The sequence below is a fragment of the Perognathus longimembris genome, chromosome 8 (assembly GCF_023159225.1).
Source record: "Perognathus longimembris pacificus isolate PPM17 chromosome 8, ASM2315922v1, whole genome shotgun sequence".
Lineage (NCBI taxonomy): Eukaryota > Metazoa > Chordata > Mammalia > Rodentia > Heteromyidae > Perognathus > Perognathus longimembris.
The window spans coordinates 53,238,632-53,310,720 of NC_063168.1; the positions used below are offsets into that span (position 1 = coordinate 53,238,632).

A 72,089-nucleotide genomic window follows, 5' to 3' on the forward strand; every position below is an offset into this window, starting at 1 on the left:
TATGGGATGAAATGTTTTAGGTGACTATACTTGTTTTGAACATCCAATTTTGGGGGAAAAGTATATGATTTCTTAACTTTTTTGTTCATATGTTTTTCAAAGGTAGTACTGTTGTTTATGAAGTTTTGGAGACTGTTTAAATTTTATTTTCTTAAATTCACTTGGAAATAATATTTTGAGGATATCAGCATTTTATATTAAGCATATTTCCAATACATTTTTAAAGGCCCTTGAAGAAAATAGGCAGAATATTAATTTACTAATTTATATTTTAATCTATTTAACTTTCTGCCCCTCTGCCATGTGAACACACAGAGTTCAAGCCCTGAAGGGGGATACAGTGTTCCCAGTGTAATCTTGGGAGCCAGGACCAGGCCCTTACCAGACACAGATCAGTAACTGCAAGGCCTAATCGTATATATTCCAGCCTTCATAACTATAAAAGATAAATTTATATTGCTTACAAATACCTACTCTAAGGTATTTTGTGATAGCAGCACAAATTGACTAAGATATCATCTAATGCTGATTCTTCTGACCTTCTCTTCTATGTGAACAACAATGCCAACGTAGAACAACAATGCCAACCAATCAGGAGACTGTCTCTCAAGGAACACATTAAACTGGAAATATTTCAGTTAGGCCAGTATCCCAAGGCTGCAGATTCAGGCTATCCTGGCTGCCTTCCATGCAGGAGTGGGCCAAATGTGCCATCTTTTGGAAAACTTCATTTTCCAGAGATGGTATAGGAACAGAGAGGGAAGACTTTTTATATGTGTGATTTTATCAAGAAAGCTCTAATCCAATCTCAACATTATTCCCACAATCTTTCTGGAATTGAGCCTAAAAGGAATGCTAGTATTTAAGGAATGAATCAATAAATATCATCAAACTGAGAAATAGATTCAGAGTCAGGTTGGAAATAGTGAAGCACCAGCATTTCCAACGATAATGCCATGTAGTGAACATGATCCAGGAATAAAATATGAGCTTGGTGCCAGGCACTGTTGGTTCACACCTGCAATCCTCAGGAGGCTGAGACCTGAGGATTGCAGTTCAAAGCCATGAGACTCTTATCTCCAATTAACCACTCAAAAACTGGAAGTGGTGCTGTGGCTCAAGTGGTAGAGTGCTAGCTAGCCTTGAGCACAAAGAGACTCAGGGACAGCACGTAGGCCCAGAGTTCAAGCCCCAAAACAGACAACTGACAATATACACATTCATATACGTGTGTGTGTATGTGTGTGTGTTTGTGTGTGTATGATTTGTGAGTAAAGCATGCGTTAGGAAGACCTATCCACTGGACCACATATATTCTGAATATTTGTTTATGGCTATACCACCCTGAATTCTCCCGATCTCATCTGAATATTATAAATGTATGTATAAATTATATAAAAATTCAACAAATATTTCTTCAATGTCTATGATGTACAATTCCCTGTAGTTCTGCTCATGGTAATTTATAAGGTTACATGAATCAGATAAGATTCCTGTCAAACATGATAGAAAGCTGCATCAAGCAGTGTTCTCCCTTAGGTCATCCTAGGGACTGCTTTGGGAGGATTGTATTCTAGAAAAAAAAAAACATCCTTTTATTTTACCAGCTAGTGGGTCCCTGTCAGATATCAGGCAGGACTGGTAGTGCTAAGACATGAGAAAGAAGTTGTAGGAATGACAGGTGTTTCCCATTCTTTATTCTCTCTCCAAGCCAATCATTATACATGGACAGAGAAGACAGAAGATAAGAGTCAGAAAAGCTAGAGGGGAAAAAGAGAGAAACAAATAAACCAGGAAAAAAAAAAAAACAGGAATTTTCCAGGGAAAGAGTTCTTTGTCTCTATGACTAGTGGCTTGAGACCTTGAAATCACTCTTTGTATTAAGGTTACTGTCATTTATCCTTTTTATTTGAATGATTATCCTGTTGTAAGAAATTGCCCATCCGGTGGAGAATTGGTTTTGATGCTTGTCACTTTTTGCAAACTTTGGCTCTTGATTTAAAGAACGGAAGCTCCACAGGGAGCTCTGGCCTCTCTAGCCAATGCTATACCTCCACTGCAGCAGGATGACTGGGTGTTTGTGAACTGTTTGTGCTCTATGGAGGGATCTTACATTTTCAGAGGGGCAATGTTTGCTGTTCTAACTAACCCACTCCTCTGCAGAAGGCTTCTCTGTAGCAACTGTGCTTCTGGAATGTGCCTTGATCTCTCTCTGTTGGAGGCAACTCTGTTACTGAAGAACCAACTGCCACAGGGGAAGTGGTACTGCTTTTTAACAGGAAATGAAGGAAGGTTTGAGCAGCAGTGTTGGAAATGTGGCAAGCGCCACTCTCTAATGAAGGGAAACCTTGGTATAGTGTTTCTTGCTAATACTCTACTGATCCTGTGCTTTTCCATCTCCAGAAAAGGCACTGTTGCCTACCAGGCCCCAGCAGTCTAACCCCTAACTTCTGTCGGTATCAGAACCTAGAAGGATCTGTAGGATTGGGAGTTACTGAAAACAAAGAAAGGAATAGCAGAAATGCTTCATTCTCTACTGTGGACTGAAATGCACATATGATGCAGCTGATGCTAGGCATGATTTCTGAGCAAACTATAAATGATTTCCCATCAGTAGCTGGTAAGAAACAACTAACTCTAGTTTGGCCTCTTCCTAGAATATCCCAGTCCCACTGCTCCTCCAGATTTCTTTTCTCACACCCATCTCCCATCTTTGCATGAGGGCTTTCATTATTATTTGCAAAATACCTTAATCTCACTTTGTGAACCTCATGAGGTTTGAGTTTTTCTCAAAGAAGATAGTATTTTACTGGTCTGTCACTTTGGTGAGGAATGTTGCTGCCTTCTCATTGGCCTTCAAAATACGTCTGTGACACAAGGAATGCAAAGGACTGGCTTCCCATTCAGTGCAGGCAGCCTCTCTTCTAGCTTCTTCTCTTGCTCTGACAGCACTCTCATGTGAGGCTGTTGTTCCTGTCTCTGCTTTGATCTGATGAGAAGCAAATCTTACAATATGAACAATAAACACAGAGAAATGTTTTCAACACCATTAGTCATCACATACACGCGAATTAAAACCGCAGTAGGGGCTAGGGAAGCCGTATGGTAGTAAGGCACTTGCCTGGCATGAGCAAAGCCCTTGTTAGTTGAATTCCCAGCACTGCCAAATAAGTAAGTAAGCCACATTGAGATACCATTTTGCTCCCAGGAAAATATTAAAATACAAACTGTGACAATAATGAAGGTGTAGAATATGTGATGAAATTGAACTGTCTGGTGTTGCTGGTAGAAACAAAAATGATACAGCTATTTAAGAAAATAATTAATCAGATTATTAGAAATTAGCTTTTCTGTCTAGCCACCCAGCTATTCTCAGATTTCTAAAAAGGAAATAAAAAATATACCCACAAAGAAACTTGTACAAGACTATTCAGAGGACCTAGGTATGACCCAAAAATTTCTCCATAGGAAAATGGATGACCATACCATGATATATTCATACACTGGAATATTCATCAAAAAGAAAAAAAGAAAACTACTGCTTATACAACAACTTGGACAAAGTTTAAACCTTCTAGTTATGCTGAATACAAGAAACGAGGAGAAAAATATACTTATGTATGTGTTTGTGTGTGTGTATATATACTTATATGTGTGTGTCTGTGTATACACATGTGTGTGTTTGTGTGTGTGTGTATCATTCTGCCTTCTTCTGCCAAACTTCGACAGAATTAAACTACAGTGAAAAAAATGTATGAACAGTGCTGCCTCTTATTTAGTGTAGTTAATCACTATGATATATTCAACCATCAAAATCATTAATCTGAATAGCTATTAAATTTGTGATGTACATAAATTGTATTTCAATTTTTTACTTTTTTTAACTTTTTATTACACCTTAATTTTTTTAAGTATATGGTGGATAGCTGCTGGGTAATTAATGAGATAAGGGAAAGTTGGTTCAGCCAATGAACATGTTTGTCCTTGCAAAATCTAAAAGAATATTATATACTTCCAATACAGGATGGCACAAAATTTCAATTCCAAAACGGAGGAATGGAAACCTAGCTCCAAGACTCATGCCTGTAATCCTAGCTACTAAGGAGGCTCAGTTCTGAGTAAGCCAATGCCAGAGAGGAAAGTCTGTTAGACTCTTATCTCCAATAAACTGTCAAAAAGCTAGAAGTGGAGCTGTGGCTCAAGTGGTAGAATGCTAGCCTTGAGAAAAAAAAAAAGCTCAGAGACAGGTCCTGAATTCAAGCTCCAAGGTGGTACAAAACACAACAAAACAAAATGGAGGAATAGGAGAGTAGCAAGAAGATTAGACAAACACAATACCAAAATCCAGCCCGATAAACTTTAATCTTGTGATTCCAAGCCTGGCATCTAGATTTTGGGGTATCATTATATAAGCCCCAACAGGCTGATACATCCCCACTCTACGGCCTTGTAGTTTGTAGTCCCTTTCCTGGCTCCACTGATTGATTGCTGCTTCCAGTGGGAGATATTTCATGGTCCTAGTTATCTCCAATATTTTGTTATCTCTGTTGTAGTTTATGCTTTACTCTCACCACTTCATGCTTTGCCCTTCTGGATGCTATTTGTCAGGATTCTGACCCTTTCACATATTGCCTAGCTTGCCATGCCCTCCTTTGAAATCTGTGTGGAAGCCTTGCATGACCCCGTAATTCCTGCATTCTGGGCACCTGCAAAATCAACATCTTATGGGTGACAGTAAGATCTACTGTCAGCTTAATCCCACAACCTCTGAATGCCTAGGTGGCTGAACTTGGGAAAATACTTCCTGAGGAATCCAGGAGAAGAGATGTTCTCTTCAAAAAGCAAGTAAGTTTAAAATGTATACTTTGATCCTACTGTGAATGGGGTCCAACTAATTCCTGACCTTAAGGCATATCTGCACCTTATCCTGATGCAACAAGCTTAATCTCTTTTTAATGGCACTAATCTCTTTTGAAAGCAAGGGTCCCTTAGATGCAACTTGACACAGACTTTTCTGACTAAACTACAAAATTTTCAAGTCTTTTTGCTCTTCTTTTTGCTCCTGATTCTCTTTGGAAGGAAACCTGGCAGCCAACAGTGTCCATGTCACAAGCCTGAATCTTATGTTGCAATTTCTCCTGCCAAATTAATCAGTCCATTACTTTTTCAATTTCCATTTACATAAAGTCTCAGGATACAGACAACAACAACAAAAACAAATCAGAGCAATTCTTTGCCACCATGTAGCACGAACAGCCTACAGTGCACATCCCAGTAGAGTCTTCATTCCCGTGTGATACCTCATGATAAGGTTTTCAGTATTCACATTCCTGTTGGCATTCACATGGGCTCCCACTGTAATTGCCCACTAATCCCTGTTTATAGCTTCCTGGGACTTTGTGTGTGTGTGTGTGTGTGTGTGTGTGTGTGTGTGTGTGTGTGTGTGTGTGTCTGCTTCTCCAAACTCTTTCAAATTCTTCCCACAAACCAATTCCAAAGGCATAAGAACCACATTGCCAGGTATAGTCACAGCAATAACCTTAATTTTCTGTGTCGATGACTTTTGTGCAGTTGTCATCAAACAGATACCTGATAGAAACAACCTAAAGGAGAAAGGCTTTGTTTTTCATGTGGTTTTAGAGAATTCAGTCCATTATGGAAGGATGGATTTGGAGGAGCAGTTCATATCATGGTGGATAGGAAGCAGAGCCATGCAGTGAACATTTATCAATGGCTTATTATAATAGTGCCAAGCACCATTTAATCTCTGGGAATATCAAGCTCCGTAACATGTGATCCCAGCACTAAGGAAAGCATTGATTTTGAAGGTGGGAGGAGGCACAAAGGATTCTAAACTGCTGGAACAGGGCTTTAATGCAGCTATAGATGAGAGCTGTGTTTGGGAGCACAAGGAGTAAGTAAGCAAGATATTGCAGAGTAGCATAATGGCCTCTTGTGTGACCCATGGTAGCTGCATCATTGTTTGGAAAAAGCACAGAATGTTGCCTTTTATTTTTGGCCTTTGGGAGGCAAGATGATATTTCATCAGGTAAACAGACTCTAATAGTTCCTCCAGAACTTTAAGATAAAGTCCTTTTCATAGAGGGATATTGGAGAGATCTTTTTATCTCAAGGACAAACAGAAAATGGACAAAAGCTTCCTGAATAACAGAGTTAAGAGAGAAGCAGGTTTCCCAAACCCAGGTCTTTGTGCCATGCGGGCACAGCAGTCACAGAACAGGCCCCCCACACCCCCACAGTCCTAGGATGCGGCTCTGTGGCCACACTCTTTAAGGTCCTGACAAAGAATGTAGGGCCTCAACCAAAAACAAAAAATGTTCTAAGAACCTTCCAGTAAAACCACAACTAGCAATCCACCACTTACTGTGTGCGTGTGTGTGTGTGTGTGTGTGTGTGTGTGTGTGTGTGTGTGTGTACACATGTGCTCCTGCTTTGCCCAATCTTCCTTGGCTCCTTTGAGCTTCCTCCAATTCCCTCTTTCTGAAGAGGCAAAGAGGTGCAGAGCTAGGTCATTTTGCTTGCTTAATGTAGAGGATGAGGCACCTACTTGCAAGTGTCCAAGGACAGCCGGAAGGAGACTTCCTCTGAGGATCTTTAGGTGTCTCTTCAAAGTTCTAGCCTTGGAAGGACTGTGATTGTGACTCTCAGCAGATGGACCACCCAGACCGAGGTGGCTGTGGGCAGAGCTCCAGTAGATGCTTTCCAACCACAACCGTGTAAAGTTTCCTGTGACTGCTGCAACAAGTTATGACCATCTCAGTGGCTTAAAACAACATGGATTTATTACTTTACTGTTTAGGAGGTCAATGTGGAAAGCAGATCTATCTACAAAGCTGTGTTTGGAGACTTCCAAACATAATTTATCCTATACTATAGTTTTCAAAATCAATAGATATCTTTTAACTTGTAGTCTCTTTCTCCATCTTTAAATCTCTTTCTCTTTGCCCGCTTCTATCACCACACCTCCTATCTTAATCTGACTCCTACATCCCTCTTAGAAGACCTTTGGGTTTGCACAGAGCCTACATAGATAATCTCACTATCTCAAGATCCTTAAATTGATCACATCTGTAAAATCCCTTTAATCATGTAAGATAACATTCACAGGTTCTAAGGCTTCGGATACAGCCATCCTGGAGGCCTCGTTATTCAGTTTACCACAACAACTCTACACCAATCTTACCCTAATAATAAAAACAAAAGCATTGAATCATCATGTGGTTCCTATGTGCTTAGAAATATAACTGTAGAGATAAACACAGATATTTATATAGAGTCCATTTATACAGAATACATTTATATGCTTAAATTCATAGAATATATATATATATATGTATATTTTGTTCAACCACAGCCCTGAAAAATAATTCTTACATTGAGGAAATAAAGGTCTAAGGGGGTCAAATAAAATAAAGTATTTTGTATAGCTCAGTAAAATAGTTTTGGGTAACTGCAGAGCCAAGGTTCTTTACTTCAGAGTCTCCCACTTTTGTTCCATGTTTGCAAGAGAGACTTAAGACTCTGAATTCTTGTGTGTAATATCTTCAACCTAGCTTTTTTTTTTAAAAAGTATTTTATTATCTTTAAGTAGCCATACAAAGGTGTTTCAATTCAAGCATATCATAAGGGTATAATGCATCTTGATGAATGTCACCCACTTCTTTTGTACTACCCCATTTCACTCAATTCCATCCATTCCCCATCAACCTAGCTTTCTATCATTCAAGGTAGTGTTACAGGGTCTGGGGGGCGGGGGAGGGTGTTTCCCATCCCCCCCAAGAGTCCACCACTCAGAGACAGTCTCAAGCAAAAAGATGGGTTTATTGGGGAAGCAAAAAGCAAACTTCCCAGCTGGGTACACATCACAGACTGGGGAGCTGAAACTACGCCCCCCACCAGTCCTCGAGCTGGGGTTTATCAAGGTAAAAGCGTAGCACAGATGTAGGGGGTTGATGCAGGGGGCAGAGCACGCACTAAGTTCACAGATGCAGGAGGTTGACACAGCGAGTAAAGCACACAACAAAGCAAGGGTGGCACAGATGTAGGAGGTTGGCATAGGGGGTAGAGCAAATAACAAACAAGCCATTTACAGAAGCAGAATTTTAGGGTCAGGTTGACCTAATAATCAAGATGGAGTCAGCTCTACTCCACCCAATATCTCCTACCATGTTTCCCTCATCAAGATGGAGTCAGCTCTACAGCAGTAGGTAGATGGGAGAAGCCCTATGTGTGGCTTCTTTCAAGTGACCACATCCACAGAAAGCAGACCAAACTGTCCTCTTCTATAGGTGAACTTGTTCATTGCTTTTCTATAGCATCATATTTTTTCTCTGTTTTACCTCTCTAATAGTTTTTAATTTTCTTCATCACTCACCAACCTCACTGGAAAATGCTGAACCATTCATCATCCTAAAAATTTTTCCACCACTTTTGAAATCCAATTTTTCATAAGACCCATCACAAGTTATTTAATTTTTGGACAAAGAAGTCTGGAAAAAACTATAGCAAATAAGCAGAGTTGGGAACTAGATAATAAAAATATATCACACAAGGTTACAAAATAAAAATAAAATGGAAATCATTATCCATAAAGCAAAAGTGAATGAAGACTGATTTGTTTTAACATACTATATAGACAGCACTGTTCTCTCTGTAGTTAGATCTATTTTTTAATATTTTACTGCATGAATTAAATCAGAATGATTAAATTTTTAGAAGGCAGAATGTCTTATTCAGAGACAATCCTTAAATGGCAGTTGTTGATCTTCGTTTGTGAGAGCCTGTTCATCTCCATTTTAGTTAATATTGCCCTTTTAAGACCTTTGCTGAGCACAAGAAGAAAATATGTTCTTCATTTTAATATCCTTTTGTCCTTGCCAAATCATGTGCTTTGAGAACTCCAGGTCATATTGCATAAATTGTTTTATTACTGTCTCCTCAACAAAATGGCTTGGGAGTATTTATTGATAAGTATGACTATAATCAAATCTGAATCATGAATAAATGAATAAAATTGGGGCAGAAGAGACAGGAAGAAAATGAACCAAATTTGGGGGCCCAAATCCTAGACTGTGATAAGCTAAACAAAGTAAGGCCACCCTGAGTGCCTCTTAAGTTATCAGACCCAGACCCAGATCCCCTCCTCATAGTGCACCCTGACTCAGCGGGACCTCCCATCCTTGACCTTCCTTGGCAATGATAGCAGGACTACACAGCTTGTACTGACCAAAGCAGAACATACTCCTATTTTAATACAGCTGGTTCTCTAATTTGAGGTTCCTCTAATTTTCTCAAATAATATTTAAGTATTAAGTAACTTAAATATTATTTAAATATTTTTTTTCTTTTTAAGCCTGAATCTTTTAAGATGAACCACACTCTCAAGTGTGGCTTTTGTGATTAAGAATGAACAATACACATGATTCTACCAAGAGCTTAACATATTCACCTTAGATATTGCCAGTTATTTTATCAAAATACGTGTGATCACCTAGAAAAACAATATTCAGAGCACTTTCAAATGTTCTGAACATTTATACCCAGTATTATGTAATACCACGCCCAACAGCCCTCTGAAACAGTCAAAGAGAGACAATGAGGAACCCAGGGCCTGAGTCCCGTCCCTTAGCTTTTTTGCTCAAGGCTAGAACTCTACTAATTGAGCTACAGCTCCTCTCTGGCTTTTTGGTGGTTAATTGGAAATAAGAGTCTCAGACATTACCTGCCCCAGGCTGGCTTTGAACCATGATTCTTAGATCTCAGCCTCTTGAGTAACTAAGATTACAGCATGAGTCAGTTACTGGCACCCAGTTACTAACCCTTCCTGAAAAAAAAAAAAAAAAAAAAGAAGAAGAAGAAGAAACAGGCAGGCAGCAGTTTGGTGGCTAGCCTTGATCAGGAGCTACAGAATAGCAGAGTTTGCAGAGGAACTGACCTTGAAGTTTTTTCTTCTGTACTCTCTGCTCCTTTTTGTTTTTTGTTCACAGTGTAACTGGGAAATCTTAGCACTTTAAAGCTGACCTAAGAGAACAGTCTTTTGACTTACCACACTTGATTACTCATAAAAATGTTTTGCTGTAAGCGGTGCTATAACGTCTGAATTATGCTACATAAATGATTTGAGGGTTTCTCTTTATTGCAGAAGAGAAAAATTTACTGCTTTCATTTAAAGCCCCAGTACTCTACAGAAAAGTTGCAATAGCCACATATCTTTATTACACTCACCCTGAGAACTAACATGGTAGAAAACTGGTATACCCAATAGTGTTCCGAGTAAGAAATGTCTTGATTCAAAGACATAAGGCAATATATCATATTGCCCTACCTCCACCACCAAATCTTAAATAGTTGTCTTGAAGATAGACACTCACTTCAGTCTGCATTACATATGCCCACTGGGACCTCAGTCATTCACACCACTGTATAAAGCCTTCCTCCTCCCTCCTCCCTCCGGGGAGTTTGTGTATCAACATGGTTGCAACCATTCCCGTTTTTCCCTTACAGGGATGTTACTCTTCTATCAAGAGGTGGAGTCTATCCTCCCTCCTCTGAAGCTGGCCTGGCCCGTGACCTGTGTTGGTCACAAACATTGTGACAAAAGTGATGCTTTATCAGTTCCAGATGTTCACTTCATGAAAGCTGAGAGTTCCTCCTGCCATTGCCTCTGGGTTTCCAGCCACCATTTGAGAAATTCAGGAATCTGAATGATGTGAGGCTACCTCACAGAGGCCTGGGGGTGGAGAAGCCATCGTAGATGCAGCTCCAGGCTAAGGAAAGCCAGGCTAAGGAAAGTGTCACATTAATAAACATGCTGAATGAAATACTCAACTGAGCTCAGTAAACCCACCAGTAATAAGAGAATAAATTTTGTCTGAGGTACTAAGTTTTAGGGTAGCTTGTTACACAGAAATAGGCAACCAAAGCATAATGTATTCCTTTCCTTCACTCTCCTACTTCCCCTCACCACTCAGCATGGCCCTGGCCATCTCCTACACTTGCTTTCCATACCCATCTCTGCCTTAATGGACTCAGCTTCTCCCTAGACTCTTACATATGAAAATTTGGGTAAGAAGATGGTTTCTCAATTCGACTGAGATCCTCATTATCCTCACCATCAAGGCCGTTGGACAGAAGAGAATGGTTCAAATTCCCAAACTGGAACATGACAGAATGAGCCTGGCTAACAGAGGCTAATAGGAATCATTTAAGAAAGGAGAGAAAGAAGGAAAGGAGAGGAGAAGGATGGAAAGAAAGAGAAAGGAAGGGAGGGGAAAAGGGAGGAAGGGAGAGAGAGAGGAAGGAAGGAAGGAAGGAAGGAAGGAAGGAAGGAAGGAAGGAAGGAAGGAAGGCTTATGTGTTTCTTAGCATTCACATGCTTTCTGACCCCACTTCTTCTGCATTTCCAATGTAGACGAAAACTGAAAATTTTCTGATTATGTGTATATCTTTGGCTAACTTCTGGGTTAATACATATAGTGGGATAAAATCATATAAACAAATATGTTGGGACCATGTTTTTATGTTATTGCCAGTCTGGATTCCACTCACCACACCATTTGTAAAATTCATGGGAGCTGTTGCCCAGAGACCACCATCACAGACTCACTTGTCACATGATGCTAAAATCATGGTAACCACATTTGACTAGAGCTTCCCAAAGACACTCAGTTTTTGCCTGCCTAAAAACTTAAATTATATGGAGGATAATCAAGGCAAGTTGGTTCTATCAAGCCTGAAAGCTATGTCATCCTTGATCACCAGGAAAGCTGTCACAGATGCTCCTCCGAACTACCCACATGCTCAGCCCACGGGACTCTCCCCAGCCACTCCCATCCCTTGCCTCATTGCTGAGTTGTCTGGAACTCATTTATGTAACTCAACCATTCTATACTTCAACTTTTTCCTAACATGTTCCTTATACTCCTTGTCCTTAACCAAAACTTCTCTGTCCCTTGAGGACAATGGTTTCCCAAGCAGCCTGTCAAGTAGTCTTCTCAGTGGAAGATCATCCTGTATTCACATGTGTAGACAACGAGTGCCTTAAACTCAACAGGAATAAGTGCCTGCCACCCTCCCTCTGTTATTCATTCTCTTCCCCTGCTTCTATGACACACCAAAGTCATCCAGTCTACTCAAAATAAGAATCTGGAGGTCAACTTAGACTCATCTTGCTTTTTCATTCTCCATATTCTATCACCATGGCCCATTAAGTTTTCCTGCTAACTGGAATCCATTCTTTCTCCTGTATATCTATTATTGCAGCTCAGTTCAAGGCCTTCATTGTCTCCTGTCTAGATTGTGACCCTGTTTTCCTGCTTTTAATTGACTCAGGAAATCCTTTCCTGCATCTGCTGCCAGGGGGAATTGGCCTGTTATTCTTCTGCTTGATGTGGTTCAAGTACTCCTCCAAGATCAGCGGATTTCCCTCTCAGATAGTCACCCCATGATCCATCCCTACCTACTACTCTAGTCTTACCTCTAGCAAACTGTTCCTTCCTTTATACTTTACTAATACTGAATCATTAGTCCTTCTCTGTATTCATCATTAAACACTCCCATGCTTTACTTCAGGCAATTTCCCCTGCTCTTTGCGCAAATGCTCTTTCTTATTTTACTCCATTCTTTCTCATGGTCTCTTACATGGTAAACATTGAACTGTTCCCCCAAGCCCTAGTTTCCTCCCCATGCTCTTAGCAACTTCTTCTTGGCTTGTATTAAGCCTGATAGGATTTATCATTCCCGTGTAACTTTTTCCCCTGAGGTAAAAAAAAAAAATCAACTTTTTACATTAAAAAAAAACAAAAACTTTTCCACCCATGGTCTTGGCAAATGACAGAAACCTATTAGGCACTTTGATTAATATTTGATGCCCCTAAATAATTTCTACAAAAAAATGGATTTGCTGAGGCCCAGTGGTCTTTATGCATGAAGAAATTCATTTACTTTGATTCATCCACCAATAGAACACCTACTAAATATTGATATCCTATTTATCTAGCATTCATGACCCCTCTGCTAGTTAGATGTGCTGTAACTTCTTGAAATGCCATGGGTTCAGTTTCACTCAGAAGCACCCTCTCATGTGAACTACAGCATCTGGCTTGTGCAAAATAACTGACAAAGGTGATCTGAGAGCAGGCATAACTGAGACAACCCATGTCCTAGTGGAATTTACATTTGAAGTGACTGTACATATATGGGCTCTTTGGCAATGCATAGTTTTTCTTAAACCTTTCAGCAAATGTAAATTAATAAAACACAAGCTGAATACCCAAGTGTCTCTCGAGAGTTCAGAAAGGGAAAGTAAAATGGTCAGAACTGGGTGGACTTAATCAGAACCAGCTGCAAAAGGTAAAGTTTGTCTTTAATGTAAAGACTTGGTGAACATGAGTAGCTGAAAGAAGGAAAATAGAATTTCAGTTTAACATAGTAACATAGGGGGAAAAAAAGACAAAAGCTCTGTTGAAAAAAACAGCAAAACTGAATCACAGAATCAGAGCCAAGAAAAAAGTGGTGGTTAACATGTTGGACTGCACAAAACAAAACAAATCTACAAGGTTGAAATTATTCTCCAAGGTTAAATGTAGGAAAGATCTCCAAATCAATTCATGCCTCCTTTTTTTTTCTTACAAATGTTGTTTGACCCCTCCTGAAACATGATAATAATCATAGTTTAATGGTAAAAGAACAACATAATGCAAAATGTTAAACATAATTGCAGGTAAGTGAAGAAGGTATTTTAACAATGAAGAAAATTTTCCTTTTGCTATGAGGTTAGGGAGAAATTTAGAGCACTCTAACTTTAAATCTTTTTTAACTGTAAGGTTTAAATGGACAGAATTCAAGTTTAATACAGAGTATGTTATAATACAATATGTATGTATCTGAAAATCCTGAGTTCTAAAAAAAAGCATGCACAAAAATGACAGGAGTGATCTAACTAGATAGGTACCTTAGGACCTAAGGAATAACACAGTGGTGAGTTTCCTTTATGCCAGACTTGACAGTTAAAAACCAATGAAACAACAGCAATCTCAGAAATGTCAATGGGCCCAAACAAAAATGAAAAATCTAGAACAAAAGTTCACTTTTTAAGCCAAAGGATCAGCAAGGGAAAAGCCTAGAAAGGCAGAAAAAAATTTTATTGTTCAACAAGATGAATTAGTTTGGTGTAAATGTAACAAAATATTGCATGCTGTATGAAACCAGTTATATACTTTCTTACCATGATGAAATTACAGAAATGAAGAAGAGATGGGTCATTACAAGGACTAGCAGGACAAAGGGAAGAGAAGATGTGGCTACAACTGGGCAATATCTGGTATCTTTCTTCTTCAAATCAATGTTGATATCCTGGCTGTGATATTGCAGTATAATTTTGCAAGACATCATCACTGGAGAAACTGAGTGAATGGTACATGGATCTCTTGTTTTACTACATGTGAAATTACTACATGAGCTTACAATTAGCTCAAAATGTTAAAAAAAAAATTAAAAAGCACACTTCCAATAATAAATTCTTTGAAGAGAAAACCTTCCAAGATAGCACAAAGGAAAACTGCGAGAAGAACAGAAATGTGCAGCAATTGAGAATTATGTCCTTTACTGGCATGTTGTATTTGATTATGATGGCATTCTTTGTATTCAAAGTGTTCAACACTGATATTTTGGTTACACAAAATGTTATCCTATGAGCTACACATAAACTATTACTGTCTTATTCTCTTATTATTCTATTTACCAGTCATGTGTAAACGGACTTGCTTTATAGAAAAGTTGATTGTATCACATAAGTAATACTGTATTTTGAAATTTCCAAGTCACTATTCTGGCATAAAGGATTAATTAATTAATACTTCATTCACTATTATATATTAGGTGTTAATTAATTAATACTTAAGTATTTAGGGGGAAACAGAATAAATTAGCTCAAACCAAATATGGGTTATTTAGATGAAACTAGGAAGCCATTCTTGAAGGCAATTCAGCTAGCTCTTGGCTGAATGTAACACAAAAACTTGAAACAGAAAATTACCTAGGTTTCTTTAAAAGTCTAATTAGAGGTGACAAATAGTTGAACGGGGTTACCCCATAGGATGTTATACAAAAAAGGAATTAACAAAAACACAATACAATTGAATCCAAATTTTCCTCACCAAGTCTCCTGCCTAATTATATGATACAGTTGGAAGCAATGCCAAATCTCTGTTTTAATTTTACGGCCACAATTCTATCTCAGGCTCTACTTTCTTTACCCACAGACAAAACTGTCCATTACTATTTCTTTAGCTAGTATTATCTCAAAAATTAATCCTTTGAGGCCTCCACAGTTTCTGAAAAGGTTCCTCATCTGTGTAACACTCAGTACCTCAAATCCTTCCATAAGATCTCTAGATAATTAGTTTCACAAAATATTGCTCTGGCTAGAAAATTCTGCCCACACCCCCACTCTCTGCTCTTATCTAGTAATAGCTGAAGTAAAGGACAAGTAATTTGTGCTGTCAACACTCTCTCTAGAAGGTATTTTAATAGAAGTTTAATAAGAAGCAGTACAATAAATAGTGCCAGCAAAAGGTGGGTGGAAACGAAACTCCTCGTCCTGCTAAAATTGTACACCTGATAAGTGCATTTTGTGTCAAGTATAGTTGTGATCAATGACATAGAAAGACTGTCTAAGGGCTTCGCCACAGATTTCTGCTTAAGGTCTTCTCATGGGTTCCTCTTGAATCTCACCTTCTTCATCAATCACCGTTCTGGAGCCATCTTTAATCATTTAGCATCCCTTAGTCAGCTTAGACTACATATTTATTCAGCTATATGGGATTCTGAAACATCCAATCTACCAATATCTTACGAGGTCAGACTGGAAAGCCTCCATTGTCTGACGTGTGTCATCCCGTGTGACTCCCTCCTCCACTATAAGTCATTTCAATTGCAGTCTGCTCTTAAGGTTGCCCAGCACCATGGCTTGCCTTTCGCTTCTCACTTGACAAACAAGCTCTTTTAGTTATGAAACATTTAGGGAAATTTTTTGAACTCCTAGTTTGAACTATTAGTAATCAAATCACTTTTGCTAGCTGGAGACAGCTACACAGAGACCAAAACTCAAAACAAGCTGCGCCCTGGTGGCTCATGCCTATAATCCTAGCTACTCAGGAGGTTGAGATCTGAGGACTGTGGTTCAAAGCCAGCCCAGGCAGGAAAAGACTTTCCAGTAAACTACTCAGAAAAAGCAGGAAGTAACACTGTGGCTCCAGTGGTAGAGTTCTAGCCTTGAGCAAAATAAGCTCAGGGACAGTGCCCAGGCCCAGAGTTCAAACCCTAGGACTGGCAAAACAACAAAACCCCTCAAAACAGTGACTGGGAATATGGCCTTAGTGGTAAAGTGCTCACCTCATATACATGAAACCCTGGGTTCGATTCCTCAGCACCACATATAAAGGAAACGCCAGACATGGCGCTGTGGCTCAAGTGGTAGAGTGCTAGCCCTGAGCAAAAAGAAGCCAGGGACAGTGCTCAGGCCTGAGTTCAAGCCCCAGGACTGGCAAAAAACAAACAAAACAAAAATAAACCCTCAAAACAAACATCCTTAATTGACTAGCACCTTGATTATTATGTTGTAAGGATATAATATATACATTACTTCAGTTACTTTAATCCGGCTACATCATCTATTAAACAGCTATAGTGGCCAGCCCAAGAATCTAACTACTATTTACAATCACACCATTTACATTCACAGTCACAGTATTCATTTCCCCTATTTGGGAAAATGAGGCCTACATTCTAAATAACCACAAATGAACTTCTGGAATGTGACTTGTTCACACCTAGCATCTATAGATATCATCATCATTTCCCACCCACCTGGGAGTCACATCGGATGCAGAAAGCAGCAGCAGCTCTATGTGTAAGACCTGCACAGACCCAGAAGACATGCAATGGTGCAAACTAGAGGAAGCACACTGGCTGATGAAAATTACAATAAAATATCCATATTCTTTTTTAAAATTTAATTTCATTGTTAAGGTGATGTACAGAGGGGTTACAGTTACATACGTAAGGTAATGAGTACATTTCTTGTTATACTTGTTATCCCCTACTTTGTTTTTCTCCAACCTTCCCTTCTCCCCCCCCCCCCGCCAAGTTGTACAGTTAATTTCCAACATATAGTCTTATTTGCTAAAGTGTCCATATTCTAAAGAATGTCATCTTTCTGTCCTGTCCAATTTTTAAACCCACCTTTAACATTTCCAGAGCAAATAGCATGGATTTGGGCAAAGAACTAATTATCTAGAGACAGAAAAACTGGCTTGAGGCTTGGCTGTGCTATTTATTAGATTTGTTCTTGGTTACATCACTTAATCTCCTGAGCCTCTTTCCTAACAATAAGACAATAGAAGTAACAGTAACAATAACACCACTATATTCTCTCTCAGATTTTAAGACTATTCAGTAAAGCATGGCCATAAGACATGAGAGGTGCTGGGAGCGGAGGGGCCAGATGATCACAGAAATTCGGACAAGAATTAGCTTGGCATGGCAGCCAAGGTACCTGTGCAACATCCAGACATAATACCACCAAATACCAGGTAAGAAGACAGGCTAGAAAAAAGCTTCAATCATGGTCAGAGCTGTTTGACAAGACTGGGTGCTATTGGAATCTCACTGGGAATGCAAGTTATGGAGAGCTTTACCAAAATCAAGTTCCCTTCTTAAAAAGAGAATCAGCAATGAAAAGCCCAAACAGATGGGATATTTAGACTGAGGACTTCAGGAAAGCCCAGTTCTTTAAATAAGAGGGATATAGAATACTTAGAAATTTAGCAAACCACCAAGAAGCTCTACATTGGCTAAACCAAATTTTAAGACATATAAAGAATAAATCCTCCTTGAGACCTCATGTCATAGCAGCAAAACAACATGACATTGAAACTCACAAGTAAGAGAGATGATAAGAATCCAGTCAGTAGAAAGAGTGGCCTAACCAAATACAAACAACCATTTTAAAGTTGAAATTAGATCAGTTGACTGGAGCTTGGTGTGCTTGGCCAGATGTTTAACTCCCAGAGTGGGTGAAATGTCTCACTGCCTCCTGGCTACAGGCTTCTCTGTGCCTGCCCCATGCTTTAAAATTGCTGGGAATCAAGGCACCAGGGACATGAAGTAGATTATCACTATAGCAGGTGCTAGATGAATGCATGGAGAGAAGACTGAATGAATGTTCCTCTGTGTACAAAGGAAAGTCGTGGATCATGAAGGGCAGTGTCTTGTCCTTTGCACTTTAGACATTGTTAGATAGAATGCAGCCCCCTGAGTACAGCTAAGAGCCATGTAGAAAGAAAGGGAAAGACTAGTAAGTATAGAAGAGTTCAAGGACAAGAAGCCAGTTATCAATAACAGATTCAGAGTTCGTATTTGAGGCTAGTCAAAATGAGTAAACAACAAATGTGGTTATCAGGGAGAGTTTGACACCCCATTAATACTTTAGTACCTATTTGAAATTGATTGACTCATCAATCCTGCCATGGCTCCCTCCTCCCAGGCAACACACCCAGGAAAGTGACACAGGATAGAATTCAAGGTGTCACGTTCTCTGCTTCCTGCTGGTTATTTGAGGAATGTGAAGTAGGCTGGCCAGGTCTGCCCTTGAGCTTTTCAGGATTCAAACCTGTCTTTGACCTTCAGAGAGCTCTGCTCATGACAGGGAGAAACTGTGATTCCCCCAGCCTTCATTTCAAGCACAGGGCTCTTCTTATTTCCTAATTAGGCTATATTCAGTGTTCACACAGCTAGTGATGGATGAGATACTGAAGTGTAATCACAACCGATATTATTCATGTCCCAGGAATGTGCACCCCGGGCTGCCTGCTCACTCTGCAGAAAACAATGGTGTGGTTGACAAGCCATCTTTTTACATTGCAGATTCAGATACACACTTCTTCCTTTTGTTTGGTCATGGATGCGTTAGAGAGAAGAAACCAACACACTGTAAAAATCTATCTCCTTATTATGTCAGACTTGTTTAGTCATCTACAGACTGGCATGACCTGCCTGTTACAATGTCCAGCTAACCAGATCTGGCTCCACACCTGCCTTGAGATGTTTGGTTGCCTAGAGGCCCAAGTAACCACAGAAAAGGTAATTATCTTAATCAGCAGGTGTTGTGCCAGGCATTGTGCTAAAATAAAAGATGATAAGTTGCCTGTTCTGCAAGCAGGTGAAAAAGCCAGACATAACCTGCCAGCAACTAACACAAGGCAGAGACAACTTAGTACTATAATGGAGGGATAAACAAAGGCTTAGTGACTCACCAGATGATTAACTCTGACTAAGAGGAGAGGGGTTACCAAAGGGAATCTTGAAAGATAAGTAAGGATATATGAAGGAAGGAGAGTGATTATACATTCCAGTGGTAATAAATGAGACATAGCCATAGAAGTTAAGGAGCTATAATAGCACAGAGATGGGATCGAAGCTCAATGGACAGGACCCTCAAAGGATGAGATCCCACAGAAGATTATGTTTCTGCTGAGCCATGAAAGATAGGGAGCTTGCAGACTGTCAGATGGAGAAAGGACTAAGAGCATTGTAGAAAAGGGTGGGGCAGCCCTGGACATGGAATAATGGCAGTTGGGGAAACTATTGTAACTCACAATGCTTGGATCATAGAGGCAGTAAACAAGGCTGGAGAATGAGGCAGAGCCAGGCCAAGAGTGAATTTTTTCATAATCAGCTATGTACTTTGACTTTTATCTTGATGGTCTATGGAAGCTACATGAAGTGGTCTGATCTGTGCGATTTGGTGACTAACTGAACCTGGGGAGAGAGTGGAGATGGAAGAGCTAGATGAGATATGACGAGATTCCCCCAAAGGTATAATTAGGTATAACTGACAAATAGCCTCATATTATTCCAAAGGTTTTGCCAGGCAGGAAGAAAAAATGGAATCATTTTCGTATTTCCTCAGTAAGGTTTCCCAACGTTCATCCCCATCTTTGTTTCATTGTTTATGCAAAAGTCTTATCCTGGTTTCATTGATCAATTCCTTCAGGGAAGTGCAGAGGGATTGTATTGTCCACTTTTCCTAGAACATACCTTATACATATTAACCCGTCTATGCATTAGTGTTATTTTCTTTACCATCCTGAATGTCTACAAGACCCTTGAGGCTCACCAGAGACAATTAGAAGCTACAGAATATCCACACTCCTCACCATCTTAGAGATGGTAGACATGTCAGTCCATGTTATTTCTAGAAAATTCCAAAGGAGACTACCAGACATTGGAAAATGATCTCAATTCATGAACCAGTCATACCAGGACAAGTGCCAAAGGGACTTGGGAGTGTCTTGTCACTGATTCAAGACACCCACTCATCTGTTGACACCTAAGAATTCAGGTTCCCCAGCATTCTCTAAAATCTTCCTTTTCTAGGCATGTACCAAGGCCAGCAGTATTTTGTGTAATAGTGCATGTAATGCTTGGGTTTTTTTTGTCATAAACTTTCATGGTTTCTCTTTTAACAATGCAAACCTCAATATTGATATGATCAATATTTATCATCAGGAAAAAGATTAGCCCTATAATTCTGCACATATATACACCTTTGCTGTTTAACTGCCAGTTTAATTTGCTGGGTTAATTGCTGAATTTCAGTTTTCGGTTCTATACTACTTACTTATATATATTTTAGCTCGTTATGTATGATGAGTTACAATTTAATCATTTTATTACTATAGAAATTACTATTAATTACTATGTAAATTTCTAAGCCCTGAATTTCAGAATAAATAAAAGATTAAAAAAAAACAGCTTAGTGAATGCATATCTGAATACTTTTTAAACAAACTTTTTTGAGACAAGCTCTCACCTTGTAGCCTCAGTTGACCTAAAACTCATGATCCTTCTGCCACAGCCTCCTAAATACTGGGATTATAGGCATGTACCACTATGCCCAGTTTAAGAAGGTTTTTTATTTTTATTTCTAATCTTAAAGGATCTTGTATTTAAGTACTTTCACAAAGGACTTGCCAGTCAACAAAGCAGTTTATGAATACAATGCATTTTTGGTCAATGCTATCTTTCAACATTCCCATCCATCCCTCCCAATCCACCCCTACCCTTTCTTTTTCTTTTTTGGTCAGTCCTAGGGTTTGAACTCAAGGCCTGAACACTGTCCCTGGCTTCTTTTTGTTCAAAGCTAGCACTCTACCTCTTGAGCCACAGCGCCACTTCCAGCTTTTTCTGCATATGTGGTGCTGAGGAATTGAACCCAGGGCTTCATGCATACTAGGTAAGCACTCTACCACTAGACCACATTCCCAGCCCCCTTCCCTCAATTTTATTATATAGGATATGTATTGAATTTTTTTTTACTGCATTCTTTCCCCTTCTTCTCTTCTTTTGTCTATCTCCTATTCCTTGTCCTTACCCTACCTTTTCAAGTGTTCATTTCATGATGCTTATTTTGTTGAATTATGTTATTGCCTTTCTAAGGAAATACATTGCTTGAGTTCTCCCCTAAATATTCCAATTAATAAATTTATGTGTACTTGCATACCATCCAAAGTATTGACTTATGTATTTGTAAACCAATTCTAGCTTTCATATATGAGGGAAAATATGCAACCTCTGACTCTCTGGGCCTTACTTAATTCACTTATCATAATTTTTTCCATGTCCTTTTATTTCTTTGAAAATTATCAGCATCATTCTTTCTAAAGTATGAATAAAATTCCCCCCCCAATATATATATATATACATATATATGTATATATGTATATATATACATATATATGTATATATATATATATATATATATATATACACACACACCATTGAGGGGCATCTGGCTTGATTCCATACATTGGCTATGGTGAATAGTGTTGCAATGAGCATGGTTGTGCTGGTGGCTTTACTGTATCCTGGTTCATTGTGATAAATGCCCAAGAGTACAACTGCTGGACCATAAGATATTTTTATGTTTAATTTGCTGAGGAACCTCCACACTGCTTTCCGAAGTGGTTGAACTAGTTTACTCTCACCAACAGTGTGTTAGGGTTCCCTTTTGGCCACATCCAAGCCAGAATTTGTTATTGTTTGCATTCTTGATGATGGCCATTCTAACTGGGGTCAAATGGAATCTCAGTGTTGTTTGAATCTGCATTTCCTTTATGGCCAGAGATGTTGAGCATTTCTTTATGTGTTTGTTGGCCATTTTTACTTCTTCTGAGAAGTCTCTATTTAGCTCATTAGTCCATTTATTTATTAATTGGGTTGTTAATTCTTTGAGGGTTTAGTTTCCTAAGTTCTCACTATATTCTGGATATTAAGCTATTGCCTGATGTATGGCTGGGAAAAACCTTCTCCCATTTTGTATATTGTCTTTTTAGTTTGTTATCCATGTCCTTTGCCATGCAGGAAACTTTTAGTTTGATGCAGTACCATTTATCAAGTCTTTCTTTGATTTTCTGTGCTTCTGGATCTTTACTCAGAAAATCCCTGCCTCTACCAAGAAGTCCTAATGCTTCTCCTGCTTCTTCCCCTAATAGTTCATGGTCTCAGGTCTTACTTTGAGGTCTTTGACCTATTTTGAATTAATGCTGGTGTAAGGTGATAGATAGGGATCGAGTTTCAATTTTCTGCATGTGGATAACCAGTTTTAACAGCACCATTTGTTGGAGACTTTTTCTTCAGCTTTTTTTTTTGCTCCCTTATTGGCTATTAAATGACTGTAGGATTGTGGATGTATTTCTGGGTCTTCTATTCTGTTGCATTGTTCCTCAGGCCTGTTTCTGTGCTAGTACAAAGCTGTTTTTATTTTTTGTTGTTTGTTTTTGCCAGTCCTGGGCCTTGGACTCAGGGCCTGAGCACTGTCCCTGGCTTCTTTATGCTCAAGGCTAGCACTCTGCCACTTGAGCCACAGCGCCACTTCTGGCCGTTTTCTATATATGTGGTGCTGGGGAATCGAACCCTGGGCTTCATGTACAGGAGGCAAGCACTCTTGCCACTAGGCCATATTCCCAGCTCCCAAGCTGTTTTTATTACTATAGCTCTGTAGTGAGTTTGAAGTTTGGTATTCTTATACCTCTAGCACTACTTTTTCTACTCAGGACTAGTTTTGCGATTTGGGGCCTTTACGACACAATATTTTGATTGGATTGTTTTCTCTATTTTGATGAAAAATGATAGTGGAATTTTGATGAGTATTACATTGAATTTGTAGATTGCTATGGGCAAGACTTAAACAAAAATCACCAAGACAATATAGAAGGTTCCAATATGCTCCATGACTACTCTCACCTATTATGCATAACATCTGTCTCTAATATTCATTTGGAATAATTAATGAACCGATATTGAAATATATATAATTAATTCAAGACCACATTTTATTCAAATTTTGTCCACTTTTACCTACTAAAATTTTTCTTTGTCAGGATCCCATCCATCATACTTACTGTGATACCTCCTTAAGTTCATGTTTGCTAGGTCAGTTTCTAAGACCTTCCTGATTTCTGATGACCTTGACAGTCTTGAGTAGTGATAGACAGATATTTTGTAGGATTTCCTTCAACTAGAAATTGTCTGACAGGTTTTTTTTTTTGGGGGGGGAAGAGTTATTTTTTTCTCTCATGGTAAAGCTAAGGCTATGGCTGTGGGGTACAAGGCTGTGGATGATGGCTGTTTAAGTGAGAGCCAGATAAAGAGATGGATGATCCTTAGGCTTTGGATTGGTTGTTTTGCATATAAAAGTCAGGCTGCAAGCAGCTTACTATGGCTAGGAAGTTTTTGATCCAGGGATAGGACTTTTGTCTGAAGGTTAGCAAGGTCCCTTGATTTTAGAGCATCCCAATAAAGACGCATGCTTAATAGATTCCTCTTTACATAGGTATTGCTGTTGGATCTGTGTTTATTGGAATTACCTGAGGCTTTCTGACATTCCAGGTATGGGAAGAATGAACTGTGTAAGCCTCCCAGGTGCTTTTCTCACAGGTGCTTTCCCCCCTTCAAGTCCTAGTAAAGCATGGTTGATTCTAGTATTGATGGTTCCCACACACCCCTTTTGTATCTCACATTTACACTTTCAAAGCATGCCCATGTACCTGTTGTACAACCCTTTGTATGAACCCTCTGGAAGGAGAGAATTTGTCTTGTACTTCTACTACCATTTAACGTTTTTCAGATCTTTCCACCTGCCAGAGAATCTAAGTATTTACAGATTCCATAGATGTGCATCATGCTATGCTTTGTGCTCCATTGCTCTTCTTTATCTCAGCTTTAAGCACCATCCTGTCTCCTAGGCTTTCTAGGAGATACGTCCTTCATCCAACACACATTCATGTCAGAGACTCTATAATAGGAAATGTGCCAGATCCCACAGACACAGAGATGAGCAAGGCAGTTCCTCATATGGCAGGAAAACAGACATGAACATACACTTTTGAGATCTGGTAATAAGACTTTTCTGTCATTCATTCATCAAAGCAAAAGTGTTAACAATAAATGTTTTAGCTACCCAACACAAACAAAATTACCAGCAAATGAGGATGAAAATGTAAAAAAGAATTTTAAAATTCATTTAAATCTCAAGTAATGCTTTCCATTAGTCACTGGTTTCTATTTATAACCAAATTGTATATGCATGAATATTTGAAGGACTTATCCATAAATCATTTTGGTGTTGGCCTGAATTCAGGAACTAAATTCCAAAAAAAGTCCTAGGATTTGGTGACTCCAGTGAGTGACTCTTTGACTTGCTTAGAACTATAGAACTTAGAACTAGACCTGCAGAATGTATGCTAAGTCTCCTCTAATGCCATTTCCTGCTGCATTTGATCAGGTGAAACTGAACTCTCCTAACCAAGATGTGACTTGAACTCCTTTATTTACAAGGAAATCACTGGTTAGAAAATACTTCAGCATTTGGCAACTGGTCAAACAAATTCATTAGCACAATCTAACATATTTCTCCCATGGGTGAAATTCTAATTGGGTAACCAAGAGGGGGATACTCGAGCTACGAGAATTTCTCTTGCTTTTAATGTTTTAACCAGGCTGGGGGGAGGCTCAGTGGTAAAGCATGTGCCTGGCATGTGTAAAGTACTGGGTTCCATCACAGGGACCAACAAACCAATGTTCTAACCTTCCAGTTGCTCTTACATTTTTTTTCTTAACTCTAACTTTGGGGGATAATCATGAACATACACACTTGAGCTCAGCCTGAATGTGGCATTTTGGAGGAAAACCCCAGCTGAGCACAGAAGAATATGTTTCAGCTTTGCCAGAAGAAAAATAGTTATGCATTATACATGGACTATAAAGACATTTTTGTAAGCCTTCCTTTAAAATGTTTGAATTTTTAAAACGTAAAATGTTCCATGTGTTTTGTATTTCATGTTCAGTTAGACTAAAAAGAAGTGATTGAAATTTCAGTCTCAGCATCCATGTGGTATATCCCAGGAATGTTTAATATAATATCAATCTCTAGCTATGGGGTTTGTAAACAAGGCTTTTACACTCGTTGCTGGTTGTAGTTAAGGGATTATTTATTCAATAAATATGTGAGTATTTACCATGTGCCAGACCCTCTCTCAGCTACAGGAGCTACAAAAGAACTTCAAGTCCATACATTATAGAAAACAGGTTAGGAGTGGGTTACAAATAAATATGATGTCATGTCAGGTCATGAAGAAACTGTTCTTCCTGCTTTATTTGGAGACAGGGAATTTAGGTGGGGTTGTTATTTTAAGGGAGAGAAAGCCTATCCCTTACTTTCCTTTCAATTGAGCCCATAAGGATGGAGAAAGAAGCCTATGGTGAGTTAGGGAAGTGTCCCAGGCAGATGTATGCCAACTCTGAAAATTGATGTGGGGAAGATGAGTGAGACTGGGCAAGTGATAGGACATGAGGTCTCATGTAAAACCTCATGTGGTAGGGTTCCTGTTCCCCAACTGCGATGACCCATTTGGGGTTATATTCTGACTTCATTTTTTTTTTTTTTGAGTGTTAGGAAGTGATAAGGAATTGACAGGAGACCCTGCTATGAAAGACTACAATCTTCTCATTCAGTTTCATGTTAACACATGTGAAAATGAATAGCTGGTATTTTCCCTCCTGGGTCATTTTCCTGTGCATTCCACCTGCCCAAATTACCCTTTATTACTCCTCTATATTTCAAGGCTCAACGGGCATCCTAAGAATCCTTCACAAACTCCTCTGGCCAACCATGCTGCTCCCTTTGCTTGGTGACTGGAAGTTTAATCAATGACTTCCTTGCCATCAGTAGTTTGGTCTTCAGGAGAACTCTAGTTCTGAGACACCTTGTATGATTCTCTATGCTTTCCCAAGATATGGTTCATGTGCAACATTGATTATTGACTCAAAAGGAGGAAAAGCAAGACCCTGGACTGCTGGAATGTTAAGTGGGCATACAAACCCTCTACCTTTCATGAAGTGAAGGTGGGGTGGGCTGGTTGGTGTTCCTTTGAATCACACCCAACAACAACAGGCTAGAGTGTGGTCTGCACTTGTTGTGAACACTGGTCCCTTGATCTCTGCCCAAGTAGATTGGGTTCTGCATAGCAAGGGCACTGCCAATGCTCAGCTCTTCTTCTGAGTGAGGACTGATGGAACAGTATTTACTGTTGGCCCTGACAGGTGTGTACAAATGCTAATCTCCAATTTCCTAAATTCGGAGCAAAATCTCAGAACCCCTAAAATCTTCCTAAAGCAAAACCTTCCTCTTTCTTCTCCTAACATATTGCCATGTAAATTCATTAAGTCCAAACCCATTTCAGTAAGTATAAGAAAAGTGCTCATTTGGAAGGAGAATTCACTATATGAGGATTTTTAAAAAATCTCTCCTTGAAGATGTTCAGTTAAAATAACATTGAGTATAAAACATGCCAGGATAAATCAGACTAGCATCACTAGTCTCCTAAAGGGGTAGGTTCTGAGCAAATAGTTTAGAGCCCAGAGGTAAAGTCTTATTTTAAAAAAGATCAAGAGGGAGGTAAACCTTCTTGGATTGGTTTGGATGAGTTTAAACAGGGGTTTGGAATAAAATTGCTATCTCCAACAACGTGCTACTACTGTTTGCAGAAACTGTAGAAGAAGGTATTTACTTTGTTATGTGGAAATAAAGTGCTTTTAACAGCAGCTAACAATAGGGAAAATTAAAAAATACATATGAGACATATGTGTAAGGAATGTCTGTGTGTATGCAAAAGGAATTTTTCATGTGGTATTTTATATAGGATAGACACGCATCTTTGTACTTTTACCATATGTAATGAAAGACATGCACAAATGTTTAGAAAATACCTTTATCTAAGTATGCCAAGTAACATTTAATATTTTTCAAAAAATTCATACATAAATATATACATTAGTGCCAAGTGGAACATATATATTTTGAAATATGAGCTCCAAGAAAACTTTCAGGAATATGGAAGAGCAACTCAGGTATCTACCAAAGGAAACTTCGGAGCCTTTGTCACTGGAAAAACTGCAACAATGCCTGGTTTCTTATCTTCTCGGCTGTTCTGCTGGTCAAGCGTCTAAGCATCACTTCTGCAGTTTTGTATTTGACTTCTGACCTCGTGGCTGTTTGACCTGCCAAGTATTATTTTCTTTGAGGCTTTCAACAGGCCACCTTCGTAATCTGCTTTCCAGAACCGTCGTGTCCGCTTCCTTTTCAACTTCACCTGCACATAGACCCTACCGGGCTCATGGTGCACCTTCTACCCGACCTAAACACGTCGCCTGGAAGACCTGAAGCTGATCCTACCCCTGCCAAGCCACGGTCTCTTGGAGGGTCTCCCCTTTGTGCCAGGATTTCCATGCAACCCGAGAGTCCCAGAGCTGCGGATCAGTCCCTGAGTTCGAGACTGGAGCTGCTAGCAGGACGGAGTCCCGGGTCCTTCCCCAGGCTAACCGCTCCGGCTGGGGCCTCACAGCCAGGAAAACACCACCACCCCTTTCCGGTCTGCCACCGGGGAGGGGAGCAGGAAGACTCAGGCAGAAAATGACCATGAATGCCCCGGGTTCACGCTCCGGGGCCCTGGGCGATGGGGCGGGGCGGGCTGCGAGCCGCCGCCGCAGCCGGAATGACCGACGGGCGCAGGTGTCGCCTCGGGCGGAATTTCACGCCCGGGGACGTCCGGCAGCTGCGCCCCTCGCGCCTCCTCCCTCGCGCGTCTGGGGAAGCCGCCACCCGCGTCCGCAGCTTTAGGTAAATCTCCTTTCAAGACCCGAGGGGGAGGAAACGCCTCCCTCCGGGCTGGAAGAACCTGCGGCGTCTGCGTTTCTCCGGTGTCCCCCCCCCCCCACCCCGCCACCGATCGGAGCCCCGGGCGTCTCCCGGGCGCCGGATCCGCTCTCCGGGGTTTGGAGGCAGCTGCGCGGGGAGCGAGCTCGTAACTGTCAGCAGGCGACACCCCCCCCTCGCGCGGCCCGCCGTCCCTCGGGAGCTGGGACCGCGGGGGGCCCGGGGCCGCCATCAGGTGGCTCTGCTGTCCCTACAGGTCGCGCGCCCAACCGCAGGCCGCCCGCGTCCCAGCCTGACGCCGCTAGGTTCGCTTCCTGGGACCGGGAGAGATGGGGACCCGAGGCTCGGCACGAGTGGCGGGGGCGCGGGCGGGGTCCCATTGTCCCCGGGCACGGAACGGGTAGGTGGCGGCGCTCGGGGGTCCCTCTTTGAACCGAGCGCCCCTTGGAGCTTCTTTTGTGCCCAGGGACTGTTTGTTGTGCCCAGGTGGCTTCTCCTCAGAGCGGAGCCCACCCCATACCCCCGGAGGGTGGCGCTGGGGAAGGTAACAGCGGGTTCCCATTGTCCTCCGTGGACCGCCGCCGGTGGGCCCCGCGCGTGCGCCGCCGCAGCGCACAGGTACCGCGGCAGTCCGCGCGCTCCGCCCCGCCCCTCTTGCCCTCAAGCCCCGCCCTCCAGAGCCGTCTCCGCCCCCAGCCCCGCCCTCCGCAGGTTCAGGGCGCGCGTCCCTCAGCCGCGCGCTCAGTCCGACTCGCACCTTCTCTCCTCCTTCTATCCCTGCCGCGAGCTGCGGCCGAACCGATTGTAGAGCCCGCCGGAGACCCGGCCACCGACCTGAGGCGTCTTCGTGTGGTCCCCGAGCGGGGATAACGCCGTGAGCACGCGCCGCGCCTGGACCTGCGCACGGACTGCGTGCGCCCGCGGGAGGCGTCGGTGCCCGGCCCCGGGGCTGGGTGTGCTGCGGCTGGGGTCCTCGGCGGCGGCTGAGGGTGAGTCGGTGGCCCGCCCAGACCTCGGGTCTACGGGGAAGCCTATCCGCCCCGCCGACGGGGATCCGGTTCCCGGCGCTCGGTCGCGTTAGGCTTGGGAACCTCGGCGAGCGTGGGGAAACCCCGGGCCCCGCCTGCCCGGCCGGTGCGGGGGTCCTTGGGGCTGTGAAGTCCAGCCGGGGGCGGCGGGGGGGTGGTGGTTCTGGAGGCCCCCGCGTGTGTGCCCGCTGCTTTTCGGGGTGGGACTGCGCGGCCGCGCTACCCCCCTCGGAACGGTTGACAGCCATTCCTGGGCGCCCATCGCGTTTTTCCATCCGCGAGCGGGCAGCACTTGGCCGCCGCGCCCCTCGCGTCTTGTATTTGCACCGGGGTGGCACATGGGGTGCACCCTGCACATCTGTGGTGGCAGTCCACCGCACCCCACCCTCGGGTGCCGTCTCCTTTTCACGGCGACATGGTGGCGTGGCTGCCAACCTACCGATCTGGCAGTTGAATTGCTTTTGTGGTTTCTTAACAGCTGAGCGTTTACAAGATTTCCCCCTCCCCCCTCTTTCTTAGCAACTAAGTGTCTTGACATAGAAGGGGATCAGACACAGAAGGACGAATGGATCTGGCCAGGCTTTTTTTCTTTATGAATTACTATTCTCCATCCCCTCCTCCTGCCTTTTGAGAGGCATGTGTTTCATCTTATAAATAGAAAGTAGCATATTTTTTTGGCAGGACCTCCTTTGCACTGTGCCGTCTAGGAGAGGTCAGTTTAAAAATAAATATGCACTTGAATGTTACATTACCGAGCCGGGCTGGAGCTGGGACAAGCTGTGTGGATAGCATCATCAAAGCCCAGAGCACAGCTGTGTTGAAAGGAGTAAAAGCCCCAGAGTGCAGCTCAGGCCGACAGTCAAGTAATTACATTTTGTCTTTAAAGAAAAAATAGTGGGTAAATTAAAATGAGGGTGGGAAAAGCAATGTCAGGAGGATTTGGAACATGCATCTTTTCAGCCCTGGTGTATTTAGGGGAGTGGGCTGCTGATGTTTTCTGTGTGTGTTGGGGGCGTTGGGGAGAAAACTGATGGATGTGTTAGGGAGACAAAGGTTCCTTCTTCAACTCCCAGCTCTTAGCTTCACAGTGGAGTTTTGGGGTGGGGGAGGAGTGAAGTACTGTTTTTTGTTTTTGTTTTTTAAGAACAAAAATTAGGAGGGGAGCTGATAACCCAATTTTAATAGCAAAGCTAGTTTTGGGATTTCCTCCCCTAAAATCATGAGGAGGATAAAAGGCTAGCCAGGAAGCAGCGGAATGCCTTGAACTGAGTCAGCTTAAAAGTCTCTAAAATACACCTTGTCTTCTTTTCTGGGTAGTTGCAGAAGTCTTCCCTCTGACATCACTTACAATGCAGGGGGTTGAGAATGATCTCCTTGGGTATGTGTGTGACTCTTAAGAGCAAAGCACTCAGAAATGGGGTGGGGGAGGATCGCTAGGAGGGCAGTTTGTAGATTGTTCAGCACTGTCTCATGTAAAACAAATGATACAGATTTCTGTAGTCACAGAGTGGCTGAACATCCTTTTTCAAGGCTTCCAAAAAAGCATAGATTTCCCAATAGGCTTCCCCCATGGCAGAAAACAGGACTACTACTCCCCCACACCCCCACCAAAGGTTCACAGATAATCACAGATAAGAACTTCAGAGAACTTCGGAAGCCTCCAGGGACCGCTGGCAATTTCTGTTTTCCAATGGTGTCATCTGCGAGAGATTTACATTATGAATTCCATGACTGGAACACAGTGCTAAGGGCGACATGCAATAAGACATGCAATAAGAGGAGCTCCCCTCTCTTAATCTGAGCCTGAAATTTTGTTCATACAAAGGCAGCTAGAGTAGTGTTTCCCTCCCCCTTCCTATGTTTTTTCTTCTTATTGCAAAGTTAAATGTGGTGCAAGACGCATAAATAGAAAGCCTGAACAATGATTGCAGTAAGGGCTCTCCCCCAGCTCATTTGCCCTGTCTGCTCTCCAGCTTTTCTTTTAATGTGGTAGCTTGTTTTATGTCCAACATGTTCACAAAAGCTGCCTGTTTCCACTTGTAAAATTCCTGGTACTCACCAGCATTGGGGTTAAAGTCACTTTAACCTGTATCACCTCCATTTTTTTTTAACCAAGCCATAACATTTTTAACAAGTTGTTTGTCCATTAGCTAGAGCATATATCCAGTGGGTGAAATACAGTTCTCAAATGTACAGCCTCCACAAAGGCTGCTATGATTTATTTTTTTGTGCTCTTAAAGTATATATGTTTCGCTTTCAGTCTGATTTTATATAGGGCCTAGGCCAGTGTCTTTCTAATTTGAATCTTGTTTTTTTCTCATTGATTGAATAAGAACTTCAAATCTTTTTTTAAATGTGCAGTATGTTTGTCAAAGAACAAGTATAGTTTATTTAAAACTAGTGGATTCAGCCAGCCACAAAATCTCTAGCAAGCATGGAAGCCTGAGAATTCTTCAAATGTTCATTACTTCCAATGTAACAAGTACTTCTGGCCAGAAGTCTGTCCTGAGTACTCACTGGTTTCTAGCAATCATTCTATGAAAGAAGAATTGCTCATACCTCATCTTGTAGGTGTGGCAACGGAGGACACACCAGATTATATTAGTTACCCAAACTTAGAAAGTAAAGAAAATACCTAAATTTGTATGTGTATAATATACAAATTTCAGAAGCCAGCAATTATTTGAGTGAAGGAGAGGAAAAAGTATCTTGGTTAGTCTAGCTTTGTTCTGGGACTAATGCTTATGTGACTTTGAGCCAGTGACCTGGCCTGTGTATTTCATGGTCCATGGTAACACACAGTGGCAATGTTATCCTGAGTATTCAAGGAGTTGAACAGTGTCACACTCAGGATTATTGTTCCTGCTTCCAAATAGGCCCCATCTATGGTTGATGTTTTCAGTGTTGCTTGGTACTTAACACTGGTTCTCTCATTTAATATTTGTAACTGTGCTTTGAGATCGATGGGATTGCCCTTCTCCACATGAGAATACACACTCAGAACAGTTTAGTAACTTGGCCAAGATCACACAGCTAGGTACGTAGTGGAAGCAGAGTTTGCACTCAGGTCTATTTTACTTTGTACCTAATACCACACCCTCACGACTTGGGAGGAGGAATTGGAAAGCTATTAAGTACCATTATTGTTATGGTTTTTGGCCTCTGGCAAGGAACTGACTTGTAGAACTCTGTGTGGAACAGTATCACCACCCAAAGGAAGATAACAGTAATTGCCAGCCTTAGGGAATACAGTAGGAATTATTTAATAATTAAAGATGGCTTGGTCCCACATGGATAGTAACCTTTTTCTACAGTGAATCTAGCATGAAACTGCTTGAGTTAACATAAGCAGTTTACTCTGAAATGAGAAAGGAAGACATGCCACCTCCAGAGAGAAAGCATTTCAGAGGCAGGGGTGCAGTAGGACTCTCCTTATACACGGTGTCCATAAGGCCTGGCCTAGAGTCCCTGACAATAACGGTATTACCCAGAGCAGAGAGAAAGGCAGGAACCACAACAAGGCTGCACAGGAAGGCCTTGGGCTCTGTCCTTGATGAATGGGGCCAGTAACAGTTGTGCACATGCTGTGGATACTGGTAGATAAACTTCTGGTGTGAAAGATAACACAAGAAGGCCTTAGACATGTAGAGAGTGTGTGTGCCTGCTCAAGATGGTCTGCCAAGCCTTCACTGCCTTGGATGCTCTGGGAAGTCACCCGGAAGCTGCTCAGACTGCAGTGTAGGTTCCAAAAGGAACCATTCAGAATAGCTGAGGTCACCTCAAAACCAGAGTGACAGCCATGGAGCTGTCCAACTCCTTTGGGACCTTCTCTGCTCTGTTCCTGCCCCCTTGTTTTAAAGACCATGAAACAGAACAACACCCACAAACCATGATAAGACAGTAGCCAAATAGTTCTATGGCAATAATTAGATAGCTCTTCCAGAAGAAGAAAGAGAAGGAGAAGACAGAAAAAAAAAATAAAAACAACAACCACAGCAAAAAGAAAAAAAAACCCTCTTTGGCCTTGATAGAGTTCATGTCAGTTTCTACCAGAGCTGAATACTAAGCTTTGACAGTGTGGAAAAGCAGTTTTAAAAATTTGACCATACAGATTTGTAATGTAAAGCATAACATTGATATTGAAAGGTGGCTTGTTTCTGGGTTTGGGGTTTTTTTTGTTTGTTTGTTGTTCTACAGTGTCTCTGTAGTCCAGGCTAACCTTAAATTCTTAATCCTCCTATCTCAGTGTCCTGAGTGCTGGGATTACAAATGTATACCACCATGTTTAGGGGATGAAGAGACTATTTCTGAGTAGTCTAGTGAACTGTGAAGATTGGTGAGCTCCAAATCAGGGTTTGCTTAATCTTTACTGTTTGCTTGCCATTAGTTAATAGTAGAACCTTAGAGTCCCAAATTTAAAATTAAAAGAAGAAAGGATTTTTCAGTGATTTTGGAAATGTTTGTATATTCGAGGAAGTTAGAATTGACCATATACCAACAACTAGTGACTATGACTCCACGTGGCATGCACACTGAGAACTGAATCGCATCAGGAAATTGTTTGGACGAAGGTCCCTGTCTGCAGGACTTTACAGCGAGTTACCGTACCGGTGTGCACTGAGTGGGTCTCCAGAGAATCTTGCACAGAGCAACTGCAGGACTGGTCTGACAGAAGACATATTTTAGTACAAAGAAGACGCTACATACTACAGTGTGTCCCAGCATTGCAGGAACATAAGACATCCTTGACAACCAAAAACAATTGGTATAGGAACAGAACTGGAAGGGTATACCAGACAATACTGGCTGGACTGGAGATGTGGCTCAAGTGGTAGAGTACCAGCTGTGAGCAAGAAGATGCCAGCAAATGCCCGGTAAGACAGGAAAGACTAGAGACCAGAAAGCAGAGGTTGTAATCTTAGCTCTGATCCAAATGGCATAACTTTGACCTCACAGGGTCTCTTCTCATCCCTAACAGGCATTTGGTGCTAGAATCCAGTGAGTCCAGATCTATGTCACCAATTTGCATAGCTATCATGCTAATAATAATGTGAATCCCTGAGTTAGAAGTCATTGGAGCAGTACAACTCTGGGAGAGCAGCCTGAGCAGGCTGGAAAGTAGGAACTTCAAAGGCAGGCCTCTATTTAGACAGCTTACACATTTGGGAGTCTGTCATGTTCTGATGACAACCAGAAGGTCATATGTGTAGATGCATGATGCCAAAGATAGATCACTGTCTTCCCTTTAGTTGGAAAAGACATGTTCTATTGAAATACATCAAGACAATTTAGGCTTCACACTTTTTTTTTTTTTTAAGTTTTTTTTTTTTTTTTTTGGCCAGTCCTGGGCCTTGGACTCAGGGCCTGAGCACTGTCCCTGGCTTCTTCCCGCTCAAGGCTAGCACTCTGCCACTTGAGCCACAGCGCCGCTTCTGGCCGTTTTCTGTATATGTGGTGCTGGGGAATCGAACCTAGGGCCTCGTGTATCCGAGGCAGGCACTCTTGCCACTAGGCTATATCCCCAGCCCCTTCACACATTTTTTAAACAAGCAGAGGTATGTTGGGTGAAATGTAGTTGGAATGTGTTTGATTTCTTATCCTTTTTATTTATGTATTTATTTCAACGTTTTTTTCCTTGCCAAGCGTCAGTTCAGACTTAGGATGTCTACCCCAGCAAAATACAAGGCCCTTTGCTTTTGAGTGAGCAGCTGGCCATAAGACAAATCCTCTCCCTCCTCCTCAAAATGGCGCCTCTTCTCATCTGCAGAGAAGCAGGGAATTGGGGAGAAGGATGGTTTTCTCTAAGTTTTTGCCTCTACGTTTCTATTCAAATTTTCTCTTTTTCCTGCATATCTTGTGCCTTTCCCTATGTGATACTTAGTGCATTTATGCTCATCTTTTTTGGAGAGGTAGAGAGATTGAGACAGAATCTCCCCATGTAACCCAGGCGGGTCTTGGTTAAATTTATGCTCCTCCCCACTGAGTATGCACCACTATACCCAGCTACAGCGATCATTTATTGATCCACATGGCTTCTTAATTAGACTACCTGGAAGGCAAGGCTGAACTTATCTTTACCTTTTCTGCTTTACAAAGAGACTTAATTAAAAAATTAATGGACACTCTGGTCCTACCTATACTATTGAATGTTCTCTAGCATCCTCTTCTAGTTAAGTCAGAATTTATTGTCTCATGTAAATCATACTATAGTAAAATAATCTCTTCCTTGGCTACAGAGCATTCAGATTCTAGGGGTAAGTGGTCCTGGTAGGCAGAGTCATCATTCGTTACTGTGGAAATAATAGAACTCTCTTTGGACCTTCTCAAAATCTTTGCAGATGAGCAGCTACAATCTCCACCAAATCTTCCTGTGTGTTGATTGTAATACCAAGATATCCATTTAGAGCACAAAAGAAGAGTGATTATATATTTCCTAGTACTGGCCTAGACCTTCTAAGCCATGTATGTGAGAGTGCATACTTCTTATCTGCCACAACACCAAGGCATCATTGCTGGAGCCTTGATTCCTAGGACAACACCTGACCCTTCATAGGCCCTCAGTGGGTGCTTGTTGTTGAATAGATTCATGAGTGGCCAGCCTTGGGCGATGAAGGCTTGGGGAAGCCTTATCTCACTGGGTGAACTGATTTGAGCCACAAGGTTCCTGTATGCAAAGTCCTAGCATGAAGTAGAAGTCATTTCCTTGCTCTAAGATGACTTCTGGATGAAGCACTATTTCAAATGTGTTTTGCTTAAGCTCTTGGGGCTGCAAAAGACACTGAACATAGCATGAAGAACCACCATACTGGCGTTCGTTGTCTCTAACATGAAATGTAAATATATCTTGAGCACCCATAAATATGTAATTAACTGTGGTCTGTATGTGTGCACATAGCAGAAGCTACTCCTTTAGCTTAGGATGGTGTGACAGAAGACATCTGCCCCACGTCCTCCCATTGTAAGAATGCTTACCTGCTCAGTCTCTGTTTCACTCCCTCCATTCCTCACTTCTGGAGTCCCAACTGCCACCCTGACCCAGCTGGGAATCTTCCCAGAGTGCCCTCTTACCTGCTCTTCAGTCACTGACTCAAGCTGCTTCTTCAAGCCCCACCCAGCTTCCTATTATATGTATGTATGAATGTATGAATTATATGTGTTTGTTTACAGTCAATACTGGGGATTGAACTCATTGCCTCCCTCCTGCTACTTTGGTTTGGTTTTGATAGGGTCTTGCACTTTTGCTTGGGCTGACATCCTTCTACTTCCTCCTCCCAGGTAGCTGAGACTACAAGCATGTGCCACTATGTCATGTTCCTCTAGACACACATGCCAAATTCTTTCCTTGGGACCCTATAGAACCATCACCTGCCTGTTTATCGCATACTGAAAGACAATAACAATGTGGTGTCTTTCTTCTCTCACACACCGCTGTGTGTGTGACTCCACTTTTTCCACCTAGCTGCCTGCTCTTCTCTGGTGGCGGCTTGCCCCAGATGGGCAAGAGTCCCCAGATGGGCTCTAGGACTTAGGCTCACGGGTCCTGTGCAGCACGCCTTGGAGAGCGGTAGCTCTTTCAGCCATGGTCTCAGTAAGCTCGTGGTAAACTAAAATGCCCAGGTCTATTTTTTTTAAGAACTGCCAGCCACATCCTGACTCATTCTGTACTTATGTGATTACATAATTAACTTTAACCTAGTGCAGCACTTCCTCCTTACTGTTTGCTATTTGGTTTATTCCTGTGGTTTTCATCCTCCCTTCCAATCTGTCAAGGTAATTTTGGAGCCCATTTTGTCAGTGGTGTGAGGAGGCCCCCTGTGGGTCCCTTGCTATCTGCAGATAAGGGCATCTGCTGTACCTTTCAAGTCAGTTGGCCTATCACTAAGATTCTTCTCATGCTTGGCTAAAATCAGCCTTTGGTATGTAATCTACCCATCTAGCAACTCTCACAAAAGAAAACCCAGTTGCCAGTGAACTTATCAGTGCCTACTGAACAGCCTTCAGACCTCAATTTCTTAAAGATATGATAGTCACTGAGTAGTTTCTTTTCTCCTTTATTTTGAAAATCCAGTTCTTTGTTTGAGAATGTACGTGTAGTCCACTGCTTGCCTAGCATGCATAAGTCCCTGAGTTTGATCTCCTGTACCACGAGACAAACAAACAAAAAGCAAGTCATTTCCTATGTGTATTTTTTAGACTATTGTGTATACATGATTTCCAAGATTCTAAAATGTGGTTGCTTGATCTGAAGGACACAAGTATTTGTAGGGCCTTAGGCTGTTGCTTCATCAAGCCTGGGAAATCATGCCTCATGTGAAGTATAAAAATCTTTTCCCATGACTGCAGATCTACCCTGAGCTTCCCTTTTCTATAGAATGACTATTGTAATTTCTTGAGATTTCCTAATACATGTTAGGTCACATGGCCAATTTCCCCTTTAAAAACTTTTTCTTTTGGATGGAAAGGTCAGAAGAGTGGGCTCATTGTTTTCTCCTGGACCTCTTTCTTTCAGCTGCACTTGACTATAGCCAGGGGAACTAAATCATACAGGGAACTGTGTTGTCAAATTTGCTTTGAGTCTTAACTCTCTAAGACTATTTGCACATTCCAGACATGGATAGAAGTCATTTCCCTTTTCAAAAGCTTGTCCACAAATATTTGTTATAATCCCAAAGATCTGTGCCATCTTGTAAAATTAGTCTAGTTTGTACTGATACTCTGTTAAGATTGTTACCGTGCCTGGGTAGGGGCAAGTTAAATGCCTCACAGATGGGAACAGATGACAATGTCTTGTTAAACAATTTTTTTTTTTCCTCTAGGAGTCATAGACAGACTCCATCTTATATTTTCAACAAGGCAAGCAAGCTTGAAGAGGAAACTGGTCAAATGTTAAACTTTCTCTCTCTCTCTCTCTCTTTTTTTTTTTTTTTTTGCCAGTCCTGGGCCTTGGACTCAGGGCCTGAGCACTGTCCCTGGCTTCTTTTTGCTCAAGGCTAGCACTCTACCACTTGAGCCACAGCACCACCTCTGGCCATTTTCTATATATGTGGTGCTGGGGAATCGAACCCAGGGCTTCACGTACACGAAACAAACACTCTTGCCTCTAGGCCATATTCCCAGCCCTGTTAAACTTCCTTGTTTGTTCATTTATTTCATAAACATTTATTCAGTACCTCATTCTTTCTGAACTAAGTCTGGTGTTGTATGTTTGTAATCCCAGCACTTGTGTGGCTGTTGCAGGAGAACCACAAATTTGAGGCTTGCCTGGGCTAGACAAGAAGATAGTCTCAATAACAACAACAACAACAAAAAATGTATCTTACTCCTAGATGATAGCCTACAGGGGTGGCCAGTGTAGTCACATGCTATCTTATCTCATGGCTATACGATTGGGCCTGCCCACAGTGAGTGAGGTGCTTACTGGAGGATTCTTGATAGCTCACTCCGGGATAGTTTGGAAGTAGGAGAGAAGAGATGCAAGGGGACAGATGAGGAGCCGATAATCTGATGTTAGCAACAGAGAGACTGAGGGACAGAAGTAGAAGTAAGGTGGAGGCAGTGGGGTACAGGAGGGGCGACAGGGGACACATGACAAGACATAACTGTGGAAAATGAGGTAGGAGGAGGAACCAGGATGCAGTTGGGTTTGGGATTTGGATGACTTTCTGCCAGTTACCAAGAGAAGAAAGTGTAGGAGTCATATGCCCTGTCCAGGCAGAGGGAAGAAGAAGATGTAGCATTTGCAGGAGACCAGTACTTCTCAAGCTCTGATCAGGGCCATTGTCTGCTTATTTGTTTCAATTGCAGTCCATTATAATGATACTACTGTGCAGAATGAAGTAACAGCTTGGGCCACATGTAGCTCCTATGCAAGTTCAACTAGTTACATCTCTCAGATTTATCCATAGTCTGTTCTGCAAAGGAAAAAAAAAACCCTACAGATCATGTGTTTGATTGTTATAGCAATAGCAAAGCATTTTCAAGAGTTTACTTTTAAAAATGTATTTTCTCTATCTTTTAAGTTGCTGTTTGAAAGTGTTCCATTTATAAATACACTATATCTTGATCGATGTTACCCCTTCTGTCTTTCTCCCCATCTTTTCCTGCTCCACACAACATACACTGTCATTATGTGATTCCATTTTCACAATATATACATTGAGTATAATTACTATAATCGGCCATCTTTCCTGTCATTCATCTGCCAAGAGCTTATCTTTAATTTCTGTATTAATGGATTCTATGCTGTGATCCTCATCCATGTCCCCACTTAGAGTAGTGCTAGTTCAGACTTACGTCTGTCCACAGCCACTTTGCCAGCATAGTTGCAGAGGACAGACAACCCATCATGAAACTTTGTAAAAAGGCCAATTTAAGTCAGCGGTATAACCTTCTGTCAGGATTTTGTATTTTAGACTTTGAGGACCACATACAATCTGTCTCCCAGTTACTTACCTCTGACTGTGTGGGGCAAGAGTAGCTATACTGAGGTTTCTCAACTATTGAGATTTCAAAGCAGATAATCTTTTGATCTGGGGACAGTCCTTGAGCAATGGAGGATGCCAGTAGCACTCTTCACCTCAATCATGAGAATCAAGAATGTCTCCAGACATTGCATTATGACATCTGGGGGTGAAGGGAGGCAAAACCACCACCTCCAGTGAGAATCATTGTGAATCATTGCACTGTAGGCAATACTTAAACACTTAAGAGAATGCTCATTCATCTGCTGTGTATTCCACTAAAACTTCATATATATATGTATATATGAGCAGCAAGGTGCTGGATTTGACTCACCTACTGTAGCAAAATTTGAGGCCTGTGTTTGGAGCCCACAAGGAAGCTCTGTAAGTGACCCAAAATGAAAAAAACTTTCCAACAGAGCCTGTCATTTGTAGCGCTTTTGTTTACCTTAGTTGTTTTGAGCTTTATTGTTTACCTAAAGATATTAGACATAAAATCACAAAGCCAGAAAACAGGAAAATGACAAATCACATAAACTCTACACAAACCGTAAGAAAGCCTCCAAGACAGGCAGCGTGGAGGCCGGATTACGTGAGGGGGGGATTAGAGAAGACTTCCTCCAGGAAGGAAGTGACTCTGAAGCAGGTCTGAGAGGATGTGATGATCAGTGGCTGATGGTAAGAACGCAGGAGAATATTCTATCTAAAGAACTTGGAGTTCTTAGTTTCAGAAAGTTAGGAGGGAAGTGAAATGTCAATTGCAAGGGAAGGGAGCTATTGTCGCTGGTGAAAGCTGTGTGATTGTCACATGCATGTGCTTCCTCTGAGAAAAGAATTAGTGGCACTTAATATTTTCTAAGAACAGGATGTTTGTTTTCTAACTTGAGGCTCTGGAGATTTTTTTTAAATTTTAATCTTTCAACCTCTACTATGCACTCAAATTCCATTTGAGATTCTTTTAGACAATAGCAGAATGACTGAGAATTCCTAGTGAGTTATTAGAGTTGGAGGGTCAAGTGTCTAGGCCCTCTTTTTTAATTCACTATTAGTGTCTGACAAGGCCAAGTTGGCATCTCTCTCTGTCATTGCTCCTGAAATCTCAGTGCTATAAGATGTTAGACAAACAGTCTTGGTTGACAATTCTCCTGTGGTCAGATTGACAATAAAACTGTGGGTATAATTCTAATTACTCTACCTTTTGGTTGATTGGCCTGAGATATGAGATTATGTCTTATGAAGTATGTTCCAGGTATTACAGGAGGTGATAACCTGCTTGGCCATCTCAGAAAGCACTTAGATATTAGCCATTACATGTCATGTGTCCTGATGCAAATTCTAAGAAGTTAATGGACATAACATCTCTGAACTTGAAGTTCAGCTACATGCCATATGTTGTGGGAGAAAGAAAGATATATGTGCCCATTCATGCATACAGAAATGCTGCCTAGTTAGACAGTATATTTGTTCATTCATTCATATATTCATTCATCAAATGTATGTGTATAGGCAAGGATGCAGTTAATACAAGGGAATTTGCCATAGAACTGGTGAAGAATTGAATGGCCACTGCCATATATTACAATATACACAGTGGTGGTTTGATGCAGAGGAACTGTGTTTCAGCCCATTCAAGGAGTAGGGGTGACTGTAGAGGGATTTATTTATTACCATGATGGAAGAACAGAGTGGAGATCCCGTATCTTCATCCCATCCGTTTGAGGGCATTCTGGCTCATGCCCTAGTTTGGCTGTTGTGAACAGGATTGCAATAAACATATCCAACCCATAGTCTTTGTAAAACAATTTAGTGACCAGGAAGTGTACATTTGCAAGATGATGCTGTTTGATCATTCTACTATTATTACAACTGGGATTTTACATTAGAATAATTGGCTGACTTAAATTATAGTAGTTCTTTTTGTGAGCAACTACGCAGCCTCTTAAAAGAAGCCTTGCTTTTGAGAAGAGTTTAGAATGAATATTGTGGCTGAATATTGCTGAAAGTCAAAATTGGTTCCTATACTGGTATAACCTCACCCTAAGTCTGATCCATTAGTTGTGGTGTATGTGAACAGTTCACAGCCATGGCCTTATTAGATTCCTGTTCATCAAAGAAGAGTGCTGCCTGGGTGCTTCTGACCAGCCCTGAGGCTGAGTCTTGTGTGAAACCAGTCATGCAGAATGAACCATGCATGAGAGAACTTGCCTCCACCTGCCTCAGTATAACTGTCAGGAATCAGTGTCCATACTGGATCCTCCCCATTAACCTACTTTTATAGAGACAAAAACCCTAATAGCCTCTCTTCAAAAGCATTGGGACCCAGTGGGATGGGTGCTCTGCCATTCAATTTTGCTTCTAAAAGATCTTTCAGATAGTACAATTAGGTCCTATAACTGTGAGGAATGAATACAAGTGAGAAGCAAGTCTCATATGGAATGCATGGGTCCCTGTCTTAAGCAAGGTTGTAAAAGGAAAGTAAATAAAAGCTGTAGCTGGGTCATAAATGAGAAGTCCACTTTTAAATAATTGAAGGTGAGGAGGTATATTAGACTTGCTGAGTAAGTCCATAAAAGACAACCTGCTCAGTCTGGTAAAGATTTGTACAATGCAGCTTAGCCATGGGGAACTAGGCTAATGGAGATCGCTGTCTTGTATTATATAGTTCTGCTCTCCATTTAGAGGATATGAGGAGAGGATAAGAATCTAAAAATAGAAAAGGCCTCACAACTTCTCAACTGAGTAGAGTGGAACAGACTAGAAATATGAAAGGCATGCTCTTCAGGATGTTTTTGACTGAGTGTTCTCTAGTTACATGAATTCTGCCTTAGATTTTTCATTTCAGTTCGGTGTTTTATTTCTACCATTACGATTCCCATCACCTAGAATTTTAAAGTGCTTTTTGTCTCATGGAGCAGCCCTCTTACAGAGGTTTACAAATCATTGACAAGAAGGCATACACTGTTCTTGGTACATTGTGTATTGTATATATGTCTACCTGACCCAGGGAAGGGAAAGAAAAACAGGGTGTAAGATATCACAAGAAATGTACACACTGCCCTACTATGTAACTGTACCCTTTTTGCACAATACCTTGTTAAAAATTTTGTGTTTAATTAATAAATAAATTACAAAAAAAGAATGCATACACTGAAGTAGTAACTTCAGTTTCTGATACCAAAATTTGGCTAGTCATCTGCATATTAGTCAAAAGAGCTGAATTTGAACCAGGGAAACCTTTTTAAAGGATAGTCTATAAAGGTGTTTACATGGGAATGTAATAAGGGCCCATAAGGAATTAGCAGAGGGGAGTGTTTCTGCATGGGAGGCTAACGCCATTGTTTCACATACATTAGGTAAGATCCAGCTAACTGCTCTTCCCTCTCCAGATCCTCATTCTGTGACCTGTTTGCTGCCCATGCCACCTCCCTGGCAGTCCATTCCAGTTTTCAAGAAATCTGTGTTGCTCTTTGGAGAAGCCTGGATTTGTTTGCCCTAGGGGCTTTCTAGAACAAGCTAATCCCTTTTCTGTGAGAATTAAACCAATCCTTCAGATCCCTAAAGATTAATTTTCCCTCTCTATTAGTTTTATTTAAGCTGTTATAGTATTTTTCAGCTTCTTACTAAATAAGTTCAGTTACCCTCCTAAGAACATGTAGGAACATGTTCCTTTAGCCTTTATCCTCTCTGAAGTGTGAAACCCAGTGTCCAGTACAGTTTTCTGGGGACTGAGTTCAGTGGACTTATCTTCTCCTAGTTGACAGAAGAGACAAATACTCCAGAAATGATTAGGGGTGGGAAGTAGTGGCACGTGTCATCACCATCCTTCCTTAGGACTGTTGGTTCCAACAGGAAAGAAGAATGACTTCATATATAACTTCAAGGATGTGATTACCAAGCCAGAAAGGGGAAGGAGAAAGCAGGCTCACTTCCTGTAAACAGAAAGGAAAGGCCTCAGGTCCCTCAGGACTGACGTGGGCACCCACCTGCCACTTGTACACATGTGTTTTAAATTAACATTGCAGACTATTTTGCAGGATGCATGAAATTTTTTGTTCCCCTTCCACAAAGAATCTAAAAACAATTAGTAGACAAACCAAACATTCCTTTCTTAAAATAAATGTATTTTTAAAAGCTGCCTACCTTTTGTTCTCTTCAGAACCCCGTGAGTTGCAGTCAACTCTGAGTAATTCAAGAACTGATTTTTCCCCCCCACCCCTCACAGCCCCTTGCTTTTCCTCACCTGTTGGCTGTTGCCCTGTTTGGATATTTTCAGCGTGTTTTGTTTGCCAAAGGGATCATGAAGAAATGAAGCCAGACAGGCATGGTGCCTGTTAACCCCCAATATTCAGGAGGCTGAGGCAGAAAGATCATGAGTTCCAGGCCAATCTGGGCTGCATAGCAAGATCTCATCTCACAAAAGCAAAACCACAAAGGACTACTTCAGGTTGTTGTTTTTTCTTACTATTGTTGTGATCATTTTTTTATTATTTTCATTGTCATTTATGTTCAAGGCAATCATTAGTAGTGAGAATTGTTCAACCTGATGCAGAAATGGCAACCTAGCCTTCTGCCATCCTTTCCCAAAGTGCGGCCTTACCACCAAGTCCTCTGTTTTGTGTCTCGACACACTTAGAGTTCTCACAGATATTTGTAATGAAGATTGTGTCCATCCACAACCGGATACTGTGTGCTAGGCAGTCCCTCCCACCTGGAGAGGTGATGCTAGGCAGTGGACCCCTTTTGTTGGCAAATCTTCCCAGTGCCTAAAACAAGAATGTTTATTTTCCAAGGAACATGATTTCCTAGATTACTATTAACTGTCATCTAAGGGAGGAAGGGGAGCAAACCATAACTCACAAGCTGAGAGCAAGGGACCCACAGTCCTGGAGAGTTCAGATTTCAGGGAGAGGGAAGGGTTTTTGAGGAAGGTCCACGCACAAGAACCATTTTTCCCATATATATTTTAGGATATCAGGAAAATGTTAGGAATGACAAGTAACTAAAGAAAGTTGAGACAAAGGAAAGTAAGATACAGACCAGGTAAGGGGCCCTTGACCAGGAAAAGGGTAAAGACAGGAAAGCTGGGGACTGCCTGTGACTGACCAATGACTAAATGGCTAGATGCCCCAGACTTCATGCTGGTGCTAGTCTTGAGTGACACACAGAGCTGTCAAGTCCCTTTATTTGGCTCAGGAAGTAGCAGAGAGGGCTCGCTACCCCAGTGCTAGTCTAGTCATTCATCTCTAGCCCCTTGGCTGTCCTCTGGGCTTGCTCTCCAGCTCTGATTCATCCACCACTCTGTCTACTGCCACCATCCTCAGCAGCTCAAGTTGCCATTTCTTAATGGGAAATCATGTCCAGGCATTCAGAAGCATCCCAGCCTAAAATCTTGTCCATCTGTGTCCCTCACTACCTCCCAAGAGAGAAGCTGTGCCCTGAGCCTGGGCAACTCCACTGGCTAGGCACCATGATGAGTGCCCCGCGTGTCCTCTCATCCTGACACACTTTTCTTCTGAGATCTTTTCTATCCTTCAGAGTACAAATTGATGCAGCCTTTTTGGTGGCTGTTCCCTTTACCAAGCTGTGATGAGATCAGTCTGCTTCAGTGAGGACCTTGTGAATCTGAGGCCATCATCCAGAATAGGCCCTGAATACCTTTCCCATAGAAATGTTTGCATGATGATCAGTAATTCCTAGATCCCACAGACTTTGCCAAGTCTAAATAACATGAAATCAGCTCTTTAAGAACATGCGGAAAGCTGAGTGCAGGTGGCTCATGCCTAAGATCCTAGCTATTCAGGAGGCTGAGATCTGAGGATCACGGTTCAAAGCCAGCCTGGGCAGGAAAGTCTGTGAGACTCTTATCTTCAGTTAACCACCAGAAAACTGGAAGCGGCGCTGTGGCTCAAGTGGTAGCGCTCTAGCCTTGAGCCAAAGAGCTCAGGGACAGCGCCCAGGCCCAGAGTTCAAGCTGAGCAGCACCCAGGCCCAGAGTTCAAGCCTCAGGACCTACTAAAAAAGAAAGAAGGAAAGACAGACAGACAAGCAAAGTGTATGTGAGCTCTGTGCATTTATCTATTATGTTTTAATATTTTTGTACAGCCAGTTAATCACATGACTTAAAAATCCAAAATCACTATAGGAGATATGGAAAAAATTCCTTTCTCACCCTTACCTCTCCTCTTCATTCACTTCCCCTTTTTGAAGACAAATACCATTATTAACTTATTGTGTATGATCCCAAAAATACTTTATGTATGCAAACCAATACAAATAGATTCACATACTTTTGTATCTTTTATTTCCTTTGAAGATATACATACTTTCCCTATGGTCATAATAAAAGCTTCATCCTCTTTTAGCTATAAATGGTATTCATTTGGGTGATATGCCTTAATTTATTTAACCAGTCCTCTGTAGATGAACATTTAGGTTGTAGCCAGCTCTGGGTTGTACCCCAGCTTGTGCTTGTTTAGACACCTGAATGTTGTTTCCCAAACCTTCAGTGTGGTGTGGAATCAAGTCCAAGAGCACAGTCTGTAGGCAAGAAGATACTGTCTAGCTGCCTTCCACTGAGGTTGACTTGTCTGTGTTCTCACAGTCAGTGTACTCAGAGCCCGTGCCCCATCTTCATCACCCAACACACAGGCTATGATAGGTACCCACTTCACAATTTGAGAAATAACTTGATTCCCAGGGAGTATGCTCCCTAAATACATGGCATGATCTCAATCTCGGCCTCCTGGCCTCCTGTATGAGGTCTTGGTCGGTGACTGTCTGTGCCTCCATAGTGTCTCATTTGTAAAATGGATACATTGACATATTAGCAGCCCCATCAGTTCTTGTGAGTGAGTACATTTGGAAAGTTAGAACAATGCTGGCACCAAGAAAAGCCAGTGCTGACTCCCAAGATTGTGTGTGTGTGTGTGTGTGTGTGTGTATGTGTGTGTGTGTGAGCAATGGCAGTGTTGGTATTGAGAGAACAAGGGGAAATGGAAATGGTGTTGAAAGGGCAAAACCAGAGGAAGCTTTGTAGATATGCCCTGGCTGCCGAGCAGGAAGGTGGAGGATCAAGAAGGAGGCGCTTGGTTACATAAGAACCTTGGTACTGGACTGTAGCTCACTTTCCTGAGATCAACAGGATCCATGAGCTAGAAGAGGACAGATAGCAGCGGAACATGGTCCTAACCCTGCCAGGGACCTCCCACCATCACACCACCTCGGATGAGGTTGTAAAACTAGTCTTTTGCCCTAAAATTCTTTTCTTTTTTTTTTTTTTAAACTTCGAATGCATTTGGGGAGCTTTTAGGACTAGTGCTTAGTAGAAATCTCTAAACTTTTAGAAATGTGTATCCTTGTTAAACAGTAATACTTTGTAAATATTTGAAGAAAGAAAAAAAATTGTCCTGAATCTTACTCTATAGAGTATCTGGATCTGTTTCCCCTCCCTCCCCCTTTCTTCTTTTGCATCTATCTTTATTTTTTGGCCACTCCTTTCCAACCTTTGTCCCTTAGCCACTGACATAAAATCCACCTTCCCCCAGGCCTGGTGAGCCTCTAGCTGTAGCCTCAGGGCTCACTCATGTCTGGAGATTTGGGCATTCCTTCCTCAGACAGAAGCAACTTTCTTCCTCCTCCTCACTACCGCAGATCTTTATTTGGCTACAGAGTGAATGTAAGTGACCCAGGCCAAGTGGCAGGGAACTGCTCTCTGGCTGCCTCTTCTTGGGAGGTTGGAAAGAATACCAGATCCTGGCCTTGCATAACCCTGTTTCACCAGCTGACCACAGGCAGCTCCGACTTGCAGAACCTTTCCATGGCAGCTGCCATCTTGGCCCTGTGTGCCAAGGCCTCTGCTCCACTGGCAGCTGTTCCTCAGGGCTGCCTACCACCTCCTGGGGGCTGGGCAACCCAGCAGGCTGTCAGCCATCTTGGGGCCAAAGAGGCAGAACAGTAGTGCTCGGTCCCTTGGCATTTGTACGGGAAGGAACTGTTGATATTTTAGCAAGAAAGCCGGGATGTTTTATGTGTGTGTGTGTGTTGGGGGGTGGGGGGTCCTGGGGCTTCAACTCAGCCTGAGTCCTGTCCCTGAATTTTTCTCTCCCACTCAAAGCTAGTGCTCTAAACTTGACCACCGCTATACTTCCTGCTTCGGGGAGGTTAATTTGGAGATAAGAGACTCTCAGACTTTTCTGCTCAAGCTGGTTTTGAACTTTGATCTTCAGATCTCAGACTCTAAAGTAAATAGGATTACAGGTGTGAGCTGCCAGCACCTGCTAGTTTCAACTTCTCTTTTAAAACTAGGATAACATCCAAATAAGAACTAAAATTAAGAATATGAAGACCCACAATCTCGTTGCATTTGATAGCTCCCTGGTTAGCCCATTCTTAAGAGTAAAATTGCTATTTGAGCCCCTCTCCACACCTAAAGCCACAGCAGGTATCTTCCATTCCTCCTTGCTTTCCTTCTTAGGCCTGCCTGGCTAGACACACACACTAGGACGGCTGCTTTACCTTTGCCAGTAGGCAGTGGAGCACAGTCCTTGTCACCTGCCACTGATAAGTGTATTTAAAACTCTTGTTGAAAGGAAAGAAATATGGGGCAGATGGCCTCCAGCTGCTACAAAGCAAATGTAGTAAGCCACCATCTTACCCATAATAATACCCTTGTATTATTGCCATCAGACTTCGTGTCCAGAGACAGAGAAGAGGGAGATTGCTGCGAAGATGGGAAATATTTTAGCTTGTGCGTGTCATCTGATGCAACTGAAGATCCAGAGGAGTCTTTCCAAGAGAAAGAGGGTTTATTCTTAGTAAAATGAGTGCCTGACATCTGGAGCTTTCTTCTAGCTATTTTGCGCTGCTAATCTGACAATGGTTGTAGCAAAAATGGGTTTTCTGTGCTGCTAACAAATTACTACAAACGTAATGGTTTACATCAACACCTCTTGATTATCTCATAGTTTCTGTGAGTCAGAAACTGAGCATGACCTAGAGCCAGGGTCTTGCTGTGTTGGGATTAAGGTATGTCTCAACCAGAGGCTCAACTGAGGCAAAGTTCACTACCAAGCTCCCTACCATCCTTAACAGAAGTCATATTCACAGGCTTTTTCATAGCTTGACAACTTGCTTCCTAAAAACTGGCAAGAGGAGAGTGTGTGTGTGCGCGCGTGCACGTGCCTGTCCTGCTGCCTCTCCCTGTCTCCTCTGTTTTTTGTTTGTTTTTGAGATAGGGCCTCTATGTGTAACCTAGACTTGCCTCAAGCTCATTATCTTCCTGTCTCAGCTTCTTGATTACTGAGATTATGGGTGTATGATGGTGATAGCACACCTCCTACTCCCCTCCCCCCTCCCCATATAGTGTCTTCTGTTACATAACCTACTTGAGGCAAGACATACCTTTGCACAGATGCAAGTCCTAGGCTCTACCCACAAAGGCATTAAACTGCCAGGAGGCAGATCCTGGGGCTACCTTAGAATCACACCTACCACAAGCAGAGGCTGTAAGCCTGCCCAGTAGTGTTTCAAAATATTGCCAAATGGGAGCCCAGTCTGTTAAATCTGTTTTTGTGAGTGAGATTTAAAATTCCTTAGCCCTTCTGAGGTTTGAACTCAAGGCCTACTTCTTCTAAATAGGGGCTCTACCATTTGAGCCACACCTCTCCACACCTATTATATCCTATGTGATCATCATGTTTTGTCTTTGAAATGAAGCAATTTTGTGGTTTTCTTTCCATCTCAAAATACCACAAGCCCTGAAATTCCCACCTTGCTACAACTTGATTCCAACTAAAATAATTTTAATAAGGGTGCGTTAATCTTGTTTTAGTTCGGGGGAAACAAAGGATTAAAAAAAAGCACTAAAAAAAGAGGGACTTAAAATCCTTAAGGCTCAAGCCTATGACATATGGACTTGTGAAACGTGACCATAGGCACACTTTTCAGAACATGTCTAAGTTACTGCTGAAAGCACCTAACCAATGGACTTGTTTTTAAAAGATATTTTGTTGGGGAGGAGGGAAGGTGGTAGAAAAATGAGGGAGGAGGTAACAGATTGACAAGAAATGTACTCACTACTTTACGTATGTAACTGTAACCCCTCTGTCCCTCACCTTGACAAGAAAAAGAAAAGAAAAAAATTTAAGAAAATAGAAAAAAAGAAAAATATTTTGTTCTTTTGCTTCCGTGTGTATAACAAGACTAATACTGTTTTGTTACTGGATTCTTTACATAGATAAAATCAATATAATGAATAGTCTTATAAAGAAAGGGACTAGAAATATCATTTGCTAAGTGATAAGCATCCAAGCCAATTGATAGAATGCTTGCTTGAAGATCTGAGAACAGGTAAAAAGAGTCAAGAGCCTAATAAATCCTACCTGAGAGGGGACAGGCTAAAATTGGGCTTTGTGCAGGACTGAACCTGCCATGATTTACAGCAGTTTGTGAAAAGGCAGGCCTGGGTAGTCCAGAAGGATGGGAATACCATAACCTCTTTGGCTTCTTTTCCAGGTGTCCTGGTGTTGTGGAAGGAACCGGATGATGTAACCGGCCTCCAGGAAGGAAGCCTGAAGCAGCCAGAAGCTCAGCCAAGTCTCTTAGACCCTGTGTCATTTCAGAGCCGCTTCTGCAGCCACTTGACAAAAAAAAATGGTATGACAGTTCCTAGCAAAAAGAACTCTCCAGAAACCTGCATTACCCGTGAAGAAAGTAGCCCTTCTCCCCTTTTGTGAAAGAGACCTTTGCAAATTCCAAAATGCCAGCCAAGACCCCAATTTACCTAAAAGCTGCCAACAACAAGAAGGGAAAGAAATTTAAACTGAGGGACATTTTGTCTCCTGATATGATCAGTCCTCCTCTGGGAGACTTCCGCCATACCATCCACATCGGCAAAGAGGGCCAGCACGACGTCTTTGGAGACATTTCCTTCCTTCAAGGGAACTACGAGCTTCTGCCCGGGAACCAGGAGAAGGCGCACTCGGGCCCCTTCCCCGGGCACAGTGAGTTCTTTCGGGCCAACAGCACATCGGACTCCATGTTCACAGAAACACCCTCCCCCGTGCTCAAAAATGCCATCTCCCTCCCCACCATCGGAGGGTCCCAAGCCCTCATGCTGCCACTGCTGTCACCGGTGACATTCAGTTCCAAACAGGAATCCTTTGGGCGGCCCAAGCCACCAAGGCTCATCTGTGAGCCCGTCCTGGAGGAAAAAGCTCAGGAGAAAAGCAGTTTGCTGGAGAATGGGACAATCCACCAAGGAGATGCGTCCTGGGCCTCCAGTGGCTCGGCCTCGCAGTCCAGCCAGGGTAGAGACAGCCATTCCTCCAGCCTGTCGGAACAGTACTCCGACTGGCCGGCCGAAGACATGTTTGAGCATCCTGCCCCTTGCGAGCTCATCAAGGAAAAGACTAAGTCTGAGGAGTCCCTCTCCGACCTGACAGGTTCCCTTCTCTCCTTACAGCTGGATCTTGGGCCCTCATTTTTAGATGAAGTGTTGAATGTCATGGATAAAAATAAGTAACAGGATGAGAGCTCTTTTCCTTTGGAGTAAAAAGGTACCAAACTAAGCAACACCCCTCCGACCCCCCAACTCAACTAGCCACAGTTGAAGAGAAAAACTTCCCTGGCTATTTTGTTTGGTTTTGTTTTCTTCTGGCAATTAGATGTATGATACATTTTCTTAAAATAATGTTCCTATTCCTATAAAATATTTTTTTACCTATCACGCCCTATTTGCAAAAACAAGTTAGAAAGCAGCAACAACAAAAACCTGAGCAGGCACCAAGAGGAAATGAGTCAGAGCACATTTTCTGCGGGCATTGCTGACCAGCTCACGTTTTTTGTTTTTCCTTCTTGTTTGTTTGTTTGCAGACATGTAAGAAATCTGGCTTGGCCAGGAGTTGGCGCTGGCTGCAAAAGGGCTAGAAGAGTCTCCCTAAAGAGCTTCACCATTCTCCAGCATTTTTCTGAGCGAGAGGAAATCAAAATGCATTTAACACCTAAGCCTTTTTTTTTTCTAGACTCTTTTTGTACAGTATATTGTTTGGGTTCACCATAGGCAAATTCTCCAAGTGTTAGAACTTTGTGTTTTCACATTTGAACAACTTAATGGGATTTGGGGATTTTTCTTGTAGTTCTTATATATTCCTGTATATTGTTATCTATATTGCAAACTTATGACTTTCAGCTACATGTTGGTTAAGACACAAGCAAGGTATTACTGTAACTAAGTTATTTTTAAAGTTAAAATATATTTTTATGTGCCTTTGGCTTTTTATTGCAGAGTCTACATTTTATAGATAATACATCAAATGTCATTTGACTTGTTCCCATTAGGACTCCATTGTAAGCTGTGTATATGTGTATTTTGAAAAAGCATATTTGTTACCAGCTTTTTTTTTTTCCTTCATCATGTGTTACCATACTTTTAGCAGCAGCCAATAATGGACTGTAAGATATAAAGGCACAGGTTTGCTTATGATGCTTTTGCAGAGACTGTGGCCTACACCATGTAATGTTATTTGGAAATATGGGTATTTTAGTACAATACATATTTGGATTTCCTAGGTACTTCATACCACACAATAAAAGTAAATGTTAAAATAAACCTGCTTGTTTATAGTAATAAACAAGAACATGGAGAGCATTTTAAGTCCAGCTAGAAAAAATACTTCTCTAAAGTGACCTAAAACTTTTGAAATAAGGTAAGAGATGATTCTCATCTGCTCTGGAATTCTGACTACTTCCTTTAGTTTTGAGATTCTTGAAACTAAGGGAAAAAAATCAACTTCTTAGTGCTTGTTTCTGCACGTTTCCCCTTTAACCCCCAATACAGAAGCTCAGGCTCAGACTCTTCTTGCACAACAAAGGTTTTGCCCACAACCAGTTACCATATAAACAAGATTAAGAAGGCTACTAAGAGCAGTTAAGAGTCCTTCCCCTGCACCATGAAGTCCAAGATGCCTGGAGGGTGTTGGTTAAGGAAACAGGAAGAGGAAATGTATGCACATTGATTTCTGTCTTTTTCGCAAGTACAACCTGTAACCACCAAAGAAAACACAGTGTACAAATACAATGCCTGCCTACTCTTTCTCAAGCACTTAATTTCGCTGTGAGATGTATTCCTGAAGTGTCACCCTCTCTAGTCCCCACCTCACCTTTCCAAACACCCACCGCTTCAGTGCTTCTTGCCCTGTGTTTACGGTTCTATCACCTGAGAATGTGAAAGAAATTTTAAACCTGGAATGCACTTGGTATGATCAGCTAGAATAGGAAACCAATTCGCTTAGCATGAAGTGCTGTCCATCAGCTTGGTCTTTACCCTGAGACTTTCCAGTGTTCTTTTTCTGTTGGACCATACCCTTTTCAGTTCCAGAGACTTCTCAGCCCCTTCTAAATCAATAAAGCTGGGTCTCATAAGCTCATAATTTATAGTCAGAGTTAGCTAGATTCTTTCAATCCTTCCTCATCTTAATTGTTGATCAGATTCGGTCTCTCCTTGTACTCCTGTGTGTTGCAAAACCTGAAAGGGAAAAGATTGAGCTAGTAGGAGAGAGGAAGTACATGTCTTTGTATTTTCTCTGCTGCCTCTAGATGATGGAGAACCGCCTTGCTGTTTGATAGCATGTAAGTGATCAGGCGTCATGAATGTTGTTGAGCTGTTTTACCTTCTTCTCTCCAAGACCTTTCACATACATTCTCTCTGTAAATGTAATTGACTTAAGGACAAACAAGCCCCTGTTAGAGCAAACACAGCCACTTCCAGCTTATAAGTGATTTTTTTGAGTCACTTCTCCTGTGTCTGTCTTCTGATGCCTGGTCCCTTCTCTGAGAGCAGGTGGACAGCTGATAGTGACTTTGTCTTGCAAAAGAGGCACTTTAGACTCACACCTGCCAGAGCTGAATTAAAGATCCTGCTCAAGTCCTGAACAATCTTCCACTTAGAGCCTAATTTGTCTGCCCTTGTTGAAAGATAAGAAAAAATCATTTTTATTTGCAAACTGGAAGAGAATGATAAGCCACCTGTGACCCAACAAGGTGAGAAGGTATTTAATTTGCATAAATAAAAACTCTTGGTGATGATGGAAAAGATTGTTGGTGAGTAAACATCTTCCTGGGCAGCAAGACCTAACAAATGACAAACCATATTGTATTGTTTCCTTCTAAAATTACTGGCTTTAAAAAGATCAAGAGATCAGAGTACTTGGCTTTTCACAAATATAAAATCATTTATTACATTATCAGTGAGCCTATATCACCATCAAACACAGAAAAGACCAAATTGAACAGAAAAGAGAACCCAAGTTCCAGAATGTAGTCAAATCTATTTTTTTTTTTTTTGGCCAGTCCTGGGCCTTGGACTCAGGGCCTGAGCAGTGTCCCTGGCTTCTTCTTGCTCAAGGCTAGCACTCTGCCACTTGAGCCACAGCGCCACTTCTGGCCATTTTCTGTATATGTGGTGCTGGGGAATCGAACCCAGGGCCTCATGTATACGAGGCAAGCACTCTTGCCACTAGGCCATATCCCCAGCCTCAAATCCTTTTTTGATACCACTGCATGCTACTTTTTTTTTTTTTCTGAAGGCTCCCTATAAATACTTGAAGTCGTAGTCTGTGAATCCATGAACTAACTTGATAAATATTATAGGTTAGAAAAAAGAGAAGTATACATTACAGTGCTGCTTCTAATCCTCGTCCCAATATAGAGCCTGGTAGAATCATTTTACTGTGAAATATATAAGCAAGAGGACAAATCAGCATGGTGGTCTTTCTCCAGTAAGAGTTTCTCATTTGAAAATTTGCTGGCCATCTAATCCCCGATAAAAACTCTCAGGTTATAGAAGTACATCTCCAGATGGTAAATAATTGATTGAATTTTTTAAGCCACGTAAATGGAGCTTTGCTGTTTCCTCACCCAAACGCTTGGGCAGATCCACCAAAGGAAGACAGATTTCCAAATGTCATGTGATAAGCCATCATGGGTCCCCATGAGTAAGTAGGCTTATTTGACTATATGAGATTCAAGAAAGCTGTAATACTCAAAACTAGGCACACATTACTTGGTCCTGGTTAAGTAACTCATTTTTTTAACAGAGAAAATAGTGCCTCTAGTAGTTTTATTCACATTTTTGTTTGATCTGATTCTACCCAGAATATCACATTTTATTCTGATGGTACGCTTTTTCACCCAACAGCCTTCCAGTCTGACAGAATTTACTTTTTGTCTTATTCTTAGAACAACTAGGTCTTAGTATTTCCCGCTTGAGTGGTCAGGGAGTCATTATTCTATGGAAAATGCTACAGAGAATGTCATGTGGAGGAATGGCAACTATGCTGATTATAGTAAGTGATGCCTCAAAATGAAATCTGTTTTACAGCTACTGTGATGCATTTAATTATCTTCTATTTTTACTCTAAAAATTTTTGATAGTGATGTCATTTCCATTGGCTTCCAAGGAAACTCAGTAATCTCCATCCTTTGAAGGTCAGCCAAACTTCCCCCATGGAAAGCAGATTAGCATGGGTAAGAGATAGAAAACATCTGCCCAAGTCAAAGCCATTGTGCAGAACAGAGTTGATATTCCATAGACTCATCATTTAGGCAGAGCTGTCCACCATATTTCAAAATTAACAAAGCTGAGTAAGTGAATTAGGTATTACAATCACCATAAAGTTATTATTGAAGTATATCAAAGCATGTGTGTGATTCATGGCCAAACGGATTGCTAGGAGTAAAGCACTTTGAATACTGGAGAAGGAGGCAGCATGGGTGCTTCTGGAAGAGAAACACCCAAAGGGGACCTCAAGATGGGTGAAACTTTATTAGGAAGAGAGGTCATTCTTAGGAAGATAATTATAAACAAGCAAAACGCAAGTATGCACTTCCTATATTCCCATCCTCATCAGATTTTTTTTCTTTTCTTTTTTTTTTTTTTTTTTTTTGCCAGTCTTGGGACTTGAACTCTGGGCCTAAGTGCTGTCCCTGAGCTCTTCAGTTCAAGTCTAGTGCTCTACCACTTTGAGGCACAACACCACTTCCAGCTTTCTTGTGGTTAATTGGAGATAAGAGTCTCATGGACTTTCCTGCCTGGGCTGGCTTTGAGCCACAATCCTCAGATCTCAGCCTCCTGAGTAGCTAGAATTACAGGTGTGAGCCACCAGCTCCCCGCTATCAGATTTATTTTTAAACAATACGGGCACAAGGACTGGATTTTTGTTTGTTTCATTTTGTCTACAGTAAGGTTTGAACTCAGGGCCTTGTGTTTGCTGGCTAAGGAGGAACCCTACCACTGAACCACGCTCCCAAGCTCAAGGACTAGATCTCAAAATGCCTACTTCCAGGCTTTAACAATTAGACCCACTCCTGAGAAGATTCTTCCAATGGGAAAAGAAATGCCTCTAGAATCAGATTGCTGAATGACTAACTCCCAAAGTTAAATATTTATATAAAATTATCCATTATCTTGTGAAAACTCAGGCCTAATCAGTAGTGCCAGTTCTAAGACCTGAAAGGCAAGAGTAGGGATGCACAGGAATGAGGCTATTGGGGAGGTGTTGAGGGATGTCATAAAGAAAAAGCAGGCACTAAGTGAGAAGCAGCACCAGATGAAACAAGTTCTTTACTGCCCTTGGACTTAGGCAGACTTGGGGCAACTGTCTCACCAAAAGTACCTGCAGGATCTTCCTCACACCACTCTCAAGGCATCTTTTCCAGGCTGACTACATATCCTCAGTATTGAGAAAGAAAGCCACCCAGCAAATAGAAAACAGTATAAATCTCACTGAAGCATCTTGGTGAAGAATTCTTTTTTCCAGCCAGGTTTGCAGAACTTGAGACTGCAAGGGGTTCCAGCTTCCATAGTAGGAAAACCAACTCAAGTAGAAACAAACATCCCCAGAAGCTTTTCTCAAATACCTTGAGCAGTCTGAACTTAACAAACAGGCCAAGTGCCCAGGGGTAGTTTCCCTTGGGGAATGCCCACACTTATTCCCAGAGTGAGCTCTTACCCTTCAGGGCCCAGAATGGTGAAATCTCAGCCCAACTTAAGACCCTAATATTAACAGTACAAATAACATCATAAAATAGTTCTCTTTTTTTAAAAAAAAAATCCTTGCATTGCATTTGAAAATCTCAAAAAACCCTTTAAGTTGCACTTCCATGGGAAATTCTAGCTTTAATACAAGACACATACACACACACACACACACACACACACACACACACACGCACAAAATGAGCATCAAAATCTCAAAGAATGTGGTCATCACACTCGTGATTGGCCTTATTTGTAAGTGAAATAGGCAAACCCTGACAAATTCAGTCCTCAAAAACAATTCACCCTCTGCTTGGTTTCCTCAGAGTTAGAAAATCCACCATTAAAGATGGGTTCCTTTGGATGAGGGATCATGTTAGGTATGGAGTTTGGGAATAACATTCCAGGAGTAATAATACTTGAGTATTGCCAGGAATGGAATGTGAGCTCACTTACAATGAGAACAGGGGTCCCTTGCAACTAGTCTAGGGCCAGGGAGGAAGAAAGTTGAGGAAAGACATGAACAAATGAACAATGAGTTCACTTAACATATAATTTTCCTTGTGATTGAGAAGGAAAGGGAGAGGGAAAAGAAGGGAGAGGAGGGGAGTGGAAGGAGAGAATAGGCACAAGGGAAGGGAAAGGGAAGAAAGAAAGGAAAGGACGGGTGGGGGGGAGAAAGGGAATGAAAAGAAAAAGAAAGGAAACAAACAAACAAAAAAGAGTGAAATCTGTTTTCTAAGAGATTTGCCTGCACCAAATGTGAAATGCAGGTCTCACCAGAGATGATAAAGGTAATTTTGGTTGGTCTCCCTGATGCTGGAAGAATACATGCAACTAGTACAATTAAATGTAATTTCAAATCAACCAAAGTAGACAGTACAGAAGATGGACACTACTCAGTGACTGATAGAGTTCCCCTCACCCGAGAGCCACAGGTTTTGAGGCATTATGCCTCTGAGACCAAATGATGGGAGTTTCTAAATCGCTATGTGATCATCCCTCTGACTTTCTGCTCTGTAGCATCCTAGTGACATGATTTCCTTAAGGAGATTGTGGTTCTACAATAACTTGTGTATACTTTTTTCTACATTTGAAGGCAAGCCATTAACCACAGAAACCATGAATCTTGTAAAAAGCCTGACACATTAAAAATTACATATTGAAATTTTCAGTGAGCCAGTCATGTCCAGACCTACCTTTGTAAAGAAAGTGGGGGCGTTGTAAAAGTGGGAGAAGAAAATGGGTAATTATCTTCTAACCTATACACCCCGTGGCATGGAAATGAGTTGGGGATGGGATTAAACAAGAAGGAAAATATTTACAGTGCTCTGGCAGCAGATCTTTTTTGCCGTATATGGCAAGAAGGAAGAGCAATGAATCCAATCTTAGATAATAGATTAGCAGGTAATAAAGTGCTCCCCTCACAGTTTCAGACTAGGGCTCCTCTGACCAAATAAAGCATTGTTGTTAGGCCTCACTGAGCAGGGATGCCCCTCTGCTTTTAAAACACAGAGTACGGGATTTACTGTTGATGCAAACTGTTCAGAGTTCAACATGGCTGGCGCTAAATGCCACAACAATGAATATACATCAGCCACATTAAGTAACTGACTGGAAAGCTAAGAGTTGTGACCATAGGACACAGAAAAGGAGTTTGGTAGTAAAACAAAAATGAAACCAAGCAATCAAGAAGCAAGGCCTTCTACAAGCCCATGCCCCTGGAAATTGTTCTAACCAGAGATAAACAAAGCACTGAAAGTGAAGTGACTTCCTGGAGGAAGTCGCACCCTTCCAACCAACCACAAAGGAAAGACTAGGAGAAAGTCTATGCATTCAACCCCTGACCATCCAGAAGCTTCTTCTCTCCAGGGAGAATCACCAACTCCCCACCCTCCCCAGCCTTTCCCTCAAGCCCTAGGTGATTACCAAGCTATCTGTCATCAGGATGATTTGGAGGATGTGATCCTGCCTGGACACACCCAGAAAAGACATCTTTTCAGACTCTTGCCCTTCCAACAAAAGCTCCCTTTGGAAGTTGACTTCACCATGAAAATACCAAATGACATTATGTGAAAAATATACCTGTAATAGGCTGAATAATGACTCCCAAAGATTAGATGTTCGCCTTCCTAGAACACAGAAATGCTACTTTATTTGAAAAGGGGGACTTTCTAGACATGATGAGGTTAAGGGTCTTGAGATGGAAAGTCAGCCTGGATTAACTGCACAGGCCCTAACTGTAATTACAGTAGTCTGTATAAGAGAAGTGAAGGGGAATTGGACGCATAGAAAAGGAGGAGACAATGTGAGCACAAAGGCAGAGGTTGGACTGATGACTGTTCAAGGCGAGGAATGCTAATAGCCTCCCAAAGATGGATAAGTCTAGGAACAGATTTTCCCTAAAGTTTTCAGACAGAGACATGCCCTCCTCACAGCTTGTGACACTGACTTCTGATTTTTGACTTTTCTAAAGCCATGGGAGAATTTCTGTTGTTTCAAGCTAGTAAATTGGTAGTAACCTGTTAAAGATCCATCAAAAAATCTAAGCAATACCCAAGCACTGTAAAGAATACAGAAAAAAAGGAGAATATTGAGAGTAGAGAGTGTTATGGGCTGAATCGTGTTCTCTTCAATTCATATAATGAAGCACTAATCCCAGAGGTGACTGTATTTGGAAGCAAGACTCAGGTAAGGGAAGTTGAATAAGCTCATCCAGGTGGGAGAGTCCTCATAAGGAGAAGGAAGAGCCACTGGGGTTGGCACAGAGGACACAACAAGAAGGCAGCCACCTGCAAGTCTAGGAGATAGGTTCTTATAGAAATCAGCCCTGCTGGCACCTCCAGAACTGTAAAAAAATTAATTTCTGTTTAAGCCCATCCAATCTGTTGTATTTTGCTATGGCTGCCATAACCAACTAATATGGAGTGTTAACAAAAGAAGACACCTGGTGTAGTGGTAAAGTGCTTGCCTAGCAAGTGCAATGTCCTGGGTTTGATCCCCAGTAACAATAACAAAAAAGACACCTTTAAATTGGTTAGGTCCTTTAAGGAGATAAACCCAAGAGAACCCTTTCTCTCCACCCCTGACCTTACTCTCCACTGTAAGAAAAGGAATTTACACTGATTTAGAGGTGCTTTCACTAGCAGCAAAGAGGGGAGACTGGCCCAGGCAGGAGACTGGTAGGAGCAAAGGCTAAGCTGGCACTCGCATTTCACAAAGGGTTTCTGGCTACAACTACTCAGGAGACAGCTGTGTCACGTGCCACATGTTACAGCTGGGTAGCCCAGTGTCTAATCAGATGCAGATGAGATGGTTAAGCCCAAAGGCCAAGACAGGTATGGGTAAGCATGGCGATCAGACTTAGGGGAGGTGTAAGGGAATAAGAAATGTACGACATACTTGAGCTTGTTTCCACTCTCAATTAGATACAGGCAGAGGCTAGATCCAATCCCTGTCACCTAGACAACAGCATAAAGGAAGGGGAAACTTGGGGTTGGGGGCTTCTGCTTGCTTGTTGCTAGGGAGATGGCCTTCCATCTCTCTGCCTGAGAAGTGCCACTTCCCACACAGATGCCAGGCAAAGTTAAACAGGCCTTTCCAGAAAGCAAAGGTCAACTCAAAGAAGAGGCTGGGGTCCACTGAGACCCAACAGTTATATGAGACATGTTTAAAACTGACTCAGAAAGGTGGCTGGCAAAAACAGCCACTGGGTTAGAATGGAACCCCAGAATGGTGTTTTCTCATCTCAGAACCCCAGAAAAAAAAACAAAAAACAAACCAAAAGTGATGGCATTGCAACAGTACCATAGGGAAATGAAAGGGCTCCCTTGGCTGGCCCAGGCTTCACTTCATCGGACTGACACTGAGAGTCCATGCTCAGCACCCTGTCATACACAAGACACCCAATGTCTAAGATGATGAAGCCCTGAGTGCCTTGACTCACTGTCCCTCTGGTTCCACATGGCACTCACTGCAGCTCCTTAGAGGATTTAGAGTCCTGGGTTGTGGGTGTGGCACGAGTGGGTAGAGGAGAAAGTGTAGCCTTCAAGAGGACTGGAAGGTCACAACAGATGGGGGACAGGACTGCTCTGAAGACAGCATGAGCTCAGAAAATCCTTCATTCCTAAGGTGGTCCAGGACCCAGGTGAGAGAAGCTCAGGCATCCATCCGGAAGCCACGTGAGGAGCGGAAATGGATACACACAGCAGGTTTCAGTAGTCTGGGAGGAGCAGCCCGGGTGACTGTCTATCAGTCTCACTGCCTGAGGACTAATGTGGAGAACTCACTCAGGTGACTCCCTCTGAAAACCAAGCCCAGCCTAGGATTCACTGCCACACCTCCAGAGGGTCATGGACACCAATGCCTCCATTTCCTCACCTGACATCACTATCCTCTGGAGGCACCAAGACTATGCCATTGAGCCTGTGTTTGACACAAATAAAAATTGACATTTGACATTCCTAAAGTCATAGCCACTTCTGCCACCTCTTTGCCTCCTCTGTAGCTGGAGACTACAGCACCACCAGGTGCTGTTTCTCCCCTCTTTTCCTGTTGGGCTTCTTTCTCGTCTCTTCATGCCAATCTGAATCCTTCCTGGCTCTCATTCACCTACTTCCCCTTTCACTATGGCACACGAGGTAAGTGACCCAGGATAGTCACCTACACAAAGTACTGGAGGTAAAGCCCTACCTGCTACGTGCATGTCCTTTTCCCCAAGTCATCTTGGTAGCAGGGAACAGGATAGGATTGGGGGCTTTAGGATGTGGTTTATCTTCTCTTGGTGAACCAGTAAGGTCTTTAATTCACCACTAAGTAAGCATTCACCTGTGGGCCACCTAATATTATTCTGGCTCTTCCAAAAAAAATTGTGCAATCCTAATAGCCTACAACTCTATGTCAAGTGATCTTATCACAGCTCGCAATGGAAAAGAAACAAACAAACCATAAAGCATTTTTGGTATTTATAAGCTTCTTTCAAATAATGCCAAAGAAAATACAACAAGCCACATTTCTTTCTGAATCTTCTTGGAAAGTGTGAAGGAGAAGACTAAATATAAATCAATTATGTAAACTATTTAAATCAATCATATAAACATCCATAATCTCATGAGAGGTCTTGATTTTAAATCCTCATTCCTACTCACACTATTTTAAGAGCCTCTGATTTCAATACTACCCACTCCTTTTCTTAAGTTTTGAAATTATCTTTAGGTAGTTGTACAAAGTAATTGCCACTTAAATCAGTTTATGAATACAATATATCTTGATCAACGGCACCCCCATTCTTACCCATCCCTCCTCTACCCATTCCTTCCTTCACTCTTCTGAATTTTGTAGGATATACACTGTATTCGTGACCACGACTGTCCTCTCTTAAGTTACCATCCAACCATAATCCTTCCAGGTCCCCACAGCTAGGGGACAAAGTTCAAATTCTTTACATATGACGCTTAGAGCCCTTCCACTTCCACATCTGGCTTTAGCCTATGCTTCTCGATTCTTTCATGCCACTGGCCCCACCCACTCTGCTTCAACTCAGTTACTTGCTGTGGAACTCCCCAAATTCCAGACTTTTCAAACTCTGTGTCTTTGCCTGAGCTTCCTCTTTTCCCAGCACAATGATATCTCTGTCAGGGATGCCCAAACTCCTTGAAGGCTGTTACAGTCTCCAGCAGTCCACTGTTGCATTTTTGACCCCATCACTCTAACTCAAGGCCTATTCAGAGGGCCTCCCACAGTACCATACATAACCAAATCTATCTTTCCCATAAGACCATGGAATAATCCTAACTGCCAGTCTGGTACAAGAACTATTGTCGAAGGAAGATAAGGATAATCGAATGAATAAAAGTAGAGACTAAGCCTGGAGTCAGTGCTCACGCCGATAATTCTAGCTACTCAGGAGGTTGAGATCTGAGGATTGTGGTTCAAAGCTGGCCCAGGCAGAAAAGTCCCCATGAGACTCTTGTCTCCAATTAACCACTCAAAAATAACTGGAAGTAGAGCTATGGCTCAACTGATAGAGTGTTAGCCTTGAGTACAAGAGGCTCAGGGACAGTGCCTAGACCCTGAGTTCAAACCCCACAACCAACCAAAACAAAGCAAATTTTTTTTAAGTAGAAACTAAAATTAATGATTACCAAATGATTTTTTTTTACTATTCCACAAGAAATTGCTTCTCAGAGGTCACAAAAAGATTTTTTGAAGAAAAGAGAGCAAGACACAATTCACTTCTCACATATATTAAAAGGAAAAGATAAATAAGACCAAACCAGGGTTTAAAATCAGTGCTTCATGTTGACTGGGTTTTCATACTTGGCCGGTGCTCTTCTTGCAGGTCTGCTTTTTGCTGGTTATTTTAGAGATGCATTCTAATAGAATCTTCTGCCCAGGCTGGTTTTAAAACTCAGTCCTCTGGCAATAGCCTCCAAAAACATAAAATACCTAGGAATAACCTTAACCAAAGAAGTGAAAGACCTCTTTGAGGAGAACTTTAAAACCTTGAAAAATGAAATTAAGTCAGGACTAAGGAAATGGAAAAACCTCCCATGCTCCTGGATTGGGAGGATTAATATAATCAAAATGGCAATATTGCCAAAGGCTATCTACAAATTCAATGCAATACCCATTAATATCCCAACACCATTCTTTGATGAAATAGAGGAAGCAATCCAGAAATACATATGGAATAATAAAAGACCTAGAATAGCAAAAAACAATCCTAAGCAGAAAGAACAGTGCTGGAGGAATTACAATACCCAACTTCAAGCTGTATTATAAAGCTATAGTAATAAAAACAGCTAGGTATTGGCACCGGAACAGGCCTGAAGACCAATGGAACAGAATTGAAGACCCGGGAATGAACCCACAGAACTACGCCTACTTAATCTTTGATAAAGGAGCTAAAACAATAGTTTGGAAGAAAGCCTCTTTAATAAATGGTGCTGGCAAAACTGGCTCAACCCATGCAACAAACTAAAACTAGATCCTTATATATCACCCTGTACCAAAATCAATTCCAAATGGATTAAAGACCTCGAAATCAAAACAGACACCCTGAAAACACTAAAGGAAGAAGTAGGAGAAACACTTGGGCTCCTTGGCGCAGGACAGAACTTCCTGAACAAAGACCCAGAAAGGCTACAAATCAAAGAAAGGTTGGACAAATGGGACTGCATCAAACTGCAGAGCTTCTGCACGGCATAGGACATAGCTTGCAAGATAAACAGAAAGCCCACAGACTGGGAGAAGATCTTTACCGGCCATTCAACGGACAAAGGCCTCATATCTAAAATATATGCAGAACTAAAAAAATTACCTTCCTCCAAAACAAAACCACAAAGAACTAATAGCCCACTCATCAAGTGGGCTAAAGACCTACAAAGAGACTTCTCTGATGAGGAAATGAGAATGGCCAAGAGACATATGAAAAAGTGCTCTACATCACTGGCCATAAAGGAAATGCAAATCAAAACAACATTGAGATTCCATCTCACCCCAGTAAGAATGTCATATATCAAGAAAACTAACAATAACAGTTGTTGGAGGGGATGTGGCCAAAAGGGAACCCTACTTCATTGTTGGTGGGAATGTAAGCTGGTTCAGCCACTCTGGCAAGCAGTATGGAGAATCCTCAGAAGGCTAAATGTAGAACTCCCCTATGACCCAGCAACCCCACTTTTGGGTATTTATCCAAAAAACCACAAACAAAATCACAGTAAAGCCACCAGCACAACAATGTTCATTGCAGCGCAATTTGTCATAGTGAGAATCTGGAACCAACCCAGATGCCCTTCCGTAGATGAATGGATCAGGAAAATGTGGTACATATACACAATGGAATTTTATGCCTCCATCAGAAAGAATGACATTGCCCCATTTGTAAGGAAATGGAAGGACTTGGAAAAAATTATACTAAGTGAAGTGAGCCAGACCCAAAGAAACATGGACTCTATGGTCTCCCTTATTGGGAATAATTAGCACAGGTTTAGGCAAGTCACAGCAGAGGATCACAAGAGCCCAATAGCTATACCCTTATGATCACATAAAATGATGTTAAGTGAAATGAACTCCATTTTATGGAAATGATTGTTATATCACAGTTGTAACTACTTTCAACATCCCATGTGTATCTGTAGTTTCTACTATTGATGATGTTCGTGTATCACCTTCTTGTGATTGTATCTACACTATCTCTGTAATCTTATCTGAGTGAATGGGAAACAGTGTGTACTGGTATTAGAATTAGGAAATTCAAAGGGAATACCAAAATTGAGAGACAAAGGGTAAAATAAGAGAAACAACAACAAAAGCAATACTTGCAAAACTGTTTGGTGTAAGTGAACTGAACACCACAAGGGGGGAAAGGGGGAGGGGGGAGGGGGGTATGAGGGACAAGGTAACAAACAGTACAAGAAAAGTATCCAATGCCTAACATATGAAACTGTAACCTCTCTGTACATCAGTTTTATAATAAAAACTTAAAAAAAAAAAAACAACTCAGTCCTCTGGATCTCAGCCTACTAAGTAGCCAGGATTACAGGTGTAAGCACCAGCACCTGGACACAGTGACAACCTCTTAAAGCACATGTAGCTTTTTAAAAACATGTTTTCTTGAATCTGAATTGGGTTTTCATATTTAGAGGTTTTCATTATTTACCTCGTAAAAAGGAAAATAGTACACCATAGAAAACTTGTCATTTACTAAAAAAAAAAAAAAACACATAAAATAAAGTCATTCTAGCAGATTTTTAAAACGTGGTTGGCTTCAAGGACAAGAATGTGATTTGGATCTTGTAAGCACTTAAGCGTTCTGAACAAGCCTAAACAAACATCTTTAATCAGTGTTAGTGCTTTAAGGGAATTTTAATCTGCTGCTTAGGAGGCACTAATGTACAAGTTGGCAAAAAAAAAAAACACCTGTCACCTTTACCACACATTATCTAAATGCACTAAGAAAAATTGTTTCAGGTTCCCTGACATGCTGGGTATGAACACATAACAGGATAGGAATTCTGCAGTAACATATTTTATATCCTAATTGGTGACATTGACTAGTTCTAGGACAGACCAACACTGTCAATAATAAAGAAATACCAATTATCTGTCATAACAAAGGAGAATAATATGTAAAAATACTAACTTTAGTGGCTCATGTGAAGCCAAGAATAAATCTTTGACTATCTAAATGTGTTTAAATGTTATAAAATGTGATTCTAGTACAATGTCCTTCTAGTCAAATATACACATATAGGTCAGGCATGGTGGCACATGCCTGAAATCCTAATACTGAGGAGTTAGAAGTGTGAGAATCATGAGTTTGAGGCTACCCTGAACTACTTACCAAGTTCCGGACTGAGCTATATCTCAACCCTGTCAGAAGACAGTAAGAGAGAAAGAGGGGAGGGGGAGGAAAGAAGGAAGGAAGGAAGGAAGAAAGGAAGGAAGGAAGGAAGGAAGGAAGGAAGGAAGGAAGGAAGGAAGGAAGGAAGGAAGGAAGGAAAGAGATAAGGAGAAAGAGGAAGGAAGAGAGAAAGAAAAAAGAAAGAGAGAGATAGAAAGAAGGAAAGAAAGGGGGAGAGAGAAAGAAGGAAGGAAGGAAAGAGAATAAGGAGAGAGAGAAAGAATTAATGAAAGAGAAAAAGAAGGAAGGGAGAGATAGAAGGAAGGATGGAAAGAAGGAAGAAAAATAAAAGGAGGAAGGAAGGAAAGAGAGAAGGAAGGATGGAAGGAGGAAAAACAAAAAGAAAAGATAGGAAAAGCAAAACAAATTTAAGCACATAGCCATAAATTACAGATAGCACTCAGAACTCATCCAACACTTCAGCTGTCACAAGCCACAGGACACTTGATCCATAGGCAAGTGGAGAGTTAAAGAGCCAAGTTCTAACCACTGACACTCAAGGGCACACTCAAGGGCACCTAGGACTCCATTTGTGCTAATCTGAGCATCTTGGCATTCTTGGCATACCAAAAACTGATCATCTGGACACAAGATGTGAATACAAAGTCAAGCTTCCCTCTCTCATAGTTCATGAGTTTTATTATTCCTAAGTCAAGGAACAAATTATATGCACACCTATTCCCTATACATTAAAATGTTCATCAGATGTGTGTGTTTTGTAGCTATGTATGTGTAGACTGTGTAGAGAAAATGACTGATTAGGTAAAGAAAGGTAGATGAGCAATAGTAGTAGGACAAGGCAGGGGAGAGGTGTCAAATCTTCTGCTTGCAGAGTTGAGCAGTGTTCAATACCACAGAACATTAACTTGATTATTAAAAAGAGACAAAATAAGAAGAAAACATACTGATTCACACAAACCTGAAGAAGATAGGAGAAAAGAAAGCAAGAGTAACATCAAAAAGAAAATTCAAATGCCCCCAGTCACAGGGTCATCCATAGAATGTGAGTCTCTGGTAGAAAAAAAAAAATGGGAGGGGGGGCAGGGTCCTTGTCTAAGCAAGTAATTTGAAATGTTTTGCAAACTTCATTGACCTATATGAGACATCAAGATTTTTTTTGGTAGGTCGTGGGGCTGGAACTCTGGGCCTGGGCACTGTCCTCTGAGCTCTTCAGCTCAAGGCTAGTCTAGTGCTCTACCACTTGAGCCACAGTGCCACTTCTGGTTTCCTGTTGGTTAGTTGGAGATAAGAGTCACACGGACTTTCTTGCCATGGCTGGCTTTGAACTGCAATCCTCAGATCTCAGCCTCCTGAATAGCTAGGATAACAGGCATGAGCCACCGGTGCCTCGTTCATAAAGATTTTTCAATGAAATTCCAGAATCATGGGTAAAGAAGTGGTGCTTTCTTACTTGTTTGCTATCTGATCAGTGTAGGTGATGCTACTGTATCTTAGGCAGCCTGCTTCCTGCAGGTGCCAAACACAGCCCTTTTATTCTTTATTGTCAGATGTGCAAATGTCATTTTATTTTTTAATTTTTTTCTGAATGATTACTTATTTATTGTCAAAGTGATGTAGAGAGGGGTTGTAGCTTCATACGTAAGGCAGTGGGTACATTTCTTGTACTGTTTGTTACCTCCTCCCTCATTCCCCCCTCCTCCCTCCCCCTTTCCTTCTCCCCCCATGAGTTGTCCAGTTGGTTTACACCAAATGGTTTTGTAAGTATTGCTTTTGGAGTCGTTTGTCTTTTTATCCATTGGCTCTCAATTTTGATATTCCCTGTCCATTCCCTAGTTCAAATACCAGTATATACAGTATCCAGGGTACTCAGATGAGATACAGTGATAATGCAAGGACAACCACAGGAAGGGGATACAAGAGGATCATCAACAATAGAAGCTACGGTTTCACATGGCATGTTGAAAGTAATTACAACAGTGATGTAACAGTCACTTCCATAACATGGAGTTCATTTCACTTAGCATCATCTTATGCATTCATAAAGACATAGCTATTGGGTTCTTGTGATCCTCTGCTGTGACTAGCCTAAACCTGTGCTAATTATTCCCTATGAGGAAGACCATAGAGTCCATGTTTCTTTGGGTCTGGCTCACTTCACTTAGTGTAATTTTTTTCCAAGTCCTTCCATTTCTTCATGAATGGGGCAATGTCATTCTTTCTGATAGAGGCATAAAATTCTGCAAATGTCATTTTAGCATGACATTATCTAAGAGAATGGGATAGGCACACCATTATGACTCCTTCTTTGGCTCTTCAGAAGAGAATCAATGTCTTCTGCCACTGCCATTCCCTAATGTCATTTATTTCAAGCAAGTGATATTATCACTGGTCATATGCCTCGTCATCCTGCCACCCAGGAATCCCAGCTTCCACAGGACTCTCTCAAGAGTTGGTGCTGCTTTGTGGATGATGACACAAAAGCAAGTCTTACCCGGAATATGCAGGAAAATGTGAATGCTCATTCATTTTTTTAATCCTGTTAAATTTACTGCGTGGTATTTTACAGCATAAATATAGCCCAGTGTTTTCCAACCAGATCTTCTCTTGAACTCCTTAGGGACATGGCTGCATTCCTCCAACATGATGCCTGTGTGTGTGGACAGCGTCCCTGTCTTTCACTCACCACCTCCAGTGGGAAGAGGAGGGAGAAATCATGAGTAGAAAAAGAAGGATGCCCTTTGTGGCAAGGAAGTCCATCTCTCACCAACACAACTTTAGTGTGGAGACTTCAATGTCAACACATTGGTGTTGACAAGAGACAGCATCACCCAGAGACTCCTCACATCACAGAACTATCACCAAAGCTGTCAGAGGACAAAGCCATGGTCACCGCGGGCATTGCTGAGGGAGGGGGCTGGACCTTCCTGGTGCAGCAAATGGCACCTCTGCTGTCCGAGGATGCAACAGACTGGAAACGGCCATCCGTTGGAACATGAAGGGGCAAGGGCTGATGCATAGGCCTCACATGGGACTCAAGTCCAGGGATTGGGAGTAGGTACCTTGCAGCCTGAATGTGTGTGTCTTGTGAGAGTGAGAGGTGTCAAATGCAGCACATCTGCACCCATATGGCGGTCCAGTTGCAGGCACCCTCCTATAATTAGGGCAGGCTCAGGTCCCTGAGTATCATGCAGTACCCTGGAGCTCCTTGGTCAGCCTCAAATAAGTAGGAAGGGGGTAGAGATGGATCAAAGAGCAGCAGAGACAAGAGACAGGAATCAGGGTCCCATCTCAGCACATCCTATCCAAGGTCATTGCTGAATGTTGAAAACTTTGAAAATTATTGAGGAAGGACCTACAAAGCCTAGGGGTGGGGGAGTTTGGGAAAGGAGTGGTAGGGACTGGGGCAGACAATCTAGAGGCCAAAGGCTATTCTTATGTCTGTTATGAACCATAGGAGTCACAGAAGAATCCAGACACCAGCATGTTAAGCAAAGTGTCTAATAATGGAGCTACTGATTAGTGGCATCTGATTTGAACCCAAATAGCCTCATCTTAAGAGCTGAGTTCTCAGCTACAAAGTTATAAGAAGATTATCAACTTTGCATTCAAACAGAACTGGGTTTGAATCACTGTTATAAAAATATCAATCCGGGCTGGGGATATGGCCTAGTGGCAAGAGTGTCTGCCTCATATACATGAGGCCCTGGGTTCGATTCCCCAGCACCACATATACAGAAAATGGCCAGAAGTGGCGCTGTGGCTCAAGTGGCAGAGTACTAGCCTTGAGCAAAAAGATGCCAGGGACAGTGCTCAGGCCCTGAGTCCAAGCCCCAGGACTGGCAAAAAAACAAAAAATCAATCTCTCACCATGGATAATAGCACCTACTGTTCAGGTTTTTTTCAGGGATCCACTAACATATAAAGGATGAATGATGAAACATCTTTAGGCTTTGCTGCCCTTAGTCTTGTCACAATCACTCAGTTCCATAGCAGGAGAGCAGTTATAGGCAATGTATAAGTGAATGAGTGTTGTTTTCATCTAATACAACTATGTACAAAAACATTGGGCCTGCTGCTCTTCATTTATCAACTGCTTGTTCGGACATTTAACTCACTTAATGACAATAAAGGTTTTATAGTAATTACCTGTACTTGGTAAATATTTAGTAGGAACTAGCTGTTATGATACCAACTAAATGACTACACATTAAATTTGATGGTATGCCTGCCATTTTCTAAAAGTGTCATTAATTTGCAGTGACTCCAGTGGAAATCATGAGTAAATAAACATTTTATTACTTGAATTCATCCTCTTCACTGTCATTTTACAAAAATTTTTAGAGCTACTTTCCACTTAAACCTTTCATTAACTTTGCAATGTGAGTCAAAAGGAGTTGATGATGATAAACTAAAAATTATAATCATGAGCCCCAAATGTAGGTACCAAAAAAAGAGCCGATGCCTTTGGGCATAGTTTTAACATATATTTAAAATGTTTCCATTCCTTCATATTTGTAATTCAGTAATACAAAATGGCAATCATTTCAATTATCATGGTTCAATTGAAGACCCCTACCCAGATCCCCGATTGATAAAAGTCAGTAAGGCCAGGCAGGAAATAAAGGGCAAGGTAGCGTGAGTCAACACTGACCAGAGTTCTGGAAATTTAAGTCAGCAACAAGCACCTGGCCAGGGTTCTGGGAATCTAAGTCCATAAAAATAGCTAGTTCCAGGAATCGAAACTAGGCGGTTTCAAGATTGCGATAAACAAGTTCAAATTCCGAGAACCAAGGGAGGCGGTTTCAAGATTGCGATAAACAAGTTCAAATTCCGAGAACCAAGGGTTGTAAAAACAGGAAAACCAAAAAGTATTTCAGGCTCACCAACGTGGACCAATCAGAGTCATGTAGTCCGGTCCCTTGCCTTATTTGGATTGACCAATCCCTATCCCTGTAACCTTGCTGTTAGCTTCTGTAAGCCTGCTTCCGCAATTTCCCCCTATAAAAACCCCTAGGCATCAAGCTCCGGCGCGCCATCTCCCTGCGAGGACTTGGACGCCCGGGTACCCGCAACCCTCGAATAAACCTCTTGCTGTTGCAGCCCTCGTGTGTCTCGTTGATCTCTGGGGGTCTCCTCAGACAGAAAGACAGCCCACCTGCTTGGGGGTCTTTCATCTGGGGGCTCGTCCGGGATCGGAGACCCCCACCCAGGGACCACCGACCCACCGACGGGAGGTAAGCTGGCCAGCGATCGCATTTGTCTGTGTCTCTGTTTTTGGTGTTTTGCGCTTGCGTTTGCTTTGTTCTTGTACTAGTTAGCTAGCTAGATTTGTATTGGGCGGCTCCGTGGAGGAGTTGACGAACTCGTACTCCCGACCGCAGCCCTGGGAGACGTCCCAGTGGTCTTTGAAGGCCACCCTGGCCCATTTGTCCTCCGTAGCTTGGAAGAGAGTCAGTCCCTTTGGGGCTGCCCCGCTGACCGAGGGCTACGTGATTTGTGTAGGAGACGAGAGATCCGGACTCTCACGAACCCAGTCTCCATTAGAACTTTCCCTTTCGGTTTTCAGCCGAAGCCGCGCTGCGAAAATCTGTTTCAGTTTTGTCTCCACAGTTTTTGTCTTGTCTGTCCTAGGACTCTGTGTTTTTGAAGTAATGGGTCAGTCTGTTACCACTCCTTTAAGTTTGACTTTACAGCACTGGTCAGAGGTTCGGAAGATCGCCAACAACCTCTCCCTCGAGATCCACAAGCGACCTTGGATCACTTTTTGTTCCTCAGAATGGCCCACTTTCGGGGTAGGCTGGCCAAAAGATGGGTCCTTTAATGCTAATCTTATTTTACAGGTCAAGGCAAAGATAATGGTTCCCGGCCCGCACGGGCATCCAGACCAGGTCCCCTACATCCTTACCTG

The 72,089-nt window shown here is 41.9% G+C and overlaps 2 protein-coding genes across 4 annotated transcripts in view; both read left to right on the top strand.

Annotated features, from left to right (window-relative positions):
- Positions 1 to 28,112: 28,112 nt before the first annotated feature.
- Cdc42ep3 (CDC42 effector protein 3) lies at positions 28,113 to 51,336 on the top strand. Of its 3 annotated transcripts, none has more exons than XM_048353107.1 (2): positions 28,113 to 28,258; positions 50,295 to 51,336. In XM_048353107.1, exon 2 carries the CDS (start codon positions 50,539 to 50,541, stop codon positions 51,301 to 51,303), a length of 765 nt encoding a protein of 254 aa, XP_048209064.1. In that variant the 5' UTR covers positions 28,113 to 28,258; positions 50,295 to 50,538; the 3' UTR covers positions 51,304 to 51,336. The 3 variants fall into 3 exon arrangements, with proteins under 3 accessions (XP_048209064.1, XP_048209063.1, XP_048209065.1); XM_048353106.1 differs by lacking the exon at positions 28,113 to 28,258 and adding an exon at positions 29,064 to 29,283; XM_048353108.1 differs by lacking the exon at positions 28,113 to 28,258 and adding an exon at positions 48,562 to 48,806.
- A 20,085-nt stretch (positions 51,337 to 71,421) lies between these two features.
- LOC125356553 overlaps positions 71,422 to 72,089 on the top strand; it is a 5,312-nt gene continuing 4,644 nt past the window's right edge. The window contains 1 exon segment of the mRNA XM_048353109.1: positions 71,422 to 72,089. This exon segment is cut by the window's right edge and continues 4,253 nt beyond it. Coding sequence (XP_048209066.1) covers positions 71,833 to 72,089 — 257 coding nt within the window. The 5' untranslated portion in view covers positions 71,422 to 71,832.

Coding starts and splice junctions, on each gene's coding strand:
- Cdc42ep3 (XM_048353107.1), top strand. CDS start 50,539: ATGCCAGCCAAGACCCCAATTTACCTAAAAGCTGCCAACAACAAGAAG.